The sequence below is a fragment of the Nycticebus coucang genome, chromosome 17 (assembly GCF_027406575.1).
Source record: "Nycticebus coucang isolate mNycCou1 chromosome 17, mNycCou1.pri, whole genome shotgun sequence".
Taxonomy (NCBI): Eukaryota; Metazoa; Chordata; class Mammalia; order Primates; family Lorisidae; genus Nycticebus; species Nycticebus coucang.
Genome location: NC_069796.1, coordinates 82,395,803 through 82,467,891, shown reverse-complemented (window position 1 = coordinate 82,467,891; position 72,089 = coordinate 82,395,803). Strand labels below are relative to the sequence as shown.

The 72,089-nt window shown below is 40.3% G+C and overlaps 2 protein-coding genes and 1 pseudogene across 5 annotated transcripts; 2 read left to right on the top strand and 1 right to left on the bottom strand.

Annotated features, from left to right (window-relative positions):
- Positions 1 to 14,728: 14,728 nt before the first annotated feature.
- On the top strand, positions 14,729 to 15,676 carry LOC128568581 (olfactory receptor 1D2-like). Its single transcript, XM_053566229.1, has one exon. The coding sequence runs from the start codon at positions 14,729 to 14,731 to the stop codon at positions 15,674 to 15,676; it is 948 nt and encodes a 315-aa protein (XP_053422204.1).
- Positions 15,677 to 45,032: 29,356 nt separating this feature from the next.
- On the top strand, positions 45,033 to 65,365 carry ZNF354A (zinc finger protein 354A). Of its 4 annotated transcripts, XM_053567128.1 has the most exons (6): positions 45,033 to 45,200; positions 45,432 to 45,625; positions 46,119 to 46,205; positions 49,780 to 49,906; positions 50,922 to 51,017; positions 63,305 to 65,365. In XM_053567128.1, exons 3-6 carry the CDS (start codon positions 46,143 to 46,145, stop codon positions 64,864 to 64,866), a joined length of 1,848 nt encoding a protein of 615 aa, XP_053423103.1. In that variant the 5' UTR covers positions 45,033 to 45,200; positions 45,432 to 45,625; positions 46,119 to 46,142; the 3' UTR covers positions 64,867 to 65,365. The 4 variants fall into 4 exon arrangements, with proteins under 4 accessions (XP_053423103.1, XP_053423105.1, XP_053423102.1 ...); XM_053567130.1 differs by lacking the exon at positions 45,432 to 45,625; XM_053567127.1 differs by having other exon boundaries at positions 45,432 to 46,205.
- A 751-nt stretch (positions 65,366 to 66,116) lies between these two features.
- On the bottom strand, positions 66,117 to 66,293 carry LOC128569456 (uncharacterized; annotated as a pseudogene).
- Positions 66,294 to 72,089: the final 5,796 nt, after the last annotated feature.

Genomic DNA, 72,089 nt, shown 5'->3' with positions numbered 1-72,089 from the left:
GCATTAGTTTGCAGTCCCAAAAATATGGAAACAGCCTAAATGCCTACCAAGCTAGGAATGGATTAACAAGCTGTGGTATATGTACACCATAGAATACTATTCAGCCATTTTTAAAAATGGAAACTTTACAGCCTTTGTATTAACCTGGATGTAAGTGGAACATATTATTCTTAGTAAAGCATCACAGGAATGGAGAAGCATGAATCCTATGTACTCAATTTTGATATGAGGACAATTAATGACATTTAATGACATGGTAGGGGTGGGGGAAAGGGGAGAGGAAAGAAAGAAAGAAGGAGGGAGGGGTGGGGAAAGGAACAACAGAGAGAGAGAAGGGGGGTCTTGGTGTGTACCACACCTTTTGGGGGCAAGACACGATTGTGAGGACTTTACCTAACAAATGCAATCAGTGTAACCCGGTTTTTTGTACCCTCTTGTACCCACCCCCCCAAAAAAGAGAAGCAGTGGGAAAGGAAGGCGACAACCAGGGTTCATGGTGCTGGGATCACTGACTGCAGGTTCCTAGAAAGCTTAGCCAGAAGCTCAGAGCCAAGAGTCACTTTCCCCCGACCCCAAAAGAGAGATTTCTGTCAGACCTCCATGACCCTCTGTTCTGTCTCTAATCTCCACTTTTATGCCACATACCACCCTATGTTCATCCACTGTGTCCTGTGACCACATAATGAAGGTGCCTCGAGGGAGGCTGCTTGGATGCCATGCAGAGCCTCACAGGGGGTGTTAGCTATGGCTGGGTCCAGGGCCTTAATTTGAAGGTCCAGGAACATGGACACTCAGTGCTGCAGAATGTCAGACATCTCAGCCACAGTCACACAGTGACAGACCCACAGAAGATTAAAGCATGAAAGCAGATTTCAACATATCTAAGTTAGGCTACCAAACATTATTCCAAAGAGGGCTGGTTGGAGCGCTCTGTCCCTATAAGGAAACCAAATGGGAAGTTGAATCAAAATTCAGAGAAAGTGTCATTGTGAATGTCCAGAGTAAGAGAAATTATAGTGCATCAGTTACCATGATGTAGCTGGTTTCCTGTGGAATTTCTACTCAATGTTTAAACCATGAAATGATAATATTTCTTCCTGTCACTGATCCTCCTAATGTCAGCAGTTCTCTTGATACAGACTCTGTAACAAGAAGGCATGAGATAATTTAAGTTTGTTGTTCTCAGTATTTGGCTTTAGTAGGAATTCAAAGACAACAGGAAAAATGCCAATTAACATTCTGTTATCCCCTTTTCATCATTTATCTCAGTTTCTATTGTGGAAAATGACCTATCCTTAATACCAGGACAGTCACATCTTCTGGGTAATACCCTCTCTGGTATGTTTTTGTCACATCTTCTGGGTAATACCCTCTCTGGTATGTTTTTGTCACATCTTCTGGGTAATACCCTCTCTGGTATGTTTTTGTCACATCTTCTGGGTAATACCCTCTCTGGTATGTTTTTGTCACATCTTCTGGGTAATACCCTCTCTGGTATGTTTTTGTCACATCTTCTGGGTAATACTCTCTCTGGTATGTTTTTATGACATAGCTCACCAAGTCCCTTGTTCCTTGATTTCTACAGTCCAGGCTAACACCACTGCCTCTGGAGCATCTGTGCACTTCTGTCTAGCCCTGTTCACCTATCTTTGTTCTGGGAGCTAATCCAGGTTTAAAAAAGAAATGATTTCATACTCAGCACCTTTCTTTCTTTCTTTTTTGAAACAGATTCTCACTTTGTCACCCCTCAGTAGAGGGCCATGGCATCCTAGCTCACAGCAACCTCTAACTCTTGGGCTCAAGCAATAATCTTGCCTCAGCCTCCCAAGTAGCAGAGACTACAGGTGCCTGACAAAATGCCTGGCTTTTTTTTTGTTGTTGTTGTTTTTTGAGACAGAGCCTCAAGCTGTCACCCTGGGTAGAGTGCTCTGGCATCACAGCTCACAGCAGCCTCAAACTCCTGGGCTCAAGCAATTCTCCTGCTTCCACCTCCCAGGTAGCTGGGAGTACAGCACCCACCAAAATGCCTGGCTATTTCTTGGTTACAGCCATCATTGTCGTTTGGCAGGCCCAAGCTGGATTTGAACCCGCCAGCTCAGGTGTATGTGGCTGGCGCCTTAGCTGCTTGAGCCACAGGCACTGAGCCAACGCCTGGCTATTTTTAAAAATGGGGTGTTGCTCTAGCTCAGGCTGGTCTCAAACTCATGAGTTCAGGCTATCTGCCCACTCCAGCCTCCCAAAGTGCTGGGATTACAGGCGTGAGCCACCACACCCAGCCTTTGGCACCTTTCTTTTTTTTATTATTATTATTATTAAATCATAACTGTGTACATTAATGCAATCATGGGGCATCATACACTGGTTTTATAAACAGTTTGACACATTTTCATCACACTGGTTAACATAGCCTTCCTGGCATTTTCTTAGTTATTGTGTTAAAACATTTATATTCTACATTTACTAAGTTTCACATGTGCACCTTTCTTTTAATCTCATTAGTTTAACTCTCACAGAGTGAGGCACTTCAATGACCCTATATTATGTACATCCTATAACCAATCTCCTAAAAGTATTCCCTATGATACCCTCTGCTCAGCTAGTCAAGCCGCTTCACACAGCAGTTGCCTGGCTCTCTCTTTCTTGTCACCTTTCCTCAGTCCTTTGAGCTCACAGGAAATTTATCTCCTCCCCTTTACTGTTCAAGAGCACCTGACCCCTCTACCTACAATTTCTTAGTCCTGGGATTATCTGTTGGACATACCCTATGAATTTTTTTCTTTATTAATCTGATTAAAAGCAGATGTCAGCATAGGGGAGGCTAGCCAGGAAGTAAATCCTTTTCATTCAATAGCAAAATCCAGATACAAGACCTAACTGCCTTTGTTATTTTGACTAGCAGAAGGAAGAAGAATGTCATACATCAGCCTGAACAGTTTGATCAGGACAAGAGACTCAACAGCTGTGAACTACAGTGAAGACATCTTCATGGCAGCTAAAATGTTGAGAGCGAACCACCAAGCAAGTTTATCAAAGCCCACAAATTTTCCAAATTCTTGGAAAATATAAAAGCCACAGATAAAATTTGCAGGTTTGTAGTGTGGCACATAATACAGTCTGCCACTGAGTTAAAATTTCAACAGATGATAGCTAATCAAAATATAGCATAAAGGAAAAAGCACTTCAGCTGGTTTGTAACTCTAAATTTCATTGGCTCTGTGAATACGGGTGAATGGCCTAACCACCCAATCCTCAGTTTCTTCACCTTTAAAGTAAAATATTTTGCCTCAAATTTTAGTTAATTAACCAATGAGTAAACTGTTCTAAAATTTTAAAAAAGTGCTCACATGTTGGCATATGATCTTATACTATGGTATTCCTTCCCTATAGACATGGAAGGAGACAACCACACTAGAGTCACAGAATTTCTTCTCCTGGGACTCTCTGGGCAGGCAATGTAGGAAGAGGTTCTCTTAGGGATGTTCTTGTGGATGTGACACCATCACTGGGAGCATTCTCATCATGTTGGCCATCAGCTGTGACAGTCATCTCCATATGCCTATGTACCTCTTTTTTTATTAAATCATAACTGTGTACATTAATGCATTTATGGGGTACAACATGCTGATTTTATATACAACTTGGAATGTTTATATCAAACTGGTTAACATAGCCTTCACCTCACTTATTGAATTGTTGTGTTAAGACATTTATACTCTACTCTTAATAGATTTGACATGTACCCTTTCATTATGCACAATAGGTGAGGTCCCACCAATTACTCTCCCTCCACCCAGCCTCCACCCCCTCCCCTCCCCTCACCCTCCTTCCCTCCTTCCTTCATTCTGGGCCATAGTTGTGCTTTATCATTTGTATGAAAGTGTGGGTGATTATATATTGGTTTCATAATAGTACTGAGTACTTTGGATGCTTTTTCTTCCATTCTTGAGATACTTTACTAGGAAGAATATGTTCCAGCTCCATCCATGTAAACATAAAAGAGGTAAAGTCTCCATCTTTTTATGGCTGCGTAATATTCCATGGTATACATATACCACAATTTGTTAATCCATTCATGGGTTGATGGACACTTGGGCTTCTTCCATGACTTCGCAATTATGAATTGGGCTGCAATAAACATTCTGGTTAAAATATCTTTGTTCTAAAATGATTTTTAGCCATCTGGATATATACCTAGTAGAGGAATTTCAGGATCAAACTACTTTTGGGGCAGTCTTTTACCCTGAACCTACCATAAGCAGGTCTACTTTTAGTTCCTTGAGTATTCTCCAAAGCTTGAGTATTCTCCAAACTTCTTTCCAAAAAGGATGTATTAGCTTGCAGTCCCATCAGCAGTGTAGAAATGTTCCCTTCTCTCCACATCCACACCAACATCTGTAGTTTGGGGATTTTGTTATGTGGGCTAATCTTACCGGAGTTAGATGATATCTCAAAGTGGTTTTGATTTGGATTTCTCTGATGATGCAATTATCCCATTTCTGACTCTCAGAAAGGCCACCTGGCCCAGAGCTGTACAACTAGTAACTGTTGGTTACTGACAGTTTTCATCTACTGTCAAAATCTTTGGTCATTACTGAGGTAAAAATTCTTCCTATGTCCTAGGTTTGGGTTCTTCCCCAACTTCTCACATTCAAAACCCTACCCTTAGCCTACCGCATGTACACACACACATACACACACCAATCTAACTTTCTGGTGTTTTGTTTTGTTTGTTTTTGTTTTGTTTTGCTTTGTTTTGATTTTGAGACAGTTTTACTATGTCGCCCTTGGTTGAGTGCTGTGGCATCACAGCTCACAGCAACCTCAAACTCTTGGGCTCAAATGATTCTCTTGACTCAGCCTCCCATGTAGCTGGGACTACAGGCACCTGCCACAATGCCCTGCTATTTTCTGTTGCAGTTGTCATTGTTGTTTAGCGGGCCCAGGTTGGGTCAGTGTATGTGGCCAGCCTCAGTGTATGTGGCTGGCATTGTAACCACTATGCTACAGGCACCGAGCATTGTATTGTGTTTTGAGACAGAGTCTCACTCTGTCACCCTTGGTAGAGTGCCTTGTTGTCATAGCTCACAGCAACTTCAAACTCTTGGGCTCAGCAATTCTCTTGCCTCAGCTTCCCTAGTAGCTGGGACAATAGGCACTAGCCACAATGCCCTGCTATTTTTAGAAATGGCATCTTGCTTTGCTCAGTCTGGTCTCCAACTCCTGAGATCAAGCAATCTACACCCCTTGCCCTCCCAGAGTGCTAGGATGACAGGCATGAGCCACCATGCCCACCACTTTCCAATGTTTTGTTACTCAGCACAGGTATCAATCAGGGACAGGTACAAAGCTGCTTCAGATAGCAGCTATACTTGCTCAAAGAAATTTTATTATCCTTCAAGTGGAGACAGGCTGCAGGAAGCAGAGATTCCCTTAGAGCTGAAGTGTTCAGACTTATTATTATACCTTGGGGACAGAGTCATGAACTAATGATAGGATTTGATTGAACCCAAGACTTTTGATTCCAAGTCTGAAGTTTGCTCCACTTGACAAGGCCAAGTATCCAGCAGTCTGGGCTTCTACTCCTATTGTACACCTGAGGACTGAGAACCTACAAGGGCATTTCCCACCCTCTCTTTCCTGACATCCAGAGGGTATGCACCTAAATCTCCATGGATGAGTCTCTGATATTGCTCAGGTCAGTGGCCCTCTTGTCTCTCTTCTAATTTCCTAGTTTCCTCCACTCTCATGGCTAATCAACACTTTTTGTCCTCACTGTTGGTGTCTTCCTGAACTTGATCCTGACACTGACCAACTCTCTCCTGACTTGGTCCCAACACTGACAGACTTTTACCCTGAACCTACCATAAGCTCCTGGTGAATCCACTTCCTCCTTCTTCTCCCTACATCTGTATCCTGCACACAGGATTTATTTCACCCTCCTAAAACACTAATTCCAACCTGTCAGCCAATCCATATAGAAAATATTAAAGATATCAGGATAAGTCCAAATAATCTTCCTTTCAAATACAATGCCTGGCATGATTTGGCCTCAGCTATACTCAACTTGTCTCTCCTAATTCCCTTCCTCTTTCCTTCATCACTCACTGTTGAAAGACTGCCCAAATTTTTTAAAATTCTAATAATTGTCCATTTCCCTTAACTCTTCTGCTAATCACATCCTGCAGACATCAAGCACACAGTACAAGGCTTCTCAAACTGGAGTGTGTGAACTCCTAAGAGCGCAGATCTGGTGCCATGGGAACCTGACTGCATGTGATAAACCTGGTATATCCTTCTGAACTAACAGTGTTATTTTAGACATGGTTCAGAAGAAACATGTGATGCAATAACATGGACTAAATGTTGGTGGTTAAAGTTGTATGATTCATTTCAGCCTTGTCATATTCTCCTTTGCATTACCCATAACTGCACATGTGTCTGTCCCATCCCCTTATTACATTACACACTCATTCCGAGAAAGTACCACAGCTTATGCATGGATGTATCCTGTACAATGCCCAGTAGCATTTTTGTTTTCTTAAATAATCATGTACTGGAAAAGCAGTAATGATCTGGTGGGCAAGTCTGATGGGAAACGGGGAAGTGAGCATTCCTAGATACCAAAAATAAGAGCAGAAAGATTTTAAATCTAGAGAACTACAGTAGTGGAAATATTTCACTAAGTTCTAGGGCCCAAGGAGGCCTCAGGGCCGAGCCATGGCTTGGGGGTCCAGGTTTTATTCCTCGTGTCTCTCCCTCTACTCTCACGCAAAAGGTGGGTGTGGGGAGAGGTGGGTGTGGAAAGGGGATAGAGGTGCAGAGTCTATCAAGAATCTTCACCAAGGGGAAATCTTGGTGAAGGGTAAGATGAAGCCTATGCCAGAAGGCTCTGCTCCTGCAGTGAGGACTCCCAGAGCCACTGCTCCCTCTTCCTGTAGGTAGTTTCCTCTCAAGTTAATTAATCATTAGGGGCCAGCTCTTTGCAGTCCAATTAAAACAATTTGGGGAGAAAAGTTTGGCTTTAGCTCATTAAATGTTAAAATAGAGGCTCATGCCTCTTCCCTTAACAGTTCCCCAGATGCTGCTCTCCCTGGAGAAGATGATGGCCATTGAAAGTATTTTCAAGTATCATGGAATCACCTCTGTTCAACTTGTCCTTAAAGCATTTACCCAAGGCTAGGCCTACCAGAGAAATTTCCAGGAAAGCCTGGTACCATGTCTGATGAGCTGAAGAAACTCTTCCTGCCACATTCTGGTTATTGCAAACGTCTATAAATTATTGTTGTCTTTCCTATATTATCTTATTTCTTTACACTTCAGGGAAGAAGCTAAGCTTTCTGGTACTCTATTTCTCACAATGTCCATGGGCCTTCAGCCAGTGACTTTGTTCTGGTAATTATCCTTCTGTCACATGAATATTGAAAACTAGTTTTGTCTATGTAGTAAACTCTTAACTCCTAATGTACCTGGCTATCTACACTCTTCCTGTGTGAACCTCAATGCCTTACTAAGCCTATTTTCCAAAAGACCATGTTTTATTTGTTCTCAACATCATCTTATTGAGTAGCTGGTGAAAAACTCCTGGGTTGGACTACTTGAAGAAAGGGCTGACTCTAGATCTGGGACAGGGAAAGATGAACCTGGAGCACCTTGTAGTGCAAGGAAGTTAGGGTGTGCTAAAAAAGAAAAAACAAAAACAGAAAAGATGATGGGCGTGTGTCAAAGAGCCCAGCAGCCAATGTGAAAGAGCTCCCACTGGCCAAAGCTAGGACAATTCAAACAACAAATAAATAGAGTGATTTGAAAGTATGACATAAATGAGTCCATAGTGATTGAAAACAAGTGATTGAATAAAGAAATAAATGGGGGGAAAGAACAATTTTTTCTTACAGAAGAATTCCAGGTGATATATTCTCACCCTGATGCCTGCACACCAGAAGATGAAGCTTAATCCTCTCCCCACACCCCCTTGAGAGTGGGTTAGACTTAGTAACTTGCTTCCAAAGAACATAGAATGTGAAAAATAATCCTTATAGTTGAGAAACCTAGTAAATGGCACCCTAAACAAATGCTGAAAATTAACATCATCAGTAGCAAGTCATGTCAATATCACATATCCCTAACATGATGTGATGAGGACACTTTAACTCTGTGGGATTCTTCTCCAAAATCCATAATGACAGTTGACAGTTGAAGAAGTAAAGGACATGACATTCCCAAATATGCCAAATTGGTATATTGATTATTTTGAGTTGAAAACAATGATGAAATTAAAGAACTGTTTTGGAAAGGTCGAGCTGACCTGCCTCTTCCCACAGCAGCAAGCTACAAACATTCCTCCAGGAGGAGTAGCCTCCCTATATTGGGGAAAGGAAATAGCTCTTATCACCAGAGACTGGGAATTGGGGCTACCATGGACCTGAATAAATAAATTTCCCAAAGGAAATCTTACCTTCTACTAGCTGTGCACACCCCACCCCCACACGTCTCCTAGTGATTTCCTGGAATTTACGCCTCTAGCCAGATCCCTTTTGTCTTGCATTTCTTCACAAATTTATCTTTCTTTATCTAAAAAGTACAAAAACATCTTGCTTTGACCACTTCTTCTGACTTCCTTCTCTTATGAAGATCCCTGTGGACATGTGAAAGTAATAAACTGTGCTGTTTTTCTCTTGTTCATCTGTCTGCAAGTCAATTTGGTTCCTAGATCCAGTCAAAATGCTCACTAAGAGCTAAATGGGAGTTGGAGGTGATCTTTCCTTCCCCTACACAGTCTAATCATGAGAAAAATTAGAGAACCTCAAATAGAAAGATATTGTGTGAAATGCCTGGCTAGAACTTGACAAACAGAAAAACTTGAGAAACTGTCACATACAGAAGGAGACTTAGGAGACATGGGTCTTACCTATGGGGATATAATGCAAGAGCTTCAAGTACTGGATTTTCTTTATTCTTTTTTTGAGACAAAGTCTCACTCTGTTGCCCAGGCTAGAGTTCCATGGCATCTGCCTAGCTCACAGCACCCCCAAACTCCTGGGCTCAAGCAGTCATTCTGCCTTAGCCTCCCAAGTAGCTGGGACTACAGGTGCCCACCACAATACCTAACTAATCTTTCTATTTTTGGTAGAGATGGGGTCTCAACTCCTGCTCAGGATGGTCTCCAACTCCTGACCTCAAGCGATCCTCCTGCCTTGGTCTTCCAGAGTGCTAGGATTATAGGTATGATATGATTTGCAACCACCCCAAATGCTGGACATTTAAATGCTGCTGACACTGTAATGGTCTCAGATGGGTTGATATGCAGTGCTCCCTGCCCACCCCTTGAATGATCCAGGACAGGAAGGAACAGAAGGAAGGAAAATTTTTCAAGGTTGTCCTGTGGCCATTGGGTTAACTGAAAGAATCATCTCTGACTCCTTTCTGGAAGCAAGAGCCAAACACTTCAATAGATGAGTCCCTGAAGACAAAGGGCATGTAGAGATATTGGAGAGGGATCCTTGGGATAACCTCTTAATGGATCTTTGACTTCACCATTAAGTACTATGGGCTAAAAAGAGACAAAAAAAATGAAGTAATAAAGAAGTTCCTGCTCAGTTCTCCCAACTGCCTGTCTAACCCACTAGGGTGCTGACTCTCACACCATGGCCAAGAATCCCTGTCACCACAGGCCAGAAGAAAAGGTGGACCATTCTGGATTGTGTTCCCTAGATCTATTCCAGGAACCTTGTGGAATGCTGAATATATCGCCAATTCACTTCTGAACAACACACTTCATGCTACTCAGACAGGAAGGTCATCATGACATCCTCAGCATCTTTTATTTCATAAATGGGCAGATCACAGCCAATATCAGAACCAGAATAAATCTTATGCATGTGGTTTCCTAATTTTCTGAGAAGAACAGCATGAAAAATTTTTATCACACAATTTCTAGATTCTGGTCAACAGAGACTCTGTTATCTCCCTAGGTATAATCACAGAATTAATCATAATGGCTGTCAGAATTGCATATGCCATCAAACAATCCCATGGAGACCAGGAAGGTATGTTCTGAACCTAAGGAATAACAAGGAGATTGGAAATCCTCATCCCCATTACTCAGATCCAGCCTAACACAGGCCACCCACCAAGCCCTGTACATTTCCTGGCACTCTCCACCCTTCATGGCATAGTTGGTTCCCAACACTTTTGCCATTCTAACCAATCCTTCAAAAGTATAATATATATTCTGCATAATACAAAAATAAAGTGTGTCTGCTCCACATTAGAGCAGAATAAAAAAGTGTGAGCAAAAATAGAGCATTAATTAATTAAAAATAGAGCATTAGAGCAATTAATTAATTAGAGCATTAATTAATTAAAAATAGAGCATTAGAGCAAAAATAAAGTGTGTCTGCTCCACATTGATTCTTGGGCGGCACCTGTGGCTCAGTGTGTAGGGCGCCAGCCCCATCTGCCAAGGACGGCGGGTTCAAACCCAGCCCTGGCCAAACTGCAACAAAAAAAAAAAAATAGCTGGGCATCGTGGTGGGTGTCTGCAGTCCAGCTACTTTGGGAGGCTGAGGGAAGAGAATTGCCTAAGCCTAGGAGCTGGAGGTTGCTGTGAACTGTGGCATCACATGCACCCTCTTCTGAGGGTGATAAAGTAAGAATCTGTCTCCAAAAAAAAAAAAAAAAAATCCTGATTCTTCACCTCTGTTCCCAATGTTTTGATGGGGGCAAAATATGACAAAGAATGTTTGGAAAGGCACCAACCCTCTTCAGTCTGGAACTGATAGAAGCTCATAACCCAACCAGAGCTTGAACTACCCTTGAAATTTCTCAACAAGAAAAACTCTCATATCCCTGACATACAACATGAATACCCATCTTCTTTCCTTCTTCTTCAGCCCCTGGGGAAGTTAGTTCATTTGTCATCTGCAAAACACATACACGCTCCCTTGTGGAATACTGTAATAAGGAACTTTGGGAGTAGAGGCAATAAAACCCCTCCACACCCGTGGAAAGAGATTGTGCTCCAGCCCAAAAGATAAGAAGACAGACTGAATTTCCCAGGACCCCAGGTATTGCCCCCTCACCCCAGAGAAGTAAGGGAGAGAAGACTTCAACCCACAAGTCTGTTAGAAAAGGATCTCTCAAACTTGCTGAGCTTTGGCTCTAATTATCTAGGGGGTGATGGCATTCGGGGTCCTACCCATCTCCCTGATGGGGCTGCAGAAAGGTAAGTCAGGTCATCCATGAGGAAAATCTTTATGCATTTGAATCAACTAGACACTTTCAGATAATATTTAGTCGTGGTCTGAGAGTGCTACTTCACAAATTAACCCCATAAGGAACAAAAAGTACAAAGTTCAGTAACGGGTACAGTGGCCCTGACATGTCCAGCCTCACTCAGATAACTGTAGATCCCATATCCTCAAAGCAGGACCTCATCTTTCACACAATGACTTGTTCAAGTTGGCCTCAAACAACAACCCCAGAGGCCAGTAAATAAGACCTCAGCATCACCTTAAGGTACCAATCCATAGAAACTTTTAAACAAAGGAGTTCAAAATGGGGCAGGCTTCTTTGGGAAGGAGAGGGTGCCCAGCCCTGACTGTGACCACAAAGCAGGGTGGCGACACTTTCAGAGATGCTCCACGAGGGTTCTCCTGTGGGCAGAAATGTACCCTGCATTGTCCTTACCATGTGGCCTATGGGTGGGGCCCCCACAGAATCTCCAATCAGCTCCAGTCAGCTCCTGGAGGCAAATGAAGGGACAAGTGAAAGAATCTGGGAAAGAAATTAACAGCAGCACAGGCAGCCGGGTAAGGCCAGGAAAGCCGGAGTGGAGAGTTGCTCAGACACAGACACCACCTGGATGTGAGTTTCGCACATTCACAACTTTAACATCACCCACCTTCCATCTTATGACTCTTCTCAGTGTGAGGTGGGTCTGGCCCTCAAAGCTCCATTCCCTCTGGCATAATGGCTGGTGGAGTCCCCAGTAAAGAGTGGGCAGGCCTACAGCCACAGTCCTCCGTCTTCCCTTTTACCCTCTCCCTCATCCTAGCACCCCTGGTGGGTGGTAGAGGAAAGAAAAGAATCATTTGCTCAGGAATCAAATCCATTTCTAGATTAACACTGTGACAAGGCAGGGTTAGCAGTCAGCTACCTTTTCTGCCTCCACTCCCTGGAATGGCAGGGAGTATCAAGGATGGGATGGGAAGGGAAGAGAAGGCCCTGTAGGGTACAAAGTCCTACACAGCCTCAAAGGGCACTTGATGTTTTCATTTAAGGCTATTAAAGAACATATTAGGCAATGTGGATTTTTATTTTTTTTTAAGTCAAATACACATAGATCATGAATACATTTATGCATATGTGGGGTACAATGTGTTGGGTTTTTTTTATACAATCTGATGTGGTAATATCAAACCAATCAACATAGATTTCACCTCATTTACTTGATTATTTGGAGCATATGACAAGGGTACACGTCAAATCTGTCAAGTGTAGAACATAAACGTCTTAGCACAACGTGGATTTTTAAACAAAAATACTTGAAAGCACATTCTATGGTTTCACATTCCCCAACGTGTTTTCCCTCACAAGCCAGGCACTGTGACAACTCTTCATGAATTCCTGACACATCTCAGTTCTACTGACTCTTATGATGCAGATCAAATCCCACACTGAAAAAGCATAATTACAACACAAATTCCCCAAAGAACATAGTGATACCAAAGAACTGTCTAGTAATCCAGCTATTCTGAGTAATTTCCGTTATAAAGTAATTCAGCTATGTCCTTAACATTTGTCACAATGAGGCCAATCATTCAAAACAAGATAGGTCAATAAACTACTCTGACTTATCTGATGCCTGGAGAACTGACCCCTACAGAGGGGGAACAGGAAGAAAGGAGGTTAAAGGGAGATTAAAGGTTCCAAGTGAATATTTTATTTGGTTTTCTGTTTAAAATTGTAGAAACGAAAAATTCTGCATTTAAAGCCAAAGTAAGCTTTCTGTAACCTACTGAACTTACCAAACTCTTCATCCCAGTTTTCAAAAATCCTTTAGAGTTTAGACTGCCTGGGGATAAGGAAACTTCATGAAATCACAACAGCTTCCAGCAGATGTAGAAAGAAGGATGTGTGGAAAGTGAGTAGACTTTTCTTGGGTGATTCCAGGGGCCTGAACAGGCAGAGAACAATGATAAAAATCTGCTGACACGGGGCAGCCAGGGAAGGACTATTAATCACTCCGCTACTCTGGGGGAGTCACTGAACTCTGACGCGCCTCTTTTGTCTGGCACAAAATGGAGACATTTATAAACCTACTTCAGATGAAGGCTCAAGGGATATGCTTGGAATCTCTGTACAAGCCCTGGGCTTGCTTTTTGCATAGTGAGTGCTCAGTCATGTTAGTTATTGTCCCTTTCCAGCCTATTGTAGCCCTATAGGAACAGGAATCCAATGTCACTAGGTCTGGGATTTTGTTAAAAGGAGTCAGAAATCCAGATTTTATAAGGAATCTTTGATTTTTTAAATATCAGCCAATATGGAATGTTTTGTAAAGCACTAAGAGTCCAAATCAAATATACCTGCAGGCTGGGTCAGGCTCACAGGAGCCAGTTTGCCCCTCTGGTCTATAGTACTCACAGGTCCTGGGTCAGACGGAGGCCACAGAAGCCAGGCTCCTTATAGGTCTAGTTGAGGAAATTCCTATTGACACATGATCTTGGACTCACCCACATTAGCATTAAATGTGACACTGTCACCTCTCCATTCCACTCACTTAGAAAGCCCTGCATGTCATGCTTTTAAGTAACAATTCTACTTCATATATGTGGTTCTTAATTACAAGAAAGCATTTCTCATCAAACACTGTCTACATTTTACACCAGTAGATTCTAATGTACAATGCCTTTGTGAATTTATTCTTTCATTTGACTAATTTATTGCATACCTACTATATGCTGGGTATTGCTTCTGTCACTGGGGACACGGCAGTGAACAAGACAGATGGACCTGTGTTCTCAGAAAGGCAAAACACACTATAAATGAGTCAATGCATGAGATAACCTCACAAAGATATGTGCTATAAGCACAAAAAGCAAGATCAGTGACATTTACGGGAGGAGGGACTACTTAGAATTGCACAGAGAGGCCTTTGCAAGGAGGTGCTATATGAACAGAAGCAGAGATGCTAAGAGCATCAGCCAGGTAAAGGTCCAAGCAGAGAAAACACCAGACTGAAAAGATAGACAGTGCAAAGGCCTCAGGGCAGAAGGGCTCAATGTCAAGATCGAAGACTTGGAGATGCCACCCTCAGTCCATGGCATCTGAGAACCAACCAGGCTGGTCCTCTATAGCATGACAGTTGAGGCCACAGGCTCTGAGTCAGACCACACTGAGTCCAAAGTCTCTTTTGCCATTTACTATTAGTCTGGTTGACAGCAAAATACTTACTCTGAGTCTCAGTTATTTCATCTGAAAAATGGAGATAATAAAAGTCTCTATTTTATAAGGGGGGGGGCATTAAAAGAAATAGCACATGTAAAGTCCTTAGCAAGATGGCACTCAATAAGCACACAGTAAAAACATGCCCTTTATTATAGACAGAAAACACTATTCATTCATCTGATTACAAATGACCTTTCCACTGATTCTGAACATACAGCATGTCCTGGCTCTGCTTGGATTTGATTTTCTTGCCATGTGTCCAGCCTCCCCGAGCCACCGTGAGATGTCCAAGGGGAAGGAGAATGAGACAGGAGTATGTGAGTTCCTCCTGCTCGGCATCACCAGTGACCCGGGGCAGCGGCAAGTGCTCTTCTGGCTCTTCCTGTGTATGTACCTGGTCACTATGGCTGGGAACATACTCATTATCCTGGCCATTGGCTCTGACCCTCACCTGCACACCCCCATGTACTTCTTCCTCACCCATCTCTCCTTTGTTGATATCTGCTTCACCACCAACCTAATCCCCAAGCTCCTGGCCAACCACGTAACAGGAACATGGACCATCTCCCATCCCCAGTGCCTGACTCAGATGTACTTCCTCATCTTCTTTGCCAATCTGGACACCTTTCTTTTAGCTGCCATGGCACTGGACCGTTACGTTGCCATCTGCAGCCCCCTGCAATATTGCTCCATCATCACCCCCAGGCTCTGCTGGGGGCTGGCTGCTCTAGTGTGGTTGGGCTCCAGCCTTATCTCCCTGGTCCACACCCTCCTCATGAGCAGACTGACCTTCTGCTCCTCCGCCAGGGAGATCTCACACTTCTACTGCGATGCCTACCTTCTCATGAAGATTGCCTGTTCAGACACACGTGTCAATCAGCGTGTGTTCCTGGGGGCCGTGGTCCTGTTCCTGGCTCCCTGTGTATTCATTGTGGTCTCCTACATCTGCATCACCGCTGCTGTCCTTCGGATGCCATCTGCCAAAGGAAGACACAAGGCATTTTCCACATGTAGCTCCCACCTGTCGGTGGTCACCCTGTTCTATGGAACTGTCTTAGGGATCTACATACGACCCCCAGACTCCTTCTCAGCTCAGGACACTGTAGCAACAATCATGTACACAGTGGTGACCCCCATGTTAAACCCTTTTATCTACAGCTTGAGGAACAAGGACATGAAGGAAGCTGTGAGAAGATTCTTCAGTGGGAGCTCAAGATCTTCGTGGTGCTGATGAGTACTAGGCTAATAACTGGGAAGGTCAGAGATATGAGGATGGAACCTGACCCAGGACATCCATTCAACACTACTCTCTTACACCCATTCAGGCTATTTTTAGGGAAGGAAAAGACACTTGAAATTAGAAGAGAATTTTACTCTTATTAGAAGAGATATTTGTATCTCTGAGAATCTAGTTCAGATACAGGTAAGAGAAAATCCCAATTATGTTGGTTTAAACAAAACAGAGGTTTATTTTTGCCTTCCATAATAACAACTTCAGGGCTAGAAATGAGGCTTCTTTCAGGTCCTTCTTCCACCATCCATAGAATGAGGCTTTCATCCCAATGTTTCCAAAATGGCTGTTGGGACTCCAATTATCTCATTCTGTCCTAGGTAGAAGGAGCAAGAAAAGGAAGAGCAAAAAAGGTTAATCGCGTTGAAGAGTTTTCCTAAAAGCCCCACCTTTTTTTTTTTACTTTTTTTTTATTAAGTCATTTGTACATAGATCATAAATACATTTATGCCATTATGGGATTCGATGTGTTGATTATTTGTGCAAATTGGAGTGCTTACATCCTACTAATCAACATAGCTTTCACCTCATTTACCCAATTACAGCCTTAAGACATTTGTTGTTCTACACCTGCTAGATCCAACTTGTACTTGCGTTGTGCTCCATAGGTGTGGTCCCCCTACTAACCCTCCCTTTATTAACCCACCCTCTTCCCCTTCCATTTCCCTCCCCTTTCTTCATTCATTCTAGGCTATAGTTGTGTTTCATTCTTCATACACTTAGCATCTTCTACTCACATCTTAATGGCCACCCACTATGAGTCTCACTCACGTCACCCTGGGTAGAGTACTGTGGTGTCATAGCTCACAATAACCTCAAACTCTCAGGCTTAGCAATCCTCTGCCTCAGCCTCCCAAGTAGCTGAGACTACAGGTGCCCACCACAATACCAGCTAGTTTTTCTATTTTTAGTAGAGATAGGATCTCACTCTTGCTCAGGGTGGTCTTGAACTCCCCAGCTCAAGCAATCCTCCTGCCTCAGCTTCCCAGAGTGCTAATTACAGGTATGAACCACCATGCCCACCCTGCAGTTATTGTTTTTTGTTGTTGCTGTTTGTTCATTTATTTGTTAGGATTAGACACATCACCATCTCCAATTAAACAGAGACTCTCTTAGAAAAGAAGAGGAGGAAGTGTATAATTAAACAGCTATGAAGTACGCCATAATACCCGAGACTTATCTTGCCATATTAACAGATGTGAAGATGTGATATCACACTGTTATTTTAGGAAAATAACCTGTTTTGTACATTGATTCCCACCAGACTGTGTGTTAATTTTTTTGTTTTTTTGAAACAGTGAGTTTCACTATGTAGCCCTTGGTAGAGTGCTGTGGCATCATAGATCACAGCAACCTCAAATTCTTAGGCTTAAGTGATTCTCTTGCCTCAGCCTCCCAAGTAGCTAGAACTACAGGAGCCTGCCACAATGCCCAGCTATTTTTGTTTTGTTGTTGTGGTAGTAGTTGTCATTGTTGTTTGGCAGGCCTAGGCTGGGTTTGAACCCACCAGCTCCAGTGTATGTGGCTGGAGCACTAGCCACGAGCACAGGTGCCGAGCCCAGACTGTGTGTTAAGAGACAAACCAGATGGGTTTCCATACTTCTGAGGCTACAGAATCAAAAGACAAAACCCACATTTCTCCAAAACATCAGAGTGAGATGTCTCTGGGTGAAGTAAGAGTATGAGGAAGTGAAAAGGGAGATTTTGTGGCAGCATTTACTTTTTGAGACTTCAAGTTTTATAAAGAAGAGGAGATTTTATTTGGATTTTTTTCCTCTGTGTGAATTTAATGTAGTATGAAGTTCATATTGTTTACACTTTTCACATCATAATATTGATATAAACTGATATTAAAGCACCAAAATATCCTATATGTAATAAAAAAATAAAGAATTATAGTAAAATATCAACATTATATTAAAATATCAAATATTTTGGGCTGAGTGCAGTAGCTCACGCCTGTAATCCCAGGACTTGGGAGGCTAAGGTGGGTGGATGGCCTGAGATCACAGGTTCGAGACCATCATGAGCCAGAGCAAGACCCGGCCTCTAAAATTAGCTAGGCATTGGCTTGGCACCTGTAGTACAGTGGTTACGGTGCCAGCCACATACACTGAGGCTGGCAGGTTCAAACGCAGCCCGGGAAAGCTAAACAACAATGACAACTGCAACAAGAAAATAGCCAGATGTTGTGTCAGGTTCCTGTAGTCCTAGCTACTGGGAGGCTGCAGCAAGAGAATCACTTAAGCCCAGGAGTTTGAGGTTGCTGTGAGCTATGACACCACAGCACTCTACCAAGGGTGACAAAGTGAGACTCTGTCTCAAAAAAAAAAAAATCAAATATTTTAAAAGGGCTTTGTGGAACACATATTTTTAGGTCCAATATCAAGGGCTAAATAAATGTAATTTTTTTTTTTTTTTTTGTAGAGACAGAGTCTCACTTTATGGCCCTCGGTAGAGTGCCGTGGCCTCACACAGCTCACAGCAACCTCCAACTCCTTAATTTTTTTAATTGGCTGCATCTCTGTGTTAATCATGGCTTCCTATTTTCTGTGTTTTCTGATGTTTTGGCATTGGTGGCCTCTATAATGACAGAGGGATTGCCCTTCCCAGGGTTAGCTAATGCCTAGATATAAGCCTTTCATATGAAAGCTAACTGTTCCACAACCCAGACTACCCCCACCTCCTCTATCAGCTCCTTATACTCTGGGCTAATAATCTCCAGCCATTATCATCCTGGGTTTAGGTAGGACAGACTTTATGCCAGCAGTTCTCAACCCATGGGTCACGATCCCTTTGTAATAACAAAAATACATCCTGCATATCAGATATTTACATTACAATTCATAACAGTAGCAAAATTACAGTTATGAAGTAGCAACAAAAATAATTTTATGGTTGAGGATCACCACAATATGAGGAACTGTATTAAAGGTTCGTGGCATTAGGAGGCATTAGGAAGGTTGAGAACCACTGCTTTATGCCCTAAAGCTCATTGAAATTATTCAAACCAACCAATCCCTAACCTATGTAACCTGCCTCTCCTATTCCTAACTACAGAAACAACAGCAAAGGCTATGACCCATGTTTTCCCCTTGTTCCCTCTACCTGACCAACCTTGATGTTTACCCATGGGGCCCTACAGGTGGCTGTGCCTCCTGTTTCTAAGTACCTTCCTCCACAGCAATCATATTAGTGTCTGAGTTTCTTACCATATCTGGTTAAACAAATCTTGGGCATATTTTCTTCATAAAAAGACAGACTTCTTTATAGAAAAAAGAAAATAAATTTTACAAACATAAATAAAAAATTAAGACATTAATAATTTTTATAGATTTGCAAGGTATATAACAAAAGGTTATTGCATGCACACAAGTACACACCCCAAACAAAAAGTGAGCAAAAAAGAGGGGAGAGACAAGATGGCAGACTGAAGCCAGCTTTCAACAGAGGCTCCCATCCAGAAGGAGAGTTAAGGGACAGGAATTTAGTAAGTATCCTGGTGGATTTGAGCCACACCAAGAGAGAAGGTTGAAGAACGCCCATCAACACCGCTGAGGCAAGCTGTGATCACAAGGATGCAAACAAAAGCAAAACGGCTCACTTCTGGATATTCTGAAGCCACACACCCTGTTTCCCTGGGCAACCAGAGGAGGCCACCAGTGAGCAAAGGATTTGCCTGACACTGCTCACAAACCAGGGAAGCTTCCAAGGCAGGGACGACTCAGAGAGGTAATCGGACACAAACCTCCAGCAGCAAAGACGTTTCAACTCAGAACAGCCGGTCTTCTGTAGGCAATTTTAGCAGAAACAGAGACAGAACCCCGCAAAGTTGTCTGTTCTGTTCTGTTCTGTTAGCAACATCAATCAGGGACGGGGCTAAGCCTGAGTGAACACCTCCCTCCCACCACCTGCATCAAGCACTCAAAGATGTCAGGCCCCATCTCCTCCTGCTAGATAGCGGCAGACTGCAGGGGCCTGGCAGACTTCCTTGCAATTCAGGCAGGTGCAAACCTCTGGAATATCTGTTCAATACAGGCAACCGGGTTAGCCATCTGCAGAGATACCAGTGACTGGGTCCGATGGAGGGGCAAAGTGGGGAAGGAAACATAAACCAGACTGATCTATTTGCTAGGTGGCTCCTCCTGACTCCATGCAGCACTGGAGTAAGCCATATCAGAGGAGTCACCAGACCCCTGTGATCCAGTTCCCAGAGACCTCTTGAACTCTCCCACCCGAGACAGGTGCCAATTGAGACAATTGATTTGGACCTTTTGGACTGAACTAATAGACTGAGGACTTTTCAGGCAGTGCCCTGGGTATGCGGTTGTAGGAAGGTTTGATTTTCCTTTTCCTTTTCAAATTGATGCCAGAGGTGGGCAGGCGGGGTGGCTTAATTGCTGGTTTTTCCACACAGCTGAGACTTCAAGTCAGAGTAAATGTTACAATAGGATCGAACAGAAACCAACTGAAAACAAGACAGAACCACTTCACCCCACCACACAAGACAGGGCCCCAGTTTCTCAGGCCACAACACTGTATGGGCCTTCAATAAAGCCCCAGGGGGGAAATCAAAGGGAGTAAAATAACCATGGGGCAGAATCAGTGGGAAAACTCTGGTAACATGAATAACCAGAATAGATCAACCCCCCCAAGAAAAGATACGGCAGATGTAATTGAAGATCCCATTCATAAACAACTGGCTGAGATGTCAGAAATCGAATTCAGAATTTGGATTGCAGACAAGATTAATAAAATGGAATTAGGAATTCGAGGAGAAATTCAAAAGTTGTCTCAAGAATTTAACGAATTTAAAGACAAAACCACCAAAGACTTAGACACACTGAAGCAAGAATTTACAGCCCTCAAACATATGAAAAATACAGTAGAATCCCTCAGCAACAGAATGGAGCAAGCAGAAGAAAGGATTTCTGACATTGAAGATAAAGTCTTTGAATGCTCCCAATCTCTCAAAGAGGAAGAGAAATGGAGAGCAAAAATGGATCATTTACTCAGAGAACTCTCGGATAATTCGAAGAAAAGCAATATACGAATAATGGGGATTTCGGAGAATGATGAAGTGGCCTCGAAGGGCACAGAGGCCCTTCTGCATGAAATTATGAAAGAAAATTTTCCACACATGCCTAGAGAATCTGAAATTCAGATAGCAGACAGCTGCAGAACCCCAGCACGATTCAACCCCAATAAGACATCCCCCAGGCATAACATAATTAGCTTCACTAAAGTTAACATGAAAGAGAAGACTCTCAAAGCAGCCCAGTGAAAGAAAACCATTACGTACAAAGGAAAGAATATTAGAATAACTGCAGATCTCTCTGCTGAAACTTTTCAAGCCAGAAGAGGGTGGTCATCGACTTTTAATCTCCTAGAGCAAAATAACTTTCAACCCAGGATCTTGTATCCAGCTAAACTGAGTTTCATTTATGATGGAGAAATTAAACACTTCAATGACATTCATATATTGAAAAAATTTGCCATAAGTAAACCAGCTCTTCAGGATATTCTCAGACCTATCCTCCACAATGACCAACCCAATCCTATACCACAAAAGTAAACTCACTCAGAAATTTCAGATAAAACTCCAACTTCCACACTGGCAAAAGGATTAAAAATGTCCACTGGACCTTTGAAAAACTCGATACCCAAAATTCCACCAGACTTATCAATACTCTCCATTAATGTGACTGGCTTAAACTGTCCTCTAAAGAGGCACAGGTTAGCTGACTGGATACAAAAACTCAAGCTAGATATTTGTTGCATACAAGAGTCACATCTTAACTTAAAAGACAAATACAGACTCAGGGTGAAAGGATGGTCATCCATATGTCAGGCAAATGGTAATCAGAAAAAAGCAGGTGTTGCCATTTTATTTGCAGATACAGTAGGCTTTAAACCATCAAAAGTAAGGAAGGACAAGAATGGTCACTTCATATTTGTTAAGGGTAATACTCAATATGATGAGATCTCAATTATTAATATCTATGCACCCAACCAGAATGCACCTCAATTTATAAGAGAAACTCTAACAGACATGAGTAACGTGATTTCCTCCAGCTCCATAATCGTCGGAGATTTCAACACACCTTTGGCAGTGTTGGATCAATCCTCCAGTAAGAAGCTGAGCAAAGAAATCTTAGATTTAAACCTAACCATCCAATATTTAGATTTAGCAGATATCTACAGAACATTTCATCCCAACAAAACTGAATACACATACTTCTCATCAGCCCACGGAACTTACTCCAAAATTGACCACATTTTAGGTCACAAGTCTAACCTCAGTAAATTTAAAGGAATAGAAATTGTTCCTTGCATCTTCTCAGACCATCATGGAATAAAACTTGAATTGAGTAACAACAGGAATCTGCATACTCATACAAAAACATGGAAGTTAAATTACCTTATGCTGAATGATAGCTGGGTCAGAGATGAGATTAAGAAAGAAATCGCCAATTTTTTGAAACAAAATGACAATGAAGACACAAACTATCAGAACCTCTGGGACACCGCAAAGGCAGTTCTAGAGGGAAATTATAGCACTGCAAGCCTTCCTCAAGAGAACGGAAAGAGAGGATGTTAACAACTTAATGGGACATCTCAAGCAACTGGAAAAGGAAGACCATTCCAACCCCAAACCCAGTAGAAGAAAAGAAATAACCAAAATTAGAGCAGAATTAAATGAAATTGAAAACAAAAGAATAATACAACAGATCAATAAATCTAAAAGGTCAATTTTGAAAAGGTCAAAAAAATAGATAAACCTCTGGCCAACCTAATCAGGAAAAAAAGAGTAAAATCTCTAATATCATCAATCAGTAACAAGAAAGACGGAATAACAGACTCGTCAGAAATCCAAAAAATCCTTAATGAATATTACAAGAAACTTTATTCTCAGAAATATGAAAATCTGAAGGAAATTGACCCATACTTGGAAGCACGCCACCTTCCAAGACTTAGCCAGAATCAAGTGGAAATGCTGAACAGACCCATATCAAGTTCAGAAATAGCATCAACTATACAAAACCTCCCTAAAAAGAAAAGCCCAGGACCAGATGGTTTCACATCAGAATTCTACCAAACCTTTAAAGAGGAATCAGTACCTATATTACTCAACCTGTTCCAAAAGGTAGAAAAAGAAGGAAGACTACCTAACACGTTCTATGAAGCAAACATCACCCTGATCCCCAAACCAGGGAAAGACCCAACAAGAAAAGAAAATTATAGACCAATATCACTAATGAATATAGATGCAAAAATATTCAACAAGATCCTAACAAACAGAATCCAGCAACACATCAAACAAATTATACATCATGACCAAGTCGGTTTTATCCCAGGTCTCAAGGTTGGTTCAATATATGTAAATCTATAAATGTAATTCAGCACATAAACAAATTAAAAAACAAAGACCATATGATTCTCTCAATCGATGCAGAAAAAGCTTTTGATAATATCCAGCATCCCTTCATGATCAGAACACTTAAGAAAATTGGTATAGAAGGGACTTTTCTTAAACTGATAGAGGCCATCTACAGCAAACCCACAGCCAATATCATATTGAATGGAGTTAAATTGGAATCATTTCCACTCAGATCTGGAACCAGACAAGGCTGCCCATTGTCTCCATTGCTTTTCAACATTGTAATGGAAGTTTTAGCGACCGCAATTAGGGAAGAAAAGACGATCAACGGTATCCATATAGGGTCAGAAGAGATCAAACTTTCGCTCTTCGCAGATGATATGATTGTGTATCTGGAAAACACTAGGGACTCTACTACAAAACTCCTAGAAGTGATCAAGGAATACAGCAGCGTCTCAGATTACAAAATCAACATCCATAAATCGGTAGCCTTTATATACACCAACAACAGTCAAGTTGAAAAAGCAGTTAAGGACTCTATCCCATTCACAGTAGTGCCAAAGAAGATGAAATATTTGGGAGTTTACCTAACAAAAGACGTGATAGATCTCTATAAAGAGAACTATGAAACTCTAAAAAGAAATAGCTGAAAATGTTAACAAATGGAAAAACATACCATGCTCGTGGCTGGGAAGAATCAACATTATTAAAATGTCCATACTACCCAAAGCAATATATAATTTCAATGCACTCCCTATTAAAGCTCCACTGTCATATTTTAAAAATCTTGAAAAAACAATACTTCGCTTTATATGGAATCAGAAAAAACATCGAATAGCCAAGACATTACTCAGAAATAAAAACAAAACAGGAGGAATCACACTACCAGACCTCAGACTTTACTACAAATCGATAGTGATCAAAACAGCATGGTATTGGCACAAAAACAGAGAAGTAGATATCTGGAACAGAATAGAGAACCAAGAGATGAATCCAGCTACTTACCATTATTTGATCTTTGACAAGCCAATTAAAAACATTCAATGGGGAAAAGATTACCTATTTAACAAATGGTGCTGGGTGAACTGGCTGGCAACCTGCAGAAGACTGAAACTGGACCCACACCTTTCACCATTAACTAAGATAGACTCTCACTGGATTAAAGATTTAAACTTGAGACATGAAACTATAAAAATACTAGAGGAGAGTGCAGGGAAAACCCTTCAAGAAATTGGTCTGGGTGAGTATTTCATGAGGAGAACCCCCCAGGCAATTGAAGCAGCTTCAAAAATACACTACTGGGACTTGATCAAACTAAAACTCTTCTGCACAGCCAAGAACACAGTAAGTAAAGCAAGCAAGCAGCCCTCAGAATGTGAGAAGATATTTGCAGGGTATATCTCTGACAAAGGTTTAATAACCAGAATCCACAGAGAACTCAAACGAATCAGCAAGAAAAAAACAAGGGATCCCATCGCAGGCTGGGCAAGGGATTTGAAGAGAAACTTCTCTGAAGAAGACAGGCGCACGGCCTTCAGACATATGAAAAAATGCTCATCATCTTTAATCATCAGAGAAATGCAAATCAAAACTACTTTGAGATATCATCTAACTCCACTGAGACTAGCCTATATCACAAAATCTCAAGACCAGAGATGTTGGCGTGGATGTGGAGAAAAGGGAACACTTCTGCACTGCTGGTGGGAATGCAAATTAATACATTCCTTTTGGAAAGATATATAGAGAACACTCAGAGATCTAAAAATAGATCTGCCATTCAATCCTGTAATCCCTCTGCTGGGCATATACCCAGAAGACCAAAAATCGCAACATAACAAAGATATTTGTACCAGAGTGTTTATTGCAGCCCAATTCATAATTGCTAAATCATAGAAAAAGCCCAAGTGCTCATCGATCCACGAATGGATTAATAAATTGTGGTATATGTACACCATGGAATATTATGCAGCCTTAAACAAAGATGGAGACTTTACCTCTTTCATGTTTACATGGACGCAGCTGGAACATATTCTTCTTAGTAAAGTATCTCAAGAATGGAAGAAAAAGTACCCAATGTACTCAGCCCTACTATGAAACTAATTTGGGGCTCTCACATGAAAGCTATAACCCAGTTACAACCTAACAATAGGGGGAAGTGGGAAAGGGAGGGGATGGAGGGGGGTGGTGGGTAGTGGGAGGGGGATTGGTGGGATCATGCCTGTGGTGTATCTTACAGGGGTATTTGCGAAACTTGGTAAATGTAGAATGTAAATGTCTTGGCACAGTAACTGAGATAATGCCAGGAAGGCTATGTTAACCATTGTGATGAAAATGTGTCAAATGGTCTATGAAGCGAGTGTATGATGCCCCATGATCATATCAATGTATACAGTTATGATTTAATAAAAAAAAAAATAGCTGGGCATTGTAGCAGGTGCCTCTAGTCTCAGCTACTCGGGAGGCTGAGGCAAGAGAATCGCCTTAGCCCAAAAGCTGGAGATTGCTGTGAGCTGTGATGCTACGGCACTCTACCGAGGGCAACAAAGTGAGACTCTGTCTTTAAAAAAATAAATAAATAAAACAAATAAATAAATTACTATATACCAAAAAAGAATAGTGAGCAAAGAACAGAAACACAAGGAGAAATGAGCAACAATCATTTGAAAAGATGATCATCATGGAAAATCAAAAAATATAAAAACTAAAATAACAGTAATGTACATGTTTATCTCAATCTGATAGTTTCTTACATGAGAATATTTAGCAAGCTTGGAGTGGTGAAAAAGTAGTCCAAGTTTGAATCCAAGGTAAATCAAACTGTGATTGATGGGATAGTAAACTGGGATAAATTTGCCATAAGAAAACGTGGCAATTTTTACCCAAGCCATAAAAATGTGGTCCAATGATTCATATTTTAGGAATTTATATTAAAGAAACAGTTTCTGAAATCATTATGACTATTCATTATACTATATTTACAATGATGGAAAAGTTAGAAAAGATTTTGATGTGCATTGATTAAGAAAGTGTTAAATAAATTACTATTTGGGGGCAGTGCCTATGGCTCAGTGAGTAGGGTGCCAGCCCCATATACCGAGGGTGGAGGGTTCAAACCTGGTCCTGGCCAAACTGCAACAAAAAATAGCCTGGCGTTGTGGAGGTTGCCTGTAGTCCCAGCTACTCGGGAGGCAAGAGAATCATCTAAGCCCAAGAGCTGGAGGTTGCTGTGATCTGTGATGCTACAGCACTCTACAGAGGGCAACAAAGTGAAACTGTGTCTCTAAAATAAATAAATAAATTACTATTTTGGTCCTTAGAAATCATGACAATCTAGCCTACTGACATGGGAAGGTGTCAAAGATATGCTAAATTGTTTAAAAAAAAAAAACAAATAAAAAGAAAAGATAGTTACAAGCTGAGTGTGGTGGCTTATGCATCTAATCCTAGCACTCTGGGAGGCTAAAGCAGGAGGATTGCTTGAGCTCAGGAGTTTGAGACCAGCCCAAGAAAGAGTGAGACCCCTGTCTCTACTAAAAATAGAAAAAATTAGCCTGGCACCGTAGTGTGCACCTGTAGTGCAAGCTACTTGGGAGATGGAAGCAGAAGGATCACTTGAGCCCAGGAGTTTGAATTTAAAGTGAGCTATGATAACATCACTACACTCTACCCCGGGTAGTGTAGTGTAGACTTTAAGCAAGACTCTGTTAAAAAAAAAAAAAAGCAGCAAGTTATAGGACAGCATAAACCATTTTTAAAAATAATTTAAAGAGGTTTGTTCTGAGCCAAATATGTGTGATCATAAGCCAGGGAGTCATGCCCAAGAAGTTTTGAACAAGTGATCTCAAAGTGATCAGGTTACTTTGGTTTTATAGTATATATTTTAAGGAGACATAAATTGTATAAATCTCAACATGGAAGCATACATTGGTTTGGCCCCAAAAGTCAGGACATCTCAAAGCACGAAGATTATAGGTTATAGGTGGTCTCAAAGATTCTTTAGCGCTCTCTCTCTCTCTCCTCTCTCTCCCTCCCTCTCTCCCTTTCTCTCTTTCTTCTTTTCTCTCTTCCTTGGTGCTGCTCTGCAGCATCCCTCCCTTGCCAATAAAGACCTTTCATACAAGCCTTGGTGGTCTGTGAGATCTCTGCCAGTTGAGTGCCACCCTTTCAGAGGTTAGAGACTTTGAAGATGCCCTTACCAGAGTATACGGAGTGATACTCAAAATCCAGTGCCTCCTGCCAAGACAGGGTGAGGACGCACAGACAATCAGTCAGATGGAGCTTTGCCTGACCAAGGAGGACAAGCAGCTGTGCAACTGGCTCCGAGCCGGGGGAGCTGCTGCCCCGCACACAGGCCTGGCTGGCCAGGGCTGCTGAGAGCCGGGCACTGAAGGTCTGTGAAGATGGCCCAGTATTTTACCCCCCACCTAAAAAGAGCAAGCACTGATGCACAAATTTGGAAATATTATGTTTTAAAGTACAAGAGAAATTCATAAACCACTGCTTTCTGAACACTCCAAAGTGAACCCTCTTGTTTCTAATTCTTTCATAAATCGCAAGCCTTTTGTTGTTTTGCTGTTTTCCTTTAAAAATATATATATTCTTTAATTTGTAATTAGTTAAAGAAATGAAGCCTGTCTAAAGGCCAGGAATGTTTTAAGTTAAGGAAGTCTGTTAATCACAGATAAGCAGCAATATTACAATATATGACTTAAGGGATATGTTAAGCAAATTGCTGGCCTGCAGATGATTTAAACTTTGCTCTATATGGTCTTAGGTCCTATTAATAATTTAGCATATTATTGTCACAAAAAGTCTCCTTTGTCAGTCTTATTTATTTATTTAAGACAGGATCTTGTTCTGTTACCGAAGCTATAGTTCAGTGGTGTGACTATAGCTCACTGCAACCTCAAATTCCTGGGCTTGAGTAATCCTGCTGCCTCAGCCTCTCAAGTAGCTGACACTACAGGTGTGCACAATCTCTCCTGGCTTTTTTTTTTTTTTTTAAGATGGGGTCTTACTCTGTTGCTCAGGCTAGTCTCAAACTCCTGGCCTCAAGCGGTCCTATTAGCTTGGCCTACCAAAGTGCTAAGATTTCAGGTGTGAGTCATTGCACCTGGTCTTATTAGTCTTGTGATCTCTGTTTTAACAATAATACTGATCAATTATTGTGTCTAAACTCCTAAGAGAGGGGATACGATGAGATGTGTCTGACCTCCCTTCTCTTCACTGCAAAGCACTTGGTTTTAAGGTTTTTTTGGGATCCCATTGGCCAAGAGGGGTTCTGTTTATTTGGGTAAGGGTAGATGCTTATAATTTTATTTTAGTCCACATAACAGATGACTCCAGGGAGCAACAGAAAATACCTGGATATTTGTAGACTAAGTGAGACATTTATTTAAATGTACTTGAGGATTTACAGTTCTAGGTTTAGTTATGAGCAGTGGGCAGTGGAAGAGAACTTCAAATTATTGATTAAGCCAGTTTGACTGAGCAGCTAAAAGCATGCTAATTATTAAATCCCTTGGGCAGAATTCATCTTTCATTCTCTACCTTCATCTGCCAAAGTCAAGGCAACTGCTTTACATCACTGTCTCCTGCCATACTCTCCTCCACTGGCTGTTGAAGTCCCATGAGGATGTACTCAGTCATCAGTGTTCTCCATGGAAAGTAGCCCGGGGCTGCCCAGAGGTGACACCCTGTGGACAATCCTTGGCCCCAGACAAACTCCTTTTCTGACTTCCAGGAGACATGATGGGTAATGTTCAATATAGCTCAGGGGCCCAGCTCTACCATCAAAGTAGGCTCACTCAGAAATTTTTGATCAAATCCCAATTTCCACATTGGCAAAGGTATTAAAAACATCCACTGGACTTTTGAAAAATTTGACACCTAAAACACTACAAGGCTTATCAATTCTCTCAATTAATTTGAATGGTTTAAATTGTTCTCTAAAGAGGCACAAGTTGGCTGACTGGACACATAAACTCAGACCAGATATCTACTGCATACAAGAATCTCATCTTACCTTACAGGATAAAAATAGACTCAGGGTGAAAGGATGGTCATCTATAATTCAGGCAAATGGAAATCAGAAAAAATTTTATTTGCAGATACAATAGGCTTTAAACCAACAAAAGTAATGAAAGATTACCATGGTCACTACATATTTGCCAAGGGAAACATTCAACAGGAAGATATTTCAATTATTAACATTTATGTGCCTAACCAGAACGCTCCTCAATTTATAAAGGAGACCCTAACAGACATGAATGATTTGATATCTTCCAGCACCATAATAGTTGGAGATTTTAACACCCCTTTGGCAGTATTGGATAGATTCTCCAAGAATAAACTAAGCAAAGAAATTTGAGACTTAAACCTGACATTAGAACAAAAGGACTTAACAGACATCTACAGAACGTTTCATCCCAACAAAACTGAATACACATTCTTCTCATCAGCCCATGGAACTTCCTCCAAAATTGATCACATCTTAGGTCACAAGTCTAACCTCAGCAAATTTAAAAGAATAGAAATTATTCCTTTTTTTTCAGACCATCACAAATAAAAGTTGAACTTAATTACAATAGGAATCTTCCTACTCCTACAAAGACATTGAAACTAAATATCTTATGCTGAATGATAGCTAGGTCATAGACGAGATTAAGAAGGAAATTATCAAATTTTTGGAACAACATGATAATGAAGACATGAATGGTCAGAACCTGTGGAATACTGGAAAGGCAGTCCTAAGAGAGAAATTTATAGTGTTGGCAAGCCTTCCTCAAGAGAACAGAAAGAGAAGTTAACAATTTAATGGACCATCTCAAGCAATTGGAAAAGGAAGAATATTCCAACCCCAAACCCAGCAGAATAAAAGAAATAACCAAAATTAGAACAGAATTAAATGAAATTGAAAACAAAAGAATCATTCAACAGATCAACAAATCTAAAAGTTGGTTTTTTTTAAAAAAGATTAACAAAATTGATAAACCTTTGGCTAACCTAACCAGAAACATAAAAGTAAAATCCCGAATATCATCAACCAGAAATGACAAAGATGGGGTGGCGCCTGTGGCTCAGTGAGTAGGGTGCTGGCCCCATATGCCGAGGGTGGCGGGTTCAAACCCAGCCCCGGCCAAACTGCAACAACAACAAAAAAATAGCCGGGCATTGTGGCAGGCGCCTGTAGTCTCAGCTGCTTGGGAGGCTCAGGCAAGAGAATCGCGTAAGCCCAAGAGTTAGAGGTTGCTGTGAGCCGTGTGATGCCATGGCACTCTACCCAAGGGCGGTACAGTGAGACTCTGTCTCTACAAAAAAAATAATAATAAAAGAAATGACAAAGATGAAATAAAAACAGACACCTCAGAAATTAAAAAAGAAAAATCCTTAATGAATACTATAAAAACTCTATTCTCAGAAATATGAAAATCTGAAGGAAATAGACCAATACCTGGAAGCACACCACCTTCCTAGACTAAGCCAGAAAGAACTGGAAATGTTGTATAGACCTATATCAAGTATTGAAATAGCATCAACTATATGAAATTTCCCAAAAAAGAAAAGTTCGGGACCAGATGGCTTCACATCAGAATTCTACCAAACCTTTAAAGAGGAACTAATACTGTATTACATAACCTTTTCCAAAAAAATAGAAAAAGAAGGACTACTTTCCAACTCATTCTACAAAACAAATATACTCTGATCCCCAAACCAGGAAAAAACCCAACAAGAAAAGAGAATTATAGACCCATATCTTTAATTAATATAGATGCAAAAATATTCAGTAAGATCCTAGCAAACAGAATCCAGCAACACATCAAACAAATTATACACCATTACCAAGTGGTTTTATCCCATGGTCTCAAGGTTGGTTCAACATATGTAAATCTATAAATATAATACATCACATAAACAAAATAAAAAACAAAGACCATACGATTCTCTCAACAGATGCAGAAAAAGCTTTTGATAATATCCAGCATCCTTTCATGATCAGGACACTTAAGAAAATAGGTATAGAAGGGATATTTCTTAAACTGATAGAGGCCATCTATGGCAAACCCACAGCCAATATCATATTGAATGGAGTAAAACTGAAAACATTTCCACCCAGATCAGGAACAAGGCAAGGATACCCATTGTCTCCACTGCTATTTAACATTGTAATAGAAGCCTTAGCCATTATAATCAGGCAAGAGAAGGTGATCAAGTGTATCCAAATAGGGTCAGAGGAGATCAAACTTTTACTCTTCACAGATGATATGATTTTATACACGTAAAACCCTAGGGACTCAACTTCAAAACTCTAAGAAGTGATCAAGGAATATAGCCAGTGTCTCAGGATACAAAATCAGTACTCACAAATGAGTAGCTTTTATATATACCAACAATAGTTAAGCTGAAAAAACAGTCAAGGACTCTATTCCTTTTACAGTAGTCCAAAAGAAGATGAAATATTTGAGAATTTACATAACAAAAGATGTGAAAGATTTGTGAAACTCTGAGAAAAGAAATAGCTAAAGATGTTAACAAATGGAAAAACATGCCATGCTCATGGCTGAGAAGAATCAACATTGTTAAAATGTCAAAGCAATATAGAAATTTAATGAAATCCCCATTAAAGCACCATTGTTATACTTTAAAGATCAGGAAAATATAGTACTTTATTTTATACGGAATCATAAAAAATCTCAAATAGCCAAGACATTACTCAGAAATAAAAAAAATCAAGAAGAATCACACTACCAGACTTCAGACTATACAATAAATCTACAGTGATCAAAACAGCATTTTATTGGCACAAAAATGGAGAGGGAGATATATATTGAACAGAACAGAAAACCAAGAGATGAACCAGACACTTAACATCATTTGATCTTTGATAAGCCTATTAAAAACATAAATTGGAGGAAAGATTCCTTATTTAACAAATGGTCCTGGGTGAATTGGCTGGCGACTTGTAGAAGACTGAAACTGGACCCACACCTTTCACCATTAACAAAAAAACGACTCTAACTGGACAAAAGATTTAAACTTAAGACATGAAACTATAAAGATTCTTGTAGAGAGTGCAGGGGAAACACTTGAAGAAATTGGCCTGGGAAAATACTTGATGAGGAGGACCCCCTGGGCAATTGAAGCAACACCAAAAATACATTACTGGGATCTGATCAAACTAAAAAGCTTCTGCACAGCCAAGAACACAGTAAGTAAAGCAAGCAGACAGCCCACAGAATGGGAAAAGATATTTGCAGGTTATGTTTCTGACAAAAGTTTGATAACCAGAATCCACAGAGAACTCAAACTTATTAATAAGAAAAGAACAAGTGATTCCATTTCATTGTGGGCAAGAGACTTGAATAGAAGGTTCTCTGCAGAAAACAGGTGCATGGAGTACAGACACATGAAAAAATGCTCATCATCTTTAATCATCAGAGAAATACAAACCAAAACCACTTTGAGATATCATCTAACTCCAGTAAGATTAGCCCACATAACAAAATCCCCAAACTACAGAGAAGGGAACACTTCTGCACTGCTTGCTATTGGAAATGCAAACTAATACGTCCCTTCTGGAAAGAAGTTTGAAAACACTTAGGGAACTAAAAGTAGACCTTCCATTCAATCCTGCAATTCCTCTACTAGGTATATATCCAAATGACCAAAAATCACTTTACAACAAAGACATTTGCACAAAAATGTTTATTGCAGCCCAATTCATAATCGCCATGTCATGGAAGCAGCCCAAGTGCCCATGAACCCATGAATGGATTAACAAATTGTGGTATATGTATACCATGAAATATTATGCAGCCATAAAAAAAATGGAGACTTGACCTCTTTTATGTTTACATGGATGGAGCTAGATCATATTCTTCCTAGTAAAGTATCTCAAGAATGGGGAAAAAACAACCAATGTACTCAATGCTATTATTAAATCAATATATAATCACCCACACTTTCATATGAAAGATAAAACACAATTATAGCCCAGAAAGGAGAGAAGAGGAGGGCAAAGGGAGGGAAGGGGAGTGGATGGGTGAAGGGAGGGTAAATCAGTAGGACCTCACTTACTGTGCATATTGCAAGGGTACATGTCAAATATATTAATAGTGGAGTATAAATGTCTAAACTCAACAATTAAATAAGTGAGATGAATGCTATGTAACCAGTTTGATGTAAACATTCCAAACTGTATATAAAATCAGCACATTCTACCCCTAAATGCAGTAATGTACACAGTTATGATCTAATAAATAAATAAATATATCAAATTAATGTAAGACTACGTACAATTAGGTTACATTGTTTGCATTTGTGAAGTAACGTCCAAGTTATAGTTGAGTTCTTCAACCAGGAGGTGTGCCATATACCCATTACATTACGTACATAAAATTTTAAGGATGTGTATCTCTTAGTGAAGGGTTCCTAGGTAATTTTCATATTTTTGTTTTCTCAGTTTCTACATCCAAATATTTCTCTTTTTTCTTTCTTTCTTTCTTTTTTTTAGAGACAGAGTCTCACTTTGTCACCCTCAGTAGAGTGCCATGGCATTGCAGCTCACAGCAACCTCCAGCTCTTGGGCTTAGGCGATTATCTTGCCTCAGCCTCCTGAGTAACTGAGACTACAGGCACCCGCCACAATGCCCAGCTATTTTTTTGTTGCAGTTTGGCTGGGTGGGGCCAGTTTTGAACCCGCCACCCTCGGTATGTGGGTCCAGTGCCCTACTCACTGAGCCACAGGTGGGGGCCACCCTACATCCAAATATTTCTAGGGAGCACTCTCTAGAAATATTTGGCTATAAATACACTTTTCTTTTACAATAATAAAAATGAAGTAATTTCATTTCTTCAAAAACAAAATGTATTGAGAACAGTTCACAGAAGCTTGTCATCTACATGGTCTCTCCAATTTCTGTGGCCCAGGAAGAAGACTCAACGGTGAGGTGATGTGGTATAGTGTCAGTAGTAGGACTTGAGAAAGGAGTTCTACAAGATAAGCCACAATGGAAAAAGAGTGATGTCATGCAAAATGGAAGAGCAGGATGCTCTACAAGTCAGTCTTTCCATCAAAGCAACTACTGAGCTTGAAAAACCAAATGGTATCAACTCTCTCAGAACTCTGGAACCTGACTGGACACTTATATTAATAACAACCAATGGAGTGCTTCATGAAGGGAGAGGCTGCTGTTCTTTGGTACAAGAGCAGTGTGCATAAATCAGCCACCTTCTTCCCAATTTTTCAGCCCCATGGGAACGTCAGGCTGCTGCCAGGTCAGAAAGTGGGGACCCTATCCTAGAAAATTTGGAGATTGGGTATTTTGTTGATCTGATACTGTTCCAAGGGACCATTGGAGACGCTTGCCATGGTTACATCCCCTTCAGCTGCAGTGGCTTCCCCAAACCCCAGTGGCATTTATCAGATAATCTAAGGAGATAAAACCCTTTTTTCTCCCTTTCTGGAGACAGACATTCAAGGAAATCTTTGTCAGATCACTAGCTGACAACAGAGATAATGAACAGAAATTTCAGTGGCCACATACATAAAGAGTACACAGTTTTTGTAACAACCTGGATGGAACTGGAGAGCATTCTTTTAAATGAAGTTTCACAAGAATGGAAAAACACTGGGCGGCGCCTGTGGCTCAGTGGGTAGGGCACAGGCCCTATATACCTAGGGTGGCAGATTCGAACCTGGCCCTGGCCAAACTGCTGGGCATTGTGGCAGGCACCTGTAGTCCCAGCTACTCAGGAGGCTGAGGCAAGAGAATCGCCTAAGCCCAGGAGTTGGAGGTTGCTGTGAGCTGTGATGCCACAGCACTCTACCCAGGGCGATAAAATGAAACTCTGTCTCAAAAAAAAAAAAAGAATGGAAAAACAAACACCACATGTACTCCATACTAAATTGGAACCAGTTGATCAATACACTTATGTGCATGTTTGGTAGTAAAACTCAGTGGAAATGTAGTAGGTGGTAGGGGGGATGAAGAGTTGAGTAAATTCACACCTAACTGGTTCACAGTACATATTCTGGGTGAAGGGCACACTTACAACTTTGACTTAAAATGTAGAAAAGAAAATGTAACCAAAACATGTGTACCCTTGTAATATTCTGAAATTAAAGAAAAAAAAAGACACAGTAGCAAATATAGCTTGGAAAAGTTAACAAGCTAATGGCCCCAGAATTCAACAAGCAAAATCAGCAATCCAGAGGATTGGAAGAATCAGATTTTCAGAGTTGTTACGCAATACTCAAAGTATTTAAAAGCATACAAAGAAATAGGGAAGTATGCTCTGATTGCTGGGGGAAAAATAATTTGACAGAATTCATCCCCATGGAAGCCCAAACATTATAATTACTAACCAAATATGTTAAGTCAACTATTTTAAATATGACCGCTTTGGTAAAAGAAATCATGGACAAGGAACTAAAGGAAATCAGAAATATTATGTATGAACAAATCATTATACAAGAATTGTATGAGCATAACAATAAACAGAAATTATAAAAAGGAAACAAACAAATTATGGATCTGAAAAGTATAATAACTAATGAAAATTTTACTAAAGGGGTTCAACTGCAGACACCAGGTCTGACAATTAAGTTTGCAAACTCATCCTAGAAAAAATGCTACATATATCACTGCTGAATACCACTGTGGTCACCTATGATGTGCTCTCCTTGGGAAGTTATGCACCAACACCAGTGCCTAGTCAACCCTTCACAGCAATTTTGGAACTCTTTCTGGAATGGCCATCAGAGCTGTCATCTTATTACCCTTGATGTCCTGAATATCATCAAAATATCTTCTTTTCAATATTCCTTTCTCTTTGGGTAAAGAAAAGTCATTAGGGACCAGATCATGTGAGTGGGGAGGGGGTTCCAATACAGTTATATGTTTAATGACTAAAACCCCCTCACAGAGAATGCCATGTGAGCTGGCGCATTGTCATGATGCAAAAGCCATGAGTTGTTGGAGAAAAGTTCAGATCATTTTCATTTTTTTCACACAGCCTTTCAGCACTTCCAAATAGTACACTTGGTTAACCGTTTGTCCACTTCTTCAAATTCATGATGAACAATACCTCTATGATCAAAAAGTTTAGCAACATCATTTTGACTCTTCCTTTGGACTGACAGAACTTTTTGGTTGTGGAGAATTGGCTGACTTCCATCGTGCACTTCGATGCTTTGTTTCAGAGTAGTATTGGTACCCCTATGTTTCATTACCAGTGATAACATGGCCCAAAACATCATCTTGCCTGTCTAAAAGGTATTGGCAAACTTTGACTCTCCTTTGTTTTTGTTCATTGGTGAGTTCCTTTGGGGACAATTTTGCACACACCTTTCTCATGCCAAGATCTTCATAGTTGTTATGCAATACTCAAAATAACAAGTTCTCAATAAAGTATTTTAAAACATACAGAGAAATAGGGAAGTATGTTAAGATTTTCCTGATTGTTTCTCCATCTATGTTTACTTGGTCTGCTATGCTTCTCACAGTCAAATGACAATTTTGACACACAATTCTACAAAGTTTTACAATGTGTTTGTCAGTTCTGCTTGCTACTGGCTGCCCTGACCTCTCTTCATCAGTGACAATTTCTCTTGCCTCAGAAAAAAGTTTAATCCATTTGTACACTGCTATTTTCTTCATGGAATTATCCCCACAAACTTGGACTAAGATGTCCCTAATTTCATTTCCAATCTTGCCAGGTGAAAGAAGAAATTTATGTTTGTTCACTGCTCTAAATCAAGTTCTGACATTCTTGCAATGGCACAAAAAAGCATGCAACAATAATGAATGCCACTCACCAAGATATCACCACATGTTGACACAAAGGCAGCTATGAGACATGGATATACCAAAGTTATGAACCCTTTCTGAATTGCTTGTATAGTGCTGTCAATGTAAGCATATGGTGGCAAGTTCCTGAACTTAATTGTTAGACCTCGTATCCAACAAAATTAACCTAAATATGTGAAGAAGAAATAAAGTCTGTCCCAGACTTTATCACCACTGGGAAAATTCATCACCACTAAAGTGGCTTTATAAGAAATACACAAGAAGGTCAGCACAGTAGCTCACGCATGTAATCCCAGGATTTCTGTGAGGCTGAGGTGGGAAGATCACTTGAAACAAGGAGTTCAAGACCAGCCTGGGCAATACTGAGAGGCCATACCTACAAAAAACACAAAATTCAGCTGGGTGTTGTGGCATGGTCCTGTAATACCATACACTTAGGAAGGTGAGGCAGAAGTATGACTTGAGCTCAGGAGTTTGAGGTTTAAATGAGCTATAAGGACAGCACTGCACTCTACCTGGGTGATAGAGCAGGATCCTATGAGAAAAGAAAAGAAATAAATTCCCAAAATAGTCCTAAAGCTAGGAATAAAAGTATGACATTCATACCATCATGAAAGTATAAAACTCGGGGGTGGTGCCTGTGGCTTAAAGGAGTAGGGTGCCAGCCCCATATACCAGAGGTGGCAGGTTCAAACCCAGCCCTGGCCAAAAACTGCAAAAAGAAAAAAAAGAAAAGAAAGAAAGTATAAAATTCGGGGAGCGAGCAAGATGGCAGCCAAGTAACAGCTTCTTTGCAACCAGGCAGGGTGAGATTGGGGAGAGAAGACTCCAGGCATCTGTGAGTTGTAGAATGTGCCCAGAAATATCCCTCTGGGGACACAAGGAGACAGCAAGAGACTTCTGGACCCCAGAAGAAGAACAAAAGCAGTGGAGAACTGGCAAGTTGATGCATGCGTTCTGTCTGAGACCGTGGCTGCCACTGCTGTAACTAACAGCAGTGAGATTACAAATAGGGAAGGCCTTCGCTGTGGGCTGTTCTGTTTTTTTGGACTTGGGCACTCGGTTGAACCTTGGGACAACTTGGGCAAGAGTGAGGATGACTTTAAGCATTGTCTAGGGCCCAGGACTGAGTGACTGAGCCAGAAGGAAGCTAACATTGTTCGGCTGTGGGCTGCATGCAGCCCTTGTGAGAGAACTGCCCCTGAAGGCCCCACAGGGTTGCAGAGCCAGGTTCAGGCTGGGAGACCTTGGGCAAGTGATCTAGTGACTGAGCAGCACCAAAGGCCGGGACTGAGATGCTAAGGAAGAGAGGAGATTTCAGTGGTTAGCAGTAGCAGGGCTGCCTTGCAACCTCGGCCCTCAGGGGCATAGAGTGAAACCAGATTGGGCACACTGGATAAGTAGGCAGCCACTTCAGGAGAGATTCCAGTGACAAGGGCTTTCCTGGGAAAACTTATGCTTAGCCAAGGTTCAAGACTTAAAGTGTCTTTTAAGGGGGCTAAGGAGAGTTACACTCTCAACCCTGTGGGGGTTTGAGAAATCAGCAAGGCCTCCAGTCTCCATCTCATACAGCGGTATCAGCATTGCGATTAACATCTCATACCCTAGAAGATCACCTGTTGCCCAGACAATATTCAGCAAGATATATATACTGCTCTGTTTTTGGTTTTAGTTTGGTTTGGTTTGGCTTTTCCTCTTTTTGTTTTTTAAGATTGTCCCTCTAGATTTTTCTGGGTTTTTTTTTTTCCTTTTCTTTCTTCATTTTTCTAGTTTAAATATAATTTTCCATGGTTGCCTTCTTTAATAATAAGAACTTAATTTTTGCTAGTGTTTTGCATCTATTGTTTGGTTTTTCCCCAATTTTATCCCATAAGGTTTTCTGTTTGTTTATTTTGGTTTGATTTGTACTGTTTTTGTCTTTCCTCTCCATTTGGTAGAGTTAGGGTGTTGTGTCTGAACAGGCTGGCAAAAAGCTGCTGACCTCACGGGAACCACCAAACCCAGCACCCCCAGAGATTTGGGGTTTTTAAGGTTGGGTCAAAGCACCTTACTATATACCTGTATTACTCCTGTCTCCCTCTTTCTGTGCCTCTCTTCTTTTTGTCAATATTCCCTTTTACTCACCCCCTCTCCTTTCTCTTTTTTCTTTTCCTTAAATCTTTTTTCCCTCCTTGCTCTTCAATCTTCTCATCCTTTTGGTCTGTACCAAAAGGACTCATCAAAACCTTAGGCCAGAGGCAGGGTAACTTAAAGAGCAACAGGAAGTGAAAGAAAAATTAGGGCAAGGAAACAGATAAAAGAAAACACTCATGAGAAAGAATCAGCAGAAAAATCCTGGTAACATGGAAAACCAGTCCAGAGCAACCCCTCCCCACGCCCACCAACGGACCATGAGGTAGCACTGCAGAGGATTCCACCTATAAAGAAATGTTAGAAATGACAGAAGGGGAATTTAAATACAGATGATGAAACCAATGAAGGAAATTGCTGAGAAAGTGGAAACATTTACAATTGGTCCAGTTCTAACAAGTAACACTTACTTGTTACTCACATTATCTTAATACTTTCCATTTTATGGTTTAGCAACACATCAATCTGGAAAATATGACTTAGTCGTGAAAAAAAACACTAACCCATGCTGCTCTTAGTCATCTCTAATAAAGAATCCTATGGGAATGGTAAGACCATTCCCAACTGAACTGGATCAATTGTAAATGTGTTTGTTTTTTTGTAGAGACAGAGTCTCACTTTACCGCCCTCGGTAGAGTGCCATGACGTCACAGGACTCACAGCAACCTACAGCTCTTGGGCTTCCACAATTCTCCTGCCTCAGCCTCCCAAGCAGCTGGGACCGCAGGCGTCTGCCACAACGCCCGGCTATTTGTTTCTTGCAGTTTGGCCGGGGCTGGGTTTGAACCCGCCACCCTCAGTATATGGGGCCGGTGCCCCACTCACTCAGCCACAAGCACCACCCCAATTGTAAATGTTTTAAAATACATGCTGCTTAAACCTGGATAACAGTTTTAGTCTTGTAAAAGATTATATTTAGATTTCAATTAGTGTTATTAACTGCTAAGGGCATAATGATATGCAGTACTGATTATAGGTCCAGGTTGTCATTTGTTATGTTATTAGACAATTCCTATTAAATACCATATAAGAAAAATTTTATAGATAATGATTTAAGAACTGGAACTATGGAGACAAAATATTTGACAGTGTGGTAGAGCAGTTTGTTCCCAATTGGAGTCATCTGATGGCACAAAGCTGTGCCCTAGTCCAGGTCCACAGAGAACAATGATAAACACAATATATCAGGATAATACAGAGCCTCTGTTCCTGTGAATAAACAAAATGAGATAACTGAACTACGTTTGGTATCATTTTTGATGTGTTTTATCAAACTAAGTTTGACAAAATTCAGCCAGGCCTTTCGCAGACACTTCCCACAAGTTTGAGAAAAATAAATCTGCCAATAAAAAGCTAAATTAAATTAATCTGACCAAAAAACTATGGGAAAGTTTAAGTTTACATAGCATCTAGAGGTTTAATGAAATTTAATTTCTGACTGGGAGAATAAGAAAAACTGCTATGCTTTGGATATGCCAATAACAGTCAAGCTGAAACTCAAATAGAAGACATAATACCCTTCACAGTAGCTTCAAAGAAAATGAAATGGGCGGCACCTCTGGCTCAGTGAGTAGGGCGCCGACCCCATATGCCGAGGGTGGCGGGTTCAAACCCAGCCCCGGCCAAACTGCAACAAAAAAATAGCCGGGCGTTGTGGCGGGCGCCTGTAGTCCCAGCTGCTCGGGAGGCTGAGGCAAGAGAATCGCGTAAGCCCAAGAGTTAGAGGTTGCTGTGAGCCGTATGACGCCACGGCACTCTACCCGAGGGCGGTACAGTGAGACTGTCTCTACAAAAAAAAAAAAAAAAAAAAAAATTGGGCAGTGCCTGTGGTTCAGTGAGTAGGGTGCCAGTCCCATATACCGAGGGTGGTAGGTTCAAACCTGGCCCCTGCCAAAATGCAACAACAAATAAATAAAAAGTACATGTGCATTATAAAAAAAAAAGAAAATGAAATACCTGGGAATATATCTAACAAAGGACATGAAGGACCTCCATAAAGAGAACTATGAAACCCTGAGAAAAGAAATAGCAGATGTTAACAAATGAAAGAACATACCGTGCTCATGGCTGAGAAGAATAAACATTGTTAAAAGGTCCATACTACCCAAAGCAATCTACAGATTTAATGAAATCCCCGTCAAAGCACCAAGTATGAAGTATTGAGTATTCTCAAAGAACTCAAAATAAACCTTGCATTTGATCCTGCAACCCCATTACTAGGTATCTATCAAGAAGAAAAAAAAATCATTTTATGTTAAGGACATTTGCACTAGATTGTTTATTGCAGCTCAATATATAATTGCCAAGATGTAGCATCAACACAAATGTCCATCAGTCCACGAAATGATTAATAACTGGTGGTATATGTACACCATGGAATACTATTAAGCCACAAAAAAGAGGAGACTTTACATCTTTTATATTAACCTGGATAGAGTTGAAAAACATTCTCTTTAGTAAAGTATAAGAAAGGAAAAGCAAGCATCCAATGTACTCGATACTAAGATGAAGCCAGTAGCCAAAGTAATACACAGGCACACAAGAGAAAAACTCAATTTAATTCAAGCTGAGGGGAGGCAGAAGAAAGAAAGGGGGAGAGGGAGGAGGGATTTGTATGCTCTCACCCATTGGGCACAATGTAAGGGTATATGGCACGTCTCCTGGGTGAGGGGCACAACTACAACAGGGACCTTACCTAATAAATGCAAACATTGTAACCTAATGGATTATACCCTCATATTAATCTGAAATGAAAAATAAATAAATAAAAATTAAAAATACTAATACTGGGCCAGGCACAGTGGCTCATGCCTATAATCCCAGCACTCCGGGAGGCTGAAGAGGGTGGATTCCTTGAGCTAATGAGTTCAAGACCAGCCTGAGCCAGAGCAAGACCTTGTCTCTAAAAAGAGCCAGGCATTGTGGGGGATGCCTGTAGTCCCAGCTACTCTAGAGGCTGAGGCAAGATAATTGCTTAAGCCCAAGAGTTTGAGGTTGCTGTGAGCTATGACGCCATGGCAATCTACCAAGGGTGACAAAGTGAGACTCTGTCTCAAAAAATAAATAGATTAATTAATTAATTAAACTAATAGTAGTTCTACTCAAACTACTTCAAACATTGAAGTGAAAAGAATACTTCCAAGCTCATTCTACAAAGCCAGCATTACCCTGATACCAAAACCAACAAGGACACAACAAAAAAAGAAAAGAAACAGAAGAAAAAGAAAAGAAAATTACAGGCCAATATAACTAATTAACACAGATGCCCAAATCAAATCCTCACCAAAATCCTAGAAAACTGAATTCAGCAACACATTTTAAAAAATGGTCATTCACCATAATCAAGTGGGATTCATCCCCAGGATACCAAAATGATTCAACATATGCAAATTAATAAACACACCAAAATGAAAGCTATATGATCATTTCAATGGAAAAGGATTTAATAAAATTCAGCATTCCTTTATGATAAAATTCCTTAACAAACTGGATATAAAAGGAATATACTTCAAAATAATAGAAACCCACAATAATCTAGAGATGATTTAAAGTATATGGGAGGATAAATAGGTTATATGCAAATACCACATCATTTCATATCAAGGACTAGAGCATCATCAGATTTTCACATCCATGTGGGTCCAAGAACCAGTCCCATGCAGATACCTGGGGTACTGAGTGTTAGCAAGGGTCTATAGGGGTGTTTGCTTTGTAACAATGCATTATTCTTTACTGATTGGCTTTCTGTGGGTATATTTCACATTGTAAATGACGTAAGTGCTGGAATAGTTAAATAAGAAGTTTCTTGATGCTGCCCCTTTCTCATTACTTCCCAAGCTGATTTCCAGCTTATTGTTGAGGGCTAGCTACTTGCTGGCCAAATGGTATCAGGTGTGTGTATTATGAGGCAAGGCATTAAAATAAAAATTGTAAGCATTTCAGCCTGCTTTAATGTCTGCAGTTGAGTCACTAGGCTGGTGTTCATGAATAAACATAAGTCTGTCATTGTAACACACGCAGAGAAATGTGAGAAATATGATCCTATTTTTGTTTCATACACACAAATTTAGTGTATGTTCAGACAAAATAGCATTTCTGAATAAATGTAATCAGTGTTTCTGATGGACTTTTTTCTTTCTTTTTGAGAAAGTGTCTCGTTCTGTTGCCGGGGCTAGAGTGCAGTGGCATCATCATAGCTCACTGCAACCTCAAACTCCTGGCCTCAAGTGATCTTCCCTTCTCAGCCTCCCAAAGTTCTAATATTACAGAATGAGCCACCATGATCAGCCTAGACTTAATTCTTTACTACATGTTTCTTCATTCCATATACTGTATGCATGTTTTTTATAATGAATACATTCTTTTCATAGCCAGATAAACACCAAAGAATTTTCCTTTAAAAATTATGCACTCGCAGTATTCCAAAATACCAAAAACTTGAACATTTCATAGGCCAATATACCTATATGGGCAATTAACATTAGAAAATATCTAAATGGTTAACAATTATAAGACATTTAATCTCCCAAAATCACATATAAAAACAAGATAACAGTTCCCTGTATTATATTTAATTTCACAAATTCTCAAAATCAGATACGAAAACAAGATAACTGTTTGCTCTATGAAATAAAGAAAAGCATTTTATAAAAATCCAGAGTGGTTGGGCATACTAGGCATATATTGTCATGAACTGCTTATGGAAATATAAATTGTAAAATCTTCCAGGAACGTAACTAGGCAATGAGTTCAAACGTCTTAGAATTCTATCAGTCCTTGACCCAGCAATTCAATTTCAAGGTGTTCAAGAAAATAATCCTCAACGATACAGCTGCAAGAATATTAATGATGAAAAACGGTCTTGAAATAGTATGAATAAGTAACAACAGGGGGCTAAAAATATTGAAATAAGGTTAAATTAATTAAATGTTTCTTAAAAAATTAAAGGTCATGGAATGCTCTGAAGCTATTAAAAATGCTACTGAGGAAGAATATTTATTGGCAAATAAATGAAGAGAAGACGCAAACAGGTTACAAGTACTGACTCTAATATGCTGTTTTGTTAAAACAAGGGTGGCAGTGATGGCTGAAAGATTAAAATGAAGTTTAAAGTACTGTTAAAAGCTGCTCACCAAAATACTAACTACTATGGTGGCATAAGAAACATTTTTTCTTTCACTTTTCCCGTTTTATCTAACTTTATAAATAGGACATGTGCTCTTTTTGTAAAAGAGACTTTTGTTTGTTTGTTTATTTTTGCTGTTTTTGCAGTTTTTGCCCGAGGTCAGGTTTGAACCCGCCATCTCTAGTATATGGGGCCCACGCTGCCCTAGATGAATTTTTTCTTTTTTAATTACTCATTGCTCAGCGCCTGGAAGGTCCCTCCCCTGGACCCCTGCTTCCACTCTGCCTCCAAATCTGGCTTCCCTGAACCTCCTCGCTGGGGCCTCAAAGCTGCTCTACCCAACCCCTCCAAATCCACTCCAGGTATCCTAACCTTGCTCTTCATTGTTTTTTCCTATTGTATTTGTCCTCTAAGACAATACATGATATAACACTATGTTCACAGCTAATTGTCGGTTCCCTACACCCAAAAAGAAAAATGTTCTCCAAGGCTATACAGTTGTGCTTAGCATCCACAGATAAGCAGCTCATAACGCTTCTGGGGAATAGCTAAAGGGAAAATTGGTCTGTTCCTGATCATTATATACTTTCGACCCACTCCCATCCGCCATGTATTCTCACCAAGCTACAAAGCACCACCCTACTCCCTTCCGAAAGAACCCCAAACCAGAGCCCCAATGGCTCCGCAGGGCCCTCAGGCCGGCTGTGAGCATTTCACTGCTGACACCTGGCTCTGTCTTCAGCTGACCAACGAGAGAACTACACTTCCCAGAATGCCTGGGTCCCCAGGTGGACTACATTTCCCAGACGGACTTGCGGCGGCCCCGCCCCGACCCCGCCCCTCCTGGACCTGAGTGGATTGAGGAGTTCTTGCTGCCGGGTTAGCGGCTTCGGAGCCTGAGGTTCCCGTGGACGTCGCCCAGCTGAGGCGGGTGCCCGGCGGGGGCAGTTCTGAGCCTCCCGCCTGCGGGAGTCGCAGGGTGAGGTGCAGCCCACGGGAACCCCCGAGCCAGGAGAGGTGAGCGGCGGAGGCGGAGGGGCGGACCGGGCCTGGGGAGGATGCGGCGCCGGGGCGCTAGGACAGACCCGCGGCCTCCGGGGACCCCGAGGGACCTTTATGGGTTGGGGCGGGCACCTCCGCGTCTGTCACCGGTCCCCACCGGCCGCCCCGCGACCTTCCCCAGACGCGTCAGGTCGGGTCCTTGGTCCCCGGCAGCCCCAGGCCCAGCCTCCCTCCTGCTTCCTGCAGGCCGCTCACCGCAGGTTCCCGCCCGGCGCTGCGGACCCCGGTGCGGTCGCAGGACGTGCCTTCCGGGGAAGTGAGGCGCTCGCGTTCCCGAGTGGCGGGGCCGGGACTGGGACCCGCGGCTTTGGCTTCTGTGCGGGTTCCTCAACTCAACCCCTTTCTCCGCCTTAGGAAAACCAGCATTTTCGTTTTTTGAGGTGATTTTCTGTAGACGTCTGGGATTTGATTCCTTGATAGGAGGGAGCGGAATCAGGTGGGAAAGTTGTCAGCCGCTCGCCCTGAGATCTCAGGGCGCGTGGTGGTGCCAGCCTCACCGGCGGTGTGAACGGGGCGGGCGGCCCCACTGCGTGCTCTGTTTCCTGATCCGTAAGATGGGGGTGCCGGCAATGCCAGCGGGCGCTGTGGGACTAACGAGGTTGGCCAGGGCTCAGGGGGTCGCTGCTGCTAAGAGTCCAGTGTCCTGCTCCGAGTCCTGTTCTCTGGGCTCTCTGAGCCAGAAGGAGTTGGGACCTTCACCAGGATCCCCATCCGGTCTCTCTTACTCAGTGGGCTCCTAGCTCTTTCTTCCCCTCCCTCCCCACCGAGGGCACTTGGGGTCATTGTCAGGTGGTATAAGGATTTCAGAGCTGCTGACTCTGAGGGGTGGAAAGCAGAAGGGGCTTCCTCCTGGCTCCCCTTTTCCTCTCTCAGATCCGCCTTCTGGAGACTGCACCCATGCTCAGGGGAAGAGCCCAGAAGGAGAACATGGCTACTGAGCAAAGGAAAGCAAGGTCTCAGGTGAGCTCATTGCCATCTCTGTTCTTAGTGGATGGATTTTTTACAAACACCTTCTAACCTGAAGTTCTCTACCCAATACAGTCATCACCGGGTTTCAGAGCACAATGTCCTTTTGCCTGGGAAGAGCTGGTCTACTCTCCTGGATGGTGGATTCTTGGGGAATGCTTCCCCCCACTCCCATTCCATGCCTAGAGTTCTTTTCTTTTCTTAATAGACACACTTTTGTTCGCTAATCTCAATCCACTATGTGATTGCTCATTTGACAGGTAAAGTGCCATGAGTCTTTATGTCACTAGTGATATAGCAAACATACATACCTGGGAAAAACCTTTCTGGCCCTGCCTCCTTCACTCATGCATGTCTTCCATTCCTACCCTTGGTGAGAATGCTTTTCTTTCCACTACTGAGCATTTTCATAATGCCTTCCCCCAGGCTTCTCCAACTCATAGGATTTAGTTTTCTCTCTCTTAACTTTATGGATCATGTGCCTTGTTTGTACCCCTCCCTTGAAAACTGGTCTAGACCTGCCATTTTTATCTTTATGTTGGGAGAGGGGGGAAGAATTCCATCCAGGTGAGATAATGCATGAACAAAGGACAGCCATGTTGCAGGGGCTACAGGTGGAGAGAGCTCTTGCCTCTGATGGTAGAGAGAAGTCTCTTGCCTTCTTGAGAGAGCCCCTCAAGAAGCTGGAGGGAAAGTCTTATGGAATATTGGTATTGGATAGGTCATGTACACAGTACACAGTGGTTAAGAAGAAGGGGGCTCTAAGACCAGACAGCTGGGTTTTACCCATCTGTTAATGTTTGTCACCCTTAGACAAACAACTCCCACTTCACTGTGCCTTAGTTTAGTACCCTATAAAATGGATATAACAACTGTGTTTACCTCCTAAGGTAGGTAAGAGGATCATATGAATTACTGCATGGAAAGTAGTTAGATTAGGGTTAGGCCTGAGTTCAGATTGCCATGGTAAGTGCATAACGTGGCATTATCTTTTGGGCCCCTGAATGTGGTAGAGTCTGATCTGAGGTTACACTTGCCATTACATAATTGGGCTAGTCTTTTCCCTTTAAGATTTTTCCATTCTATTCCAACAAAGCCTAGTTGCTTTCCTGCCCAGAATCTTCTCCATCTTTGTGTGCGAGTGAATACCATAGTCCTTTCCAACCATATCTGGTGCCCATCCATCAATACCTAGTATACCTGTGTGTAAAATTCAGTGACAGGAAGTATAAGAACAGAGAAAGGGCTCAGCACCTGTAGCTCAGCAGCTAGGGCACCAGCCACATTTACAGAGGCTGGTGGGTTCAAACCAGGCCTGGGCCTGCCAAACAACACTGACACCTACAACAACAAAAAAAATAGCCAGGCATTGTGGCAGGCCCCTATAGTCCCAGCTACTTGGGAGGCTGAGGCAAGAGAATCGCTTAAGCCCAAGAGTTTGAGGTTGCTGTGAGCTGTGACACCATGGCACTCTACCAAGGGTAACAAAGTAAGACTCTGTCTAAAAAAAAAAAACAGGCCAGATACAGTGGTATATATATGCCTATAGTCCCAGAACTTTAGGAGGCTAAAGCAGGAGCATCACCTGAGGCCAAGGGTTGGAGACTAGGCTGGGTAACACAGCAACATCTAATCTCTACCAAAAAAAAACACATGTGCACACAAAAATTAGCTTGGTATGGTGGCACACACCTGTAGTCCCAGCTACTCAGGAAGCTGAGTTAGAATTCTTCAGTCAAAGAGTTGGAGGTTACAGTGAGCTATGATCATGCCACTGAACTCCAGCCTGGTTGACAGAGTGAGACCCTGTCTCAATAAAGAAAAACAAACAGAGCCAGGCGAAGTGGCTCACACCTGTAGCCTGTAAAAAAAAAAAGAAAGAAAGAAAAACAAACCAAAAAAAGTCAGAGAGAGAACATACTGAGTTCTGGGTTCATAGATAATAAAATTTTAGTTATAGTCTTGCCACGCTAATCAAGCATTTGCCCTGGGGTCTTATCTGCTGTGGACCTCATGTTCCTCATTTGCAGTGAGGATGGAACTTGGAGGTGGCATACTGTCCTGTGCAGTTACATGGTTTTCTTTCATTGTTCAAATTATTTCTTATGTTTTCTTTGTCTGACAGTTGGGCCGTAAATTCTTTGAGGGCAAAGATCATTTCTTGTATTCCCCCATGCCAATGCCAATAAATTATCATACATGTATTATATGCTCATTGTAATAATTTAGAGGAAAAAAATATATATAAAAAAAGTAAAATCACTTACTCTAATATCTGGAGGTAATCACTTTGGGCCCTTTGGAATGCATCCCTCTGAATCATTTTCTATGCCCATCTATTCGTGTGCATTGGTGTGTATGTATGTGTTTATTTTACCGTTTTAACTTTTTTTTATTGTGACAAAATATCTATACCATGAAATTTACCATTTTAGCCTTTTGAGTATATAATTCACTGGTATGTTAAGTACTTTCACACTGTTGTGTAACTGTCATCACTATCCATCTTTATTGAATATTATCTCATTTATTTCTTAACCCTAAGAGTTAGATATTGGAAGGCTGTTTTGCATAGTGGTTAAAAATGGTGCCTCAGATATTCACCTTGATTGGAATTCTACTTCTATATTAGCTACATGACATGAACAAATTTTATATCTTCTCTGTGACTTTGTTTTTTCTCGTATAATATGGGAACAATAATAGGACCTTCTAGGATTGTGAAGATTAAATAAAGACTATACACTAAATATTAATGTAAAGCTCTAGGAGAGGTAATTTACCCATAAAAGCATTCAGTAAATTATAGCTATTTTAATTTTCTTTATCTTTTTTTATGTTTTTGAGACAGAGACTTAACTCTCTTGCCCAGGCTAGAGTGCCTTGGCATCGTCATAGCTCACATCAACCTCAAACTCCTAAGTTCAAGTGATCCTCTTGCCTCAACCTTCCAAGTAGCTGGGACTATAGACACCCACCACAACACCCAGCTAATTTTTCTATTTTTAGTAGAGACTGGGTCTCGGTATTTCTCAGACTGGTGTCAAGACTCTTCAGCTCAAGAAATCCTCCCGTTTTAGCCTCCTAGAGTGCTAGGATTACAGACATACACTACTGCACTATCGCTGAGTATTAAGTTTGTTTCTTGGGTTTTTGTTTTCCTTATTAAATGCTATATTAAATATCTTTGTGTGGGTACTTTTGTGCACTGTTCATTACAGTACAAATAAAGTGATTGATGAGTTAAAGAATATACACATTTCTAAGTTTTTTAATAGGTATTTTCAAATTGCCTTCAGATAGATTATTCTAATAAATGTTCCCCCTAATGGCTTTGATCCCTCTACACATCTTTTACAGTGGCTAACACAAGGCCTGGGTCATGCGTTATGCTGCTCAGCATATAGTTGTTACTGGTCAATTATTTATTAAACAAATGGCCTGGAACCTTCAGGACCTTGAATAGTATCAGAAGCATTTCATGGGCATCCTGTCTGCCTCGCCACTTCTGCCCTTTTCAGTCTGTGAGAGGTAGTCCTAGGTGAGCTGGAATGCTTTGTCCTTATAGGTATCACTGATGTTCGAGGATGTGGCTGTGCTCTTCAGTCGGGATGAATGGAGAAAGCTCAATCCTTCTCAGAGAAACTTGTACCGGGATGTGATGCTGGAGAACTATAGTAACCTGGTCTCACTGGGTAAGGATGTTTCCTCTTCAGATATAGAATTCAGAAATTGTGATATCTCACATACCCCTTCTGTAAGAGCTGCAAGTCATCTAAATGTTTTATCTGAGTTTGAGGATTATACAAATCAGATATCTAAAAAAGATTACAAATATATTCCCCCTCGTAGGCATGGAATTACCCCATGTATAGGAATGGAGGATGTGATATTGACAGTCTTCCCCTTCTCTCTGTACACATGAATAAGGCATCATTTCCCCACACCAATTATTCTGTGATTGGTTTGCTCATCTCTCAATAGGGCTTTGTTCAAGCTCAACCTAACACTTACCTTTCCATCCTGTCTTTTCCAGGAGTCAGCATACTTTTTCTATAAAGAGCCAGATTCCCTGGTGGTCTAGTGGTGAGGATAAGAAAAAATTATATATACACACACATACACAAAATTATATTTAACATATATGTAATTATATATATATTGTAAAGAGCCAGGTAGTAAATATTTTGGGTTTTGTAGGCCACATAATGGATCTGTAATATAGTTCTCTTTTCCTTTTTTCACTAATCCTTGCATTAGTCCATGTATAGAAAAGCAGTAGTCTGGATTTGGTACACAATTCATAGTTTGATGACTACTACACTATTTGAAAGAGAGTTGGGTTGCTTTTTCAAGCTACCTAGTACATAATCCTTTCTATAGGTACTTGTTTACAAATTTTAATTAGTCTTTACGTCCAATATTCCCTCTTTTATAGAAAACTAATAGCATCCTATTAATTACCAAGGCTGCACGTTTATCATATTTCCCTAACATACAATTAATTATACCAAAGTCATGCCCTACAAGTTACTTGCCTTTTCTTTAACACATTCCCTTGTATCATGGGGACACAACTTCAACAACCCACAGAAGGTTTTGTACCATGTTCCAGGTTTGGCACTTAAATCTGGGATACCTCTTTGTGTCGAAACAAAACCAAGTATGGTTTTTTTCATTTTGTTTTTGTGTGTGTGTGTCTATGAGCAGGACTCCCATTTACCAAACCTAAAGTGATCTCCCTATTGCAACAAGGAGAAGATCCCTGGAAGGTAGAGAAAGAAAGTCCTACAGGCTCCTCTCTAGGTGAGTGAGTGGGCCCAGGGTGCTCAGGAATCACTACAGGCAACAATCTAGTTAATAAGAGGACTTGCAACCCACATATGGTGGGGAAATTCTCTTTAGGGTTCTCAGGTCTCCAGAAGTGGTGGGGAAGAGGAAGCCCACGCTCCTGGATATGAGCTTCTGCTTATTCTCTTGTAATTGCTTCACAAATGAAAAACTCTGACAATCTCTTTACTTCTTCTTTCTTACTTTTTCAGAACAGAGCAGTGTTGTATTTGTTCAGTAAACATAGTATAATTAAGGAATTTCAAATAATTCATTATGGCTAAAGCTCAGGATATATATTTGGAAAAAGAAGGAGGTGAGGAAGGTAATGAGCCTAGAAAGCTAGAGAAGGGCCATGTACTAAGTACTGTGGTACAGTTATAAGAGATATGGACACTATGGTTGAGGAATGAAAAAAAATTAAAGGATTTAAGCAGAAAAACACATGGTCTTCGATATCTTAGAAAATTTAATCTGAATCAGAAACAGTTTAAATGTCCTTCAATAAAAGAATAGCTAAAGAAACTACAAAATGTCCTTACTCTGGCAAACATTGTCAGACTGAAAAAAAAAAATCTCACTGATGTGAACAGAGTTCCAAGGCAACTAAAGCAAGTAACAGCATTATTATGGCATATCACCATTTATGTTTGTCAAAAATTATGTGTGTTTGTGTCTGTGTGTGTGTGTAATATGCATATAAGCCAGAGAGAAAAGTTAGGAGGACACACCTTATCTGGTAACACTAGTTACATTTAGAATGAGATTGAGAATAAGTCTGATGAAAGAAAACTTTATTTACATATAATGTTTTAATTTCTCATAGAGAATATATTCTAAAGTTCTTAAGTGATTTGAGTTTAATAAGAATGGTCACTTTGGAAGCACCCTATGGCACAGATTTAAAGTGAAACAAAACTGGAGGTGGGAAACCTCAGGAGCTTACTACAGTCCTGGAGACAGGAAGTTACTATGGAGAAGGGAGAAGGCATTTGCCATGAGGTTCATGAGGGAGGATAAGAAGCCAGTGTGATTGGGGTATAGGATGCTTTTGATGTGGGATAGTTTTCATTTGAGGTGGAGTGAAATACTCAGGTATTGATCGCTGATGAGCCTGGGTACAAGGTAGACAGGGCTGGGACTCACAAGGGGGATGAGGAGAAGTAGATGAATCTGAGACACATTTAGGCGGTAGAATAAACAGATGTTATTAAGTGATTAGATGAGGGGGCTACAGGAGAGAGAGGTGTTAAGAATGCCTCTTAAGATTTTGACTGAGTTACCAATTTACACTAATTTTATGTTAAAAAAAAAAAAAGGTTTTGACTGAGAACTGGTGCCATTTTCAGAGACAAGGAGTTAAAAAGATTAGAGGAAATAGTCATGAATTTGGTTTTAGGCATGTTAACTTTGAGGTGTCTTTGAGGCATCTAAGCTGCTATTTTGAGTAGACTGCCTAAAAGTGGGAAAAGAGAATAGAAATCTCTTGCTAGAGTGTAAGTTTGTCATTGAATCTGGCCTGCATAAAGTGGCAAAATGAGAAGAATGGGCAACTAAGACAAACCCTAAGGAACCTCAAGGATTAAAGATCAGGTAGAGGAAAATGAGCAAAGGAGATTGTGGCTTGTGGAAAATGAGGAACATGGAGGAAAATACAGGGTCACCGTAGCATAGAAAGAGTGTGCCTAGAGAGATAAAGAGATCATTGTCAGATGTTGCCAAGAGATAAGTTAGGTGAGAACTGAAGACAGTGTCCTGTCCTAGCTACAGGAGGTCATAGCACCGGTAGCCATGGTAGTGGTAGGGGCAAAAACCAAAATGGAGCTGATGAGGAGTGAGAGGAAGGAGATGGACAGGTGTAGAACACCCTGTATAGAGAAATACATTTACAGAGAGAGAAAATCAGATGTGAAGAAGAGACAGCAGCACTGAATGGAAGAGCTCATCTATGCATATATAAACAAATATTTCTAGATGTTTCTTTTTCCACTCCAGTTATAGTACAAGTTATGTGTCCCTTACCCAAAAATCTAAAATCCAAAATGTTCTAAAAGTCAAAACTTTTTGAGCACTTACATGACATTCAAAGGACGTACTCATTGGAGCATTTTGGATTTCATATTTTTCGATTAGGGATGCTCAACTGGTAAATATAATGAAAATATTCCAAGATTAAAAAAATTTTTCAATACTTCTGGTCCCAAGCATTTCAGATAAGGGATACTCATCTGATATACAATGCATCATATTTTCTCCTTCCACTTGGTATGTATTGAAGCTCTTTCCATGTCGGCCCATAGAAAACTTCCTTCCTCTGGGGTGTAATTCTGAGACCTTATGCTGGCTTATCTCTGGGCTAGGAGAAGAAGTGATCTTGGTTACATGTTGCTTGGGATGATGGTGGCCCAGAAAGTTCAGTGTGAGCCAGGACTTTATAAATGTTACTTTTGTTTATCAGCAATATGGAAATTGACTTAAAGTTGTACCTTTATCATGTACCAATGTAAAGTCCTGATGTATTAAAGTTATATTGAGCCCAAATCTCCCTTAAAGGAATCTGGTAGAATAAATATCCACACAGTGGAATTCTATGCAACAGTAAAAAGGAATAAGGAAGACCTGTGTGATTCTACTATCTTCCACTCCAGAATATATTAGTAAGTGGGGGAAAGTATGGAACAGAACAGTAAGTACTGTTATCTAAGAAAGGGGGCGGGCAACCTCACAGAAAGGTGGTATGTGTATATTTGCTTATATTGTAATACACCACATAACGTTTCAGTTAACTGTAGACTGCATATACAGTAGTGGTCCCATAAGATTATAACACCATATATTTCCTGTACCTTTTCTATGTTTAAGTATACTTAGATACACAAATACTTACTATTGTGTTATAGTTGCCTACAGTATTCAGTATGGCCACATCCTGTACATATTTTTAGCCCAGGAACAATAGGTCACATCATGTAGCCTTGGTGTATAGTAGGCTCTACCATCTAGGTTTGTGTAAGTACACTCGGACGTTCTCACAATGACAAAATAGCCTAAAGATGCATTTCTTAGAACATTTTCCCCATTGTTAAGCAACACATGGCTGTGTTTAAAAAAAAAAAAAGATAGAAGTGGGGGGAAAGATAAAAGCAGACCAATAAAAATGGTTACGTAAAAAGTGAAGGAAGAAGGTGGATAGAAGGAACAGGCACAAAATCTAGAATTTTTTGAGGTATCTTGTATAATTTTGACTTCGGAGCTATTAAAATGTTTTATAAAATAATAAAATTAAATAAAAACAAGAAAGTATCTTCTAAATATTGAAAGCAAAATGAAACAAATGACACTAATTATGTTTCAAATTGGTATCTTAACTGCATAGTGAAGAATTATTTCAAATGCCTTCATATCATAGCAGTTTGATTTATTAGTGATTTACATCCTAAGGACAAAAATAACTGCAAAGAATAACGTTAATTTTAGTGGACATGCTAAGAGTAGTTTTAGTACATTTATGGATGAAATAATTGATGTCTGGGATCTGCTTTAGCATAATCTAGTGGAAAAGACAGGGGTTTGCATTAGTTTGATAGAAGTGCCATAACAAAGGACCACAGTCTGAATGTCTTAAAGTAACAAAAGTATTGGGCAGCTCCTGTGGCTCAGTCGGTAAGGTGCCGGCCCCATCTACCGAGGGTGGCGGGTTCAAACCCGGCCCCGGCCAAACTGCAACCAAAAAATAGCTGGGCGTTGTGGCAGGCACCTGTAGTCCCAGCTACTCGGGAGGCTGAGGCAAGAGAATCGCTTAAGCCCAGGAGTTGGAGGTTGCTGTGAGCTGTGTGAGGCCACGGCACTCTACTGAGGGCCATAAAGTGAGACTCTGTCTCTACAAAAAAAAAATAATAATAATAACAACAAAAGTATTGTCTCACAGTTCTGAAGGTCCAAAATTAAGACACTGGCAGGGCCCTGCTCTCTCTGAGACTCTGGGTAGAATTCTTCCTTGCCTCTTCTGAGCTTGTAGGGGAAGCCGTTGACTTACAGCTGCATCAGTCCTACCCTAACCTCTGTCTTCACTTTGTGTTCTCCCTAAGTGTCTTCACCTCATCTTTCCACTGAGCATACCTATGTCCAAATTTCCACCATTTTACAAGGACATCAGTCATAATGGGCTAGGGATCACTCAAATGACTTTATCTTAATTTGATCCTATTTTCAAATAAGGTCACATTCTATGGTTCTGGAAGTTAGGACTTCAACATATCTTTTGTGAGGGACACAATTTAACCCATAACAAGATTATAGATAGTGTTAGTTGTTGAAGATGGCTGGGTAGTCACTGTACAATTCATGCTGCTTTTGTACATTCTGAAAATTTTCCACATTAAAAACATAAGAGATTAAAGTTACTACAAAAAATTTCTAGAGCAGCATTCCCCTTTTCCACCAACTCAAACATGAAGGGTGTTTGCAAATGTGTAATACTACCCCTCTGATGCTTTATGTATAATTCTCAACATTAGCTTCCTTAGCTCTCTGACTCTGGAAAACTTATGATACTGCAGGTACAAGTGACATTTTTTATTTATTTATTTTTTATTTTTTATTTTTTTGAGACAGAGTCTCACTTATTAACCCTTGGTAGAGTGCCATGGCATCACAGCTCACAGCAACCTCCAAATCCTTGGGTTTAGACAATTCTCTTGCCCCAGCCTCCTGAGTAGCTGGGACTACAGGCGCCCGCCACAATGCCCAGCTATTTTTTTGTTGCAGTTTGGCCGGGGCTGGGTTTGAACCCACCACCGTCGGTATGTGGGGCTGGCGCCCTACTCACTGAGCCACAGGCACCACCCACAAGTGACATTTTTATAGTAGTAACATTGACTAAGACTGGCTGTAGGATAAAGGAATACTTTAGGAAATGAATCTGGATAGCTGGCTTGGGTTACAGATTTTGATGTTGTCTCCAGCCCTATGCTACCCCTCCATCTGTCCTATGGCTAATCCTTTAGAATCTTATCGTATGTCAGCTTTTCTTCTAGGCACCCCCTGCATTCTTTCTACCTATAGTGTCCGCTATCTGAGGATAGTTTAGATGCTTTTCTAAGCCCATGTTTGCATCCATTTCTACTTTGTGTTTTTTTATGGAAATTATCTCATTTTGTTGAGATTGCCTATTGACTTCTTCATCTATAATGCCAAACTGTAAACTCCTTGAATAAATGAACTGTTTCTTTGTATTTCTGGATTATAGTGTATTGTAGATCACCAGGTGCCTGGGATATTAGGTGCTTTTAAATTTTTTGATAAATGAATAAAATAAAGAGCAATCAATTCTTTTAGAAATAGCAAGAAGAGTTCTATAGATTAATAAAGATAAACTTAGCGGGGGAATAATACTGGAAATGTAAGAAGTGGGTCAGAGAAACGTACTGAGAATCAGTAGAATAGTCGCTGTAGACCAGTGTTTTTCAACCTTTATTTATCTCACGGCACACTTGAACATACAGTTAAACTTCTGCAGCACACGTAGATTAGGTCGATCAAAAAAGAGTGCTTTGAACTTATTTTGAAGATAACTTAATTAATGATCTTTAAAAATTTTCATGGCATGGGGGTGCCCATTGCTCAGTGGTTAGGGTGCCGGCCACATGCACTGGGGCTGGTAAGTTCAAATCTGGCCCAGGCCTGCTAAACAAGCAAACAAAAGAAAATAGCCCGGCGCTGTGGCAGGGGCCTGTAGTCCCAGCTACTTGGGAGGCTGAGGCAAGCTAATTGCTTAAGCCCAAGAGTTTGAAGTTGCTATGAGCTGTGATGCCACAGCACTCTACCGAGGGCAGCAAAAGTGAAACTCTGTCTCAAAAAAAAAAAAAAAAAAAAAAAAAATTTTTTTTTATGGTATAGCTGAGATTTCTCAGGGCACACCAGTGTACCGTGGCATACCAGTTGGAAATCAGTGCTCTAGACTAAGAAAATCCTAACCTTGGTCATATTCATGATGGATGTTAGGGACTTTCTAGTGCTTGGACTGTAGGAAAGAGAAGATACCAAAATGAAACCAAGAATTTATGGCAGAGTACCTGAAAAGGTTATGATGTCATTTGGAACTGGGAAATTTATAAAAAAGGGTTAAAAAGGAATTCACTGGATTAATATCTGGGCAGGCTAAATTTTAAAAGAAAGATACTCAAATGGAAATTCTAACAGGCAGTTGGAAATACCTCTGTAAAGTATTTTGAGGAGAGTCAGGATAGGAGGTGCATGGGAGTGAGTGAAATCATCTAGGGAGAAAAGATTAAAGAAACATAGAGTAGAGTATAATAAGAGCCAAGGAAAGAGAATCTAGACCTAATAAAAGGAAGAAGTCAAGCCAGGCATGGGGGCTTACACCTACAACCCCAACATTTCGGGAGGCCAAGGCAGGAAGATTGCTTGAGCCTTGGCACTAAAGACTATATTGAGCTATAATTGTGCCACTATACTCTAGCCTGAGTGACAGAATGAGACCCTGTATCAAAAAAAAAAAGGAACAAGTCAGGGCAGTGGTCAATAGCAAGATCTCTGAATTTCTGACCTAAGTTTTAACCTTGTTCATCAGGAGGTAGGTTCAGCCTGGGCTTGATTCTAGGAGGGAGTAAAGGTTGAACTGTACCTCAGGAGAAATATTTGTAGGCAGGTAGAAAGTTCTAAGTTAATCATAAGGAATAGTTAGGATGTCCACAATCCAAGACCCAAGTCTGCTTCAGTGGAAAATATGAATTCAGGACAAAGAATAGTTTAGAGTTGGGATGAGTTTCCTAGAACTTTTGCAGACCCTTGCATCATAATCATGTCCATTAAAAAATAAAAACTCATGTCTCACTTCCTTAGTCTCCTTTAAACAAAGCTGTTCAAAAGGATTTCTATTCTTGATGTTTCTATTCTTGCCTCCCAATATTTCCTCTGTGTACTGCAGTTGAGCTTTGTTATTGTTATTATTGTAATATTGTTATTATTCCATTAAAAACACTGTTATTAAATCCCAAATAGCCTCCATCTTGCCACAATCTGGACTAAGTTTTTAGTCCTCAAACTGCTACATTTATTTTTTTTTCTCCTTTTCTTACAGCTTTATTTTATTTTATTTTTTATTGCTGGGGTTCATTGAGGGTACAAGAACCCAGGTTATACTGATTGCATTTGTTAGGTTAAGTCCCTCTTACAATTGTGTCATGCCCCCAAAAGGTGTGGCACACACCAAAATCCCACCCCCCTCCCTCCTTCCCTCTCTCCGCTCTTCCTTTCCCCACTCCTCCCTTCTTTCTCTCTCTGCTCTCCCCTTCCCCTACCCCCACCGTGTCCTTAATTGTCCTCATATCAAAATTGAGTACATAGCATGCTTCTCCATTCTTGTGATGCTTTTCTAAGAATAATGTGTTCCACTTCCATCCAGGTTAATACAAAGAATGTAAAGTCTCCATTTTTTTAATGGCTGAATGGTATTCCATGGTATACATACACCACAGCTTATTAATCCATTTCTGGGTTGGTGGGCTGTTAGGTTGTTTCCACATTTTGGCGATTGTAAGTTGAGCTGCAGTAAGCAGTCTAGTGCAAGTGTCCTTATGATAAAAGGATTTTTTTCCTTCTGGGTAGATGCCCAGTAATGGGATTGCAGAATCAAATGGGAGGTCTAGCTTGAGTTCTTTGAGGTTTCTCCATATTTCCTTCCAAAAAGGTTGTATTAGTTTGCAGTCCCAACAGCAGTGTAAAAGTGTTCCCTTCTCTCCACATCCACACCAGCATCTACAGTTTTGAGATTTTGTGATGTGGGCCATTCTTGCTGGGGTTAGATGGTATCTCAGGGTGGTTTTGATTTGCATTTCTCTAATAGATAGGGATGATGAGCATTTTTCATGTTTGTTAACCATTCGTCTGTCTTTAGAGAAGGTTCTATTCATGCCCATTGATACATGGGATTGTTGGCTTTTTTCATGTGGATTAATTTGAGTTCTCTATAGATCCTAGTTATCAAGCTTTTGTCTGATTCAAAATATGCAAATATCCTTTCCCATTGTGTAGGTTGTCTCTTTGCTTTGGTTGTTGTCTCCTTAGCTATACAGATTTGCTGCAGTTATTGTTCACTCCTCCCTGAAGTAATTTCTTTCTTTGGCCTAAAATAATCATATTCTTCTGATATTCTTCTTAACTTCTAAATATTCTTTGCGTTTTCTTTATCTTTTTTTTTCTTTTTTTTTTTTTGTAGCAACAGTTTCACTTCATTGCCCACGATAGAGTGCCATGGCGTTACACAGCTTATAGCAACCTCCAACTCCTGGGCTTAGGCAATTCTCTTGCCTCAGCCTCCCCAGTAGCTGGGACTACAGGCACCCGCCACAACGCCTGGCTATTTTGTTGTTGTAGTTTGTCCAGGGCTGGGTTGGAACTTGCCACCCTCAGTATATGGGGCCGGCATCCTGCCCACTGAGCCGCAGGCACTGCCCATTTTTCTTCTTTTTTTTTTAGAGACAGAGTCTCTGTCACCTGGGCTGAAGTACAATGGCAGGATCATAGCTCACTGTAGCCTCAAGCACCTAGGCTCAACCAATCCTCCTCTCTCAGCTTCCCAAAGAGATGGGACTAAAAGCACCTGCCACCACACCTGGCTAATTTTTAATTTTTTTTGTAGAGACAGGATCTCCCTCTATTTCCCAGGTTGGTCTCAAGCCCTTTGCCTGAAACAATCTTTCCACCTAGCTTCCCAAAGTTCTGGGATTGCAGGCATGAACCACCACACCTGGTAAACCTCTAAATATTACAGTGCCCAAATGATTTCTTTCAGTTACTTGGCCTTGAATAAAACCTACATGCTAATGGCTTTCAAGTGCATATCTATAGCTTTGACCTTTTCCTGGATGTCCAGAATAATTTGAACAAATGAGTACCTCAGTATCTTCTCTCAATGTCTATTTAGTCATCTCAGCCATCACAAACATGTGAAACAGAACATTCCCTCACACTTGCCCTTTTCATGGCCTTCCTCTTCACCTAGGAGTGATCTCTAACTTTTCTGTTTCCTTCTCAGCACCTTGTGATTCCTGTTAGTCCTGTCCCAGTCCCAGTAAGTCTTCTTCCTTCACAGTATATCCTGATGCAATCATCTGTACCTCTACCCCTTTCTGCTTCTTAGGTGGCTTCTGTTCTCTCTGCTCCATTAGTACCCAGCACAGTCTGCTTTCCACACAATAGCCTACTCAGATAAACATGTGATTCCCTTGTGGCTTCCCATCAAGCCTAGAGTAAAACTTCAAAATTCTTACCATAACCTGGGAGACCTTAGAGGATTTTTCCCCCACTTCTTGTTCCAGTCTGACTTAACCTTTTTCCTTTTACTCACTCCACTTCAGCCAGTCTTTTTGCTGGTCCTCAGAAGCCAACCACACTTTCACTTTTGTGTTTACTGGCTTTTGCCTGGGAAGCTCTGTCTTCAGATATCTGTATGGCTTTTATCTACTTGTTATTTGTCTCATCATTCCTCCTCCTCCCAGAATAAGATCCTTGAAAGCTGGAACCCTAATTCAACACATCATCTACATTCCCCAGAAAATTACTTGGCCCATAGTATGCACTTAATGAATATTTGGGGGGTTTGTTTGTTTATTTGTTTGTTTTTGAGACAAAGTCTCACTATGTTGTCTTTGGTAGAATGCCATGGTGTCACAGCAACCTCAAACCCTGGGGCTTATGCAATTCTCTCGCCTCAGCCTCCCAAGTATCTAGCACTACAGGTGCCCACCACAACACCTGGCTATTTTTTTGTTGCAGTTGTTGTCGTTTAGCTGGCCTGGGCTGGGTTCGAACCCACCAGCCTAGGTGTATGTTGCTGGCACTGTAACCACTGTGCTACAGGTGCCAAGCCTAATGAATATTTGTGAATGGAAAGAATGTCCCCAGCATATATAAAAATAAAGAAATAAGAAAAAAAGATATAGATCGCTTCAGAAACTACATGTAGTTCAACAAGCCAGGGGAGGGAGGTAAGGCCAGAGGTGGACAACAGTCAGATCATCAAGTACCTTGTTTACCAGGTTAAAGACTCTGGACTTTAGATACAACTCATCGAAAAACTCTATTGGAGGATCTTAAGGAAAGTATGTATTTTAGAAAGATTATTCTGGCTGCAGTGTGTAGACTGAATGGGCAGAGAGCTAAACTCAAGACAGGGACTTTAGTTAGGAGATGATAGTAGAAACAGTAATGCATAGGTAACAAAATACCATTTAGGTACCTGATCCTGATGCTCAGGGCTCTCACAAAGGTGAGTTGATCACCTAACTACAACCTTCCTTTACAGTAAGGCCTAAGGCAGGGTCTCTACCATCACTTTATACACTAGAATCTAAATTGTAGAATTTTGCTACCTTCTTCCCAGCACATGTATTAAACTTGTAAACAATGACTAATATACACAGGGGAAGGGACACGATTTTTGTCACTGTTCTCTATATGTTTTCCCCAACTAATTAATGTATTGAAATTTTTTTTGAATTGAGGTCTTCCTATGTTGCCCAAGAAGATCTCAAACTCCTGGGCCATGCGATTCTCCTGACTCCGTAGCAGCTGGAATTATATGCACCACTATGCCTGGCTATGTACTCTTTCCCTTATAGTAAATAATAAGGGAATTCATATGGATGCATATGTAGTTAGTCAAGGAAGGTGTATGGGAGGGATCTAAAACCCTAGGGAATACCATTTTTTATAGAGAGAATGTAGAAAGAGTTATCCATGAAAGAAACTGAGAAGTGAACAATGGTAAGAGAAAAGCAGGATATATTATTATATTTACTAAGGAGGAGTATTTTCTACGGAGATAAAGTGAATGTTAACATATTGACTGCCACACTAGACCAAAAAATTTTTCCCTTGGGCCCACGGTGTTTTATTCGGTCAAGATAGGTCAAGAGACATGTGAGTATATATACTTCATGAACCCCTGGGCTCAAAACTATCATTAAGTTAAATACAATTTACATGGCAGTTAGTGTGTTAAATAGATAAGAATGACAAATACAATGAGATGTGAATGATGTTCTTTAAACAGTTACTTCTAGCTCAGGAGGAAATGCCAAACAATGTGTACAACCATTCTGACAGAATTTAATGTTGAATTGCGTCCCTACCCAATTTCAGTTTTTATGGAATTTAACTTTTTCTTACTTTTTCATGTTAACCTTGCTTTACCTTTACCTTTTTATATCCATGCCTATTTTATTGTTGATCTTTGACTTTTTAAAATTCTCCCTGCATGGCCTCTCTTGCTTAATGTATGAATTCAGGCTGAATTCCTAGGTAGCAGTTCATGCCTTCATGCCTTCCTTATGACACCTCAGTAGATTAATTCACTAATGCTTTCCTGTTTGAACTGGCCCTGAAACTTCTTCAGTCACCCATGTACTGTCCTGGAAAGCAACTTCTACAGGAGTTTGATATGTGTGTGTATGTATAATATATATGCATATTTGTATATATGAAATTAACATGAAAAGTAAGAATATTGGCATTGTTCAAACTAGGAATATATAAATAAGGAAGACTTATCAAAATACACAAGGTTTGTGTATAATTTGGGTGCTATCAAGAGGATCTATAAGAAAATAGGACATGCTAATATGCCTGTGAAGAACACATGTTAGAAAAGGAAAATGAAATATAGAGATGTAGAAAGTTATACAAATATAATAGAGTGTATCTATGTGTGTATATTATAAAGGTGTGCAATACATGTATTTAACACTTTCATAAGTGCTATAGTAAGGGAAGTGGATTGTGGAAACTAAGATACAAGAAAGAATTCAGAGAGTTAATGTTAAACTAAATCTGAAAGATACAAAGGAATTTAATATGAAAAACAAAAGGGGAAAACTTTCCAGGTTAGGGATAATTACACAAAGAAAAATGTCAAGAAGATAATTTATGAGTCCACTATGGGCTTTGGATCCTGACCCAGACTACCTTTCCCAACTCATGCTCCCCTTCTGGTTATTTTGTCTTTTCTCCATTAGCCAATTCTTCTGACTTACTCTCTCGCTCTCTCCCTAGTACGTTACCACCCATCAATTATGTTTCATTATACTAACTCTCCTATTTTTTTCCTGCTATGTTTTGGGCAGATTCTAGGCCCATATTTAAATATCAATATTTGTTCATTCTACACATCTAATCTCAGTAGCTGAATGCTATGATATCCAATGAAACATCTTCAATTTCTCTTTCCCCCTTTCCCCCAGGATGGAAGAACAGTCATAAAACCACAAAGTCAACACAAACACAAGACTATTCACTTCAGGGCCTGATAATGAAAAGATCCAAAAGGAATGGACCCTGGGACTTGAAATCAGAAAATTCTTGTATATATGAAGGCAGATTAGAGAAAAAGCAAGGTAAAAAGGAAAGTGTTCATATAACTTTAGTTACCCACAAAAAAATCCCAACTTTAGAAAGAAGCCATAAAAATGTGGAATTTAGCCAAAATACCAGCTCCAAATCACTTCTTGTAATGCAACAGATAGTCCCTATAGAAAAAACATCACCAAAATGTGACCTACAAGGAAATAGGTTCAAACAGAATTCAGATTTACTTAATCAACCAAAAATGACAGCAGAGAAACGTTATAAATGTAGTATGTGTGAAAAAACCTTCATTAATACTTCATCCCTACGTAAACATGAGAAAAACCATAGTGGAGAAAAATTATTTAAATGTAAAGAATGTTCTAAAGCCTTTAGCCAAAGTTCAGCTCTTATTCAACACCAAATAACTCATACTGGAGAGAAACCATACATATGTAAAGAATGTGGGAAAGCCTTCACTCTCAGTACATCCCTTTATAAACATCTAAGAACCCATACTGTAGAGAAATGCTATAGGTGTAAAGAATGTGGTAAATCCTTCAGCCGAAGATCAGGCCTTTTTATACATCAGAAAGTTCATGCTGAAGAAAACCCTTGTAAATACAATCCAGGTAGGAAGTCATCTAGTTGCAGCACATCTCTTCCTGGATGTCAAAGAATTCATTCCAGAAAGAAGTCCTACTTATGTAATGAATGTGGCAACGCCTTTAAGTCTAGCTCATCCCTTCGTTACCATCAGCGAATTCACACTGGCGAGAAACCTTTCAAATGCAGTGAATGTGGAAGAGCCTTCAGTCAGAGTGCATCTCTGATTCAACATGAAAGAATTCACACTGGAGAAAAGCCCTATAGATGTAATGAATGTGGAAAAGGCTTCACTTCTATTTCACGACTTAATAGACACCGAATAATTCATACTGGTGAGAAGTTTTATAATTGTAATGAATGTGGGAAAGCCTTAAGTTCCCACTCAACACTTATAATTCATGAGAGAATCCATACTGGAGAGAAACCATGCAAGTGTAAAGTGTGTGGGAAAGCCTTCAGACAGAGTTCAGCTCTCATTCAACATCAGAGAATGCATACTGGAGAAAGACCCTATAAATGTAATGAGTGTGGGAAAACCTTCAGGTGTAACTCATCCCTTAGTAATCATCAGAGAATTCATACTGGAGAGAAACCATATCGATGTGAGGAATGTGGGATATCTTTTGGCCAAAGTTCAGCTCTTATTCAACATCGAAGGATTCATACTGGAGAGAAACCCTTTAAGTGTAATACATGTGGGAAAACTTTTAGACAAAGCTCATCACGTATTGCACATCAGAGAATTCATACTGGAGAGAAACCCTATGAATGTAATACATGTGGGAAACTTTTCAACCACAGGTCATCCCTTACTAATCATTATAAAATTCATATTGAAGAGGACTCTTAGAAAACAGATTTGCATGTTTGAAAGCCTTAAACCAAAGCTCATCAGAGAATATATACTCAAGAGTAATGTAATAAATGTAATGGATATGAAAAACTGTAATAATTTAGTCCTCATTAGATTTTAAATTCCATGGATAATTTTTGACTATGTAATAGGTAGGAAGAAAGTGTCTGTGTCCGTCAGACACTTTTAAAAATAACCAGAGATGAAGAATTTACAACTGGAGACATGACTTTGGTCATTTATAAAATAAAAGGTGTTTGCTTTCCCTCTTTCCACCCCCAGTATGCTAGATATTATATGTGATCATAAGAAACATGTAAGTAGATAGGGAAGTGTGCTCTGGATTTTCTCTTTAGAGAAAACACCAAAGTGTATACATGTACACTGGTAATATTTTTTATATAACATTTTAATAGCATATGAAAGAATTGATCAAAGAAATTATACATTTTTTAGAGAAAAGGACCAAAATAGGAAAAAATGAACTATAAACTACCTCTCAGCCTCTGGGGTTTGTCCTTTTCCTGGCCCAATGTCAAACTTTGTGCATGAATTTCATTAAAAAAAAAATTAAAATCTGGTCTTTTTCTAGTAATTACTATGAATTGGGAATTTTTTTTCTCAATTTCTAAGTCTGTACTCAGAAATTTTTTTTATTGCTTTGAAGTCATATTGTTAAAGAATACCTGCTATATAGTCTTAGAGCTGTCAGTTTAGATGTATTAAAGAGAAAAATAGGCAATTATTTCAAGTCTAAAGCTACAGCAAAAGGACTTATTAGAAGTTTAAAAATTCTAACACCTGTGGAAAAATCCTGAAAAGGACAATGCTGTGATCTGAGTGTTTGTATTCTCCCAAAATTATATATTAAAATCCTAACCTGCAAGGTGCTGGTACTGGGAAGTGGTGCCTTTGAGGAGATGATTAGGTCATCAAAGTGGAGCCCTCATGGATAGGATTAAAGGGAAAAGAGTCCCAAGAGAGCTTGTTCTACCCTTCTACCATATGAAGACCCACCAAGACGATACTTTCTCTGAACCAAAAGAGAGCCTTCACCAGACATCAAATCTGCTAGCACCTTAATCTTGAACTTCCAGCCTCCAGAGCTAAATAAATAAATAAATTTCAGGAGTTTAAAAGTTATCCAGTGTGAGGTATTTTGTTGCAGCAGCCCGAACATAGTAAGATAGACATCAGTTATTTGATAGACTCAGTAAATGAGGGGGAGGGGTTGTGTATTTTTGTGAGAAGGGTATAGCAGTCCTGCCGGTATTACAATACTAGGTCAATGTGTGGAGACAAGCTCCTGTTCTATCTCCCTCCAAAAATCCATGTGATATATTGTCCTTGAACAGAGACTATATCAGGTATTAAACTGATAAGAACAAATATGCTTGATCTTAGCCAAAAGACTGAGAAGCAATCAGTGATTTAAAAAAAAAAAAAAAACTGGAGCAGATACTCTACTGCCCACTGCAAGTTGTAGGACGAAAGGCCTTTCTTCAGGAAGCCATGAATTGGGGGTTGGGTGTGGTGTTGAAGGACTAATAAATGAGTAAGCAAATTATATCACAGTATATAAATGTTTTAATAGACAAATGAGTTATGACAGTATGATGCACTACAAGAGTTGTAATTTTTAAATATGTACAAGATGAAGATAGAGACATCAAGGGAGCCTGGAGACATGAAAGCAGAGGCAGTGATGCATGAAACAAGTTTGGAGAAATAATAGCACTTTTCTGAGGGTGAAGTAAACATTCCATATAAGAGGAAACTGTGTGTGCCAAAGTAGAGGTGAGTAATACTGATGTGTTTGGGAAACTTAAGTGTAGAACTAGTGAGCAAAAGAATGATAGATATTAAAGCTTGAGTAGAAAGCAGAGGCCAGATAACAAGCCTTATTTGCCATGCTAAACAGTTTGGATTTTATCCTATAATTGATAGAGTTAAAAATGTTAGCAAAAGGAAATTGTTCTAGTGACAATGCGTAGAGGATAAATTTAGGTAGGTTGAAGAAAGCTGGACAGACTGATGCTTAGAAATCTGGGCTATTGTAATACAAGAGTCCAAACTCAAGTAGGGACAGTATGGATGGAGAATATGGGATAAGTCATGATAATGAGTGGGGGGAAAGCTAAACTGACTCACAGGTAGTGTTGCCAGATAAACATGTCCTGTATTTAATGATTTTTGTCCTGTGATCCAGTATTGACTTTGTCAGGACACACTAAATATATTCAGAGATTTTTTTCCCCCCATTCGTGAAAACTCAACACTGAGAGCTATTTTTCTGCTTTGGTAATTGGCATTTAAGTTGCTAAAGTGGCGACACAAATTATAAATCATACTTCAGTGATTTAAATGCCAATTCAATCTAGAAATCATACTTCTGCAAATAAAGATTGGAACAATCCCTTCTGGTCTCTCCTAAGGGAAGATAAAAAGGGTTAACTGGGAATAAAAGTAGTTGTTTTCCATATTAAAGGAAAGACTTTTCTTTTGGCCAAAGTCCCTAGTCATAAATAATCCCCAATAATTAGATTTTTTGATCAGTACAGATGCTCTGGATGAATGATTATTCAGCAACAGCCTCACTCCAGTGGCTCCTTGAAAGTTAGCAAGTTAACAACACTCTTCAGCTTCTGAAAGTCAGCTAATTAGTGACTGCCTCATGCTTCTAGATTCAGCTAATTAGTGACTGCCTCATGCTTCTAGACATAAGTCAGCAAGTGCCTCCCTCCAGTGGCCATGCTTCTGAAAATACGCTAGTCAATAACAGTTACTGCAGCGACCATGCTAACACACTTGAAAGTCTGACCATCCATAAGCACTCCTGCTTCTGAAAATCCACCAATCCCTGGACATCAAGCTTCCAGAAACCTTGGAAGAAATAAACTCTGGCTTTCGTCAGGAAGACTTTGCTTGCAAATACAGCTCTCATTGCAAGTGCTCATGAAGTTTACCTTTTCTATGTCACATATCAAGTTCAGTTTGTTAGTTTGTAACTTTGCAACCATTTCAACAATTCAATCCCAATTTGTTGTTAGTTACACTTCAGCCTTATGAGTGGTATCAGTATTTTCATTCTTGTGGTGATAACTTATTTTTTTAATTTCATATTTTGTGTTAAGAATACATAGTATAAGATCTACCCTATTTATTTTTGGTGTATATTTGAATCCTGGATGCAAGTGAAAATTTCATGATTTTCAAAACATTGGGTATCTGTTAAATTAGGGGAAAGTCCTTTTGAAGGTCTTTCTGCAGTATGCAGTTGTTTATTCAGTATAAAAAAAATGACAAAAAGTAAGCTAGAAACCGTCATATACTAACAGCTAAGCCTCACATATATATGATTTCCTCCACTACTAAAGAAAGGGATAAAGGAAAAGATTTCTGATTAAAAGAAATTCAGATGAAAATAAAATAATCACAACAGAAGTTGTAATGACCTTCCACAGTGTATATCATTACATCAATCTTTCCAATTCAAATGACCCATAGACCATATCAAAGTATTATCTAATGGTACATTTCAAAACTATTAAGAAATGAGTGTAATTGTAATGGATGTGTTACTTAGTTCAATGTAAACATTTCACATTGTATGTGGAAGCAGTACCCTAAACCCCATAAATGCATCAATGTACAAAGTTATGATTTAATAAAAAATTATTTTAAAGGCCCAGCTACTTGGGAGGCTGAGGTAAGAGAATCACTTGAGCACAAGAGCTGGAGGTTGCTGTGAGCTGTGATGCGACAGCACTCTACTGAGGGCGACATAATAAAGAAAAAAAAATTATTTTAAAAAAAATCTAATTCTAAAATTGCAAACAAATTTTCAAATGCTAGGATAAAATCCATTGCAATAATAAAAATGTAATCACTATTTGCTATGGCAGAGATCATTAAAAATATAAAATGCCCTATATTTTTATAATATAGCCCCAGATGCAAATAATCACAGTGATACAAAAAAAATTTCCCTTTGCTTATGCAATGTTTTTCTTTTGAAAAATCTTGCTTATAGGGCTATCTTACCCCTTCCAGATTAGACCTCAGAAATGTTATAAAATTTTTGCTGAACTGAATTTTTTTTTTTTTTTTTGGCTGGGGCTGGGTTTGAACCCACCACCTCCGGCATATGGGACCGGCACCCTACTCCTTGAGCCACAGGTGCCACCTGAACTGAATTGTTAATGAGAAAAGTTTAACTGCTTTGGTGGATGTAATATGTGATAAATACAAATTTATTATATTTGTAGCAATACTTATTATATTTGTAGATGTGTAGTGAGAGCTGACAATATTTATTGTATTTGTAGATGTGTAGCAACAGCCAACACAGACAAAAGATCCCAGGCACCAGTTGGAAGAGGAAGTGGCTTTATTCAACGGCCGGAGACTCAGCAGACTAGTGTCCCAAAAATCGAGCCCCCCCCCCAACTCAATCTCTGGCCTTCCTTTTATACATTTTAGGGCTTGGGTGCATGTGAAAGTCTTGTGATTAAGGGAAAGGTCAGGTTGGCCCATGCCCTTGGTGCAGGGCCACCTGTCCTCAAAGACAACAGAAGGTTAGGGAAGTTACAAGGTTACTACATGGGTCCGACATGTACTCTCTGAAGGGCATATAGATAACAGAGACATCAGCTGCAGTAGAAGTAGCAATTAGACTTGTAACTTGACTTTCATACAAGTCACAGACTGCCTGGCTAATGCCTGTATAGAGTTATTAGAACATAGTCTAGCTCTGCTTTACTCCCTTGCCTCAGATGCATAAAAGTACAATTCTGGGCCAGGTGTGGTTGCTCACACCTGTAATCTCAGGACTTTGGAAAGCTGAAGCAGGATGATCACTTGAGGAGTTTGAGACCAGCCTGGGCAACAAGACCCCATCTGTACAAAAAATAAAAATGAAAATTGCCATATAAATGATTTACATTCAAAATTAAAGCTAAGCCTGGAATATTCTATGGAAAATGTTGGCTATTCTGCCCATATTCTGCATCCTGCTACACAGAAAACATTTTGATATCTGTTCTACTGTCATTGAAATAATCATGAAATTATACCCTTCCTCTTCAGCATTTAAGCAGTTTTTAACTGAGCAGTTAAAGAATTTTTATGATTTTGGTGGTATTCAGTATTCTTTAATTCATTAGCGCTCTGAAACTTGTTGAGATTGCCAGTTTTAGCTGTGATATGTAAACAGCTTGGAAGTTATCACTGCTGTCCTTGAAAGAAAAAGTTGAAAAAACTGAAAATTAATAACGTTCATTTTATCTTTCTGAGAGCTGAGGGTAAAACACTGAAATTTGAAAAGACAGATACATACAAAGGCACAGCCCATATTTGCTGAGTTGGAGCAGAAGGTCCTGGAGCTATGAGCTGGTAAGAAAACAAATGGCAATTTTGATGAATTGCTAGAGGTTGAGTATGGGCCAGATTGAGAGGGAGAAACTCCTGGGGGCCATAGTCTTAAGGAGTGTCCCATAATTCCATTTCCATTAGCTCCAGGAGTCCTACAAAACTCACGAGGTAAAGATCCAACAAAGATTCCCTCAGGGCTCTGGTATAGAAGGGTATTCATTGTAAAATACAGAGCCTTCCATTAAAAAGCCTACATTTGGGCGGCGCCTGTGGCTCAAGGAGTAGGGCACCGGTCCCATATGCCAGAGGTGGCGGGTTCAAACCCAGCCCCGGCCAAAAACACACAAAAAAAAATTTAAAAAAAAAGAAAAAAGCCTACATTTTGGAAGTAGTTGCTGTAGTGTTATGCTGGCTGTGGGGGAAGAACATTCCTCCTACTAGAGCTCTCTCTAACTTTACTATCTCATCAAAGGGTAAGGAAATACAATCAACAGGGGTCAAGGCTTCAAGGAAATAGATTGGAAATACTGCAACCAGGGAGGAAGTACAAGGTAAAGAGACAAAAATCTATACCACTTCAGAAACGTGAGAGATCTCAGCCCCCATTCACAGGCCCACTGACACAAATTTAATATTGGAAGATAATAGAATGCACCACCTCTGCCACCATACCAACAGGCCTTTGGTATGTCAAAGGAAAGGAAGTCATACTCTTGTTAAAAATTTAAGGAGGTTTATTCTGAGCCAAACCCAAGAAGCCTTGAGCAAGTGGTGATGAGGTTACAGTTTGGTTTTAACACATTTTAGGGAGATAGGGATTACAGGTGAGGTCATAAATCAATATTTAGAAAACACACGTTGGTTTGGCCCAAAAAGGTGGGACATCTGGAAGCAGGGAGCTTACAGGTTATAGATGGGTTTGAAGATTCTTTAGCTGACAATTGGCTGAAAGTTAGACTCCCTCTAAAAGACCACCAGTGAAAAGGATGCTTAAGGTAAAGGGTCAGTTAATTAGAGACAAAACACCTGATAAACTCAAGTGGTTTGTTCTGTATATTGAGAACCTGCAGGTAGGTCTTGCATGGCCTTAGGCCTGTAATGAGTCACAAAGGACATCTCTGAGAAGGAGAAGGAGGCATGGCGAGGTATATCTGATCTCCTTTCTCAAGGCTAGCAACTCAGTTTGGGGGATCCTCTTGGCCTAGAGGGGATCCGGTCAGTAGCTAAGGGAAGAGCCTTAAGTATTTATTTTAATTCCCAGGTACAATAACACTGGATTACAGCAACAGAACCACAGGACACAAACTCTCTGAGAGGAGTGTTTAGGAAAGCTCAAAATCCAGAATGGAGACAAAAGGATACTAAAGGAATTTGAAACCTCTGGCACATATGGCTAGCTGATTCCTAGCCAAGTTAACATAAATATAGCAGCATACTAAAGGATTATACACCATGACAAATGGGATTTATCCCAGACATCCAAGATATGTTCAACATATGAAAATCAATTCATATTAAGAGAATATGGGCAGGGACCATGTTTTTCTTGATGTAGAAAAAGAATTTCACAAATTCATCTATTTCTAGTTTTATAGAAACTTGGATTCAGCACTTCCTATTTCACTGGAAACAGTAAGATAACAAAAGAATTCAGAAATGATGGATGTACATTTGTGGAGAACAACGAACTCTTGTTTTGTACTATGGGGCCCAGAGTCCTTTCCAATTCCTGTTCAAGTTGGCAGACAAACCCTATCCTAGGTATCCAATCAATTTAAAAGATTTGTCTGATACCATCAAAGTCCCAAATCCCAAATCCTTAAGCTAATCAACAGGGAGTACATCTT

What these genes read in the sequence shown, in the direction of transcription:
- LOC128568581 (XM_053566229.1), top strand. Translation starts at nt 14,729, where the DNA reads ATGTCCAAGGGGAAGGAGAATGAGACAGGAGTATGTGAGTTCCTCCTG.
- ZNF354A (XM_053567130.1), top strand. Translation starts at nt 46,143, where the DNA reads ATGCTCAGGGGAAGAGCCCAGAAGGAGAACATGGCTACTGAGCAAAGG. An exon ending in AAAGGAAAGCAAGGTCTCAG is followed by an intron (nt 46,206 to 49,779) that starts GTGAGCTCATTG and finishes TTGTCCTTATAG; the next exon opens with GTATCACTGATGTTCGAGGA. An exon ending in TCCTACAGGCTCCTCTCTAG is followed by an intron (nt 51,018 to 63,304) that starts GTGAGTGAGTGG and finishes CCTTTCCCCCAG; the next exon opens with GATGGAAGAACAGTCATAAA.